The sequence below is a fragment of the Electrophorus electricus genome, unplaced genomic scaffold, assembly GCF_041902795.1.
Source record: "Electrophorus electricus isolate QZ-2024a unplaced genomic scaffold, ASM4190279v1 Scaffold106, whole genome shotgun sequence".
Classification (NCBI taxonomy): Eukaryota; Metazoa; Chordata; class Actinopteri; order Gymnotiformes; family Gymnotidae; genus Electrophorus; species Electrophorus electricus.
The window spans coordinates 63,632-135,720 of NW_027658388.1; the positions used below are offsets into that span (position 1 = coordinate 63,632).

The window sequence follows — 72,089 nt, forward strand, 5'->3', positions numbered from 1 at the left end:
AAGTGCAGAACATGAAGAATTATTAAAACAGTGTCATAATGCCAGATCCCATAGCAGACTACAACACCCAGCAACCCGTTGTTCTGCCTGGCAACAACTCCACCAATCAGAGACATTTAATCATCACCGGTGTATTCAACTCACCTGTACATCATTAGTATCTGTGTCTGGTTTTTGACTCAGACTGTTATGCTCTCTACGACTTGGATTATCCCTTTATAATCTCTATTTGTCGTCACACTGGATTATTGTACAACCCCTGAACAACAATTAAACCAACCTGCTGTTTCATATCCACAAGCGTCTGATTTTGCCCGACCCGTCACAGGCTTGTTGGAAGGGTAGCTCAGATATACCATACTTCAGAAAAACTGTGGGAAGAGGAAAAAAATGAAAGCTTCTGCATGGTTTTTTGAGGGGCAGCATGAAATTAGAAAATGGGATTTTTGCTATGCTGTGAAAAAAAAAAACCATTGTATAAAATACCAAGACCTAATCGAGAGCTAGAGGCTGTTACGACATACACGCATAATGCTTATGAAGTGATTCATGAACATGAACGCCAATTGTAAGGCATTACAAATATGATGTATCATGCTTATACTTGCCCCAGAACTAACAAGATCAAACTAGAGGTTTACTCATAATGGACCCCATGTAGACACAGCAAGGGAGGAGCATAAGTGAGTGATTTAAATGTATGCAGCACACAGAGGAGTGAGATGGAGCCCTTAGTGAAAAGAAGTACAAGTGGGAGGGAGTCTGAGAGCCCCCCCCCACACACACACACACACAACCCCCTCCTAATTCAGGGGTAGGAGCTGCAAGGTCACCCACACACACATACACACATACACATGCCGTTGTTGTAATAAAGAGATAGACTTGCTCACTATACACACACTGATTTATTAGTGTTGATTTATTTTTGTGCTTAATCTATAACTGAACAATAGAAACAGATTGTATATTACTTCATTAAAAGTAGTGATAAGAAATAATGGATTTAAAAATAGATTGTCACTATACACAATGGGGACCAAGCTAAGTGAAATGACACCACTTAATATGGTCCTATTAGAAGGGATAGGGACAGAAAGAGAACGAATGACTTATGAAAAAAATGGAACAAGATGACTAAAAAAAGAGTGTCCATTGAGAGGATATTTTGATGAAGAAACCTGCCAAATAGTTAAAGACTTTATTATACAAAGGAAAAGGAAAAAGAAAGCTGAAGTGGCGAACCAACAAAGTGAACTGACAATACTGCAAGCATTTGAAAAACATGCAAGACAAGTAAAAGAAAAAGAATTGGATTACAAGAAGAAAAGTGAAACAAAGGAAAGCTGTGGACAACATCTTTAAACAGCGACAGAGAGACCACCACCCTATGCCCCAAAACAAAAGAAGACAGCAAAAATGTATCCACTGCTAGCAACAACAGAATGGACATAGGTGGACTTTCCAGGCCAGTGAGTCGAAGTGTCACTCGTCAGACATCACCTGAGAGGCCACCTACAGTGAGGATTCTGAACAAGAGTCTTGACTACGGCTGGTAAACAGTCATTCAGACTCCAATGCAGAAAACACAGTAAAGGTGTGAGCCTAGCGCTGCCAATACCGTCACCATTGAACATCCTGCGACAATTGGATTACAGGTACATCAAGAACTAACGAGTCAATCATGAAGTTTCAAAGGGACATTAATGGACTGAATTGGGTGAGAAGAATGAACTGCATATTGTTTCTTTTGATTTTTACTTGTTTCTACTATTTGGTTTTCACACAGAAGGAACCCAGTTGATTGTAATAACATGTCAGGTTGTGATAATCTCACTGTTAAAGTGGGTTTAAATCAAATGAATGCTCTTAACTCCACCAACCATTCAGGTATCCAGAGGTATATACGTCGTAAACGCAGTGTTGCTTCCTCTATGCAAAATCTGCTCATAACTTTGCGGGAGCAAAAGATGTATACTGCATTTATGCATCCAGATAATATACGTTTATCATATGTTAGTTACACTGCTCGTACCTTTACAAAAGATAGTTGCATTGCATGCACTAAAGGGAAAATCAAGCCAGTCACTTGGTCTCTTCCCTGCAACTTCTCCACATGTGTTAGTGGAACGCCGCGTGCCTTCTGGTGTCTGATGTATAAAAGCTGCACTCGTTATGATCCAATAAGTAGGCTGTAATGCAGATAGTTCTTGAATAGGTATAATAGTATCCTTTCACCCATCCCACAACGTATTGTAGGAGGTAATGAAACTGACATATAGGCAGAGTGGATACCAGATTTTTCAGGGAAGTGTGAAAAAATTTGGATTTCAGACCATGCCCCAAGCCATGCGAATAGTATAATTGGTACCCTCGAGTACTTTGATAGTGCAACTGGTGAAATTACATACTTGAACATTTCGCCTAGTCATGCCCAAATCACCACTTATTGGGACAGTGCAGTGGTTCCTGATTTTTATTGAGTATGTGGACATAAGGGATTATATGTGACCCTAGCAGCCAAATGGACAGGTTTATGCGCCCGAGTTATGCTAATAGTGCCATTCTCTATGATTCCAGTACCAGAATCAGCATTAATGGAAACTCATCATTATGCATAACAAACACATAATCAAATTGAAAAAAGTGCTGTAGTAAGTTTCGATAACAAAGTTCACCTTGATGCTATCGGAGCTCCTAGGGCGGTTCCATATGAATTCAAGGCCAGGGACCAAATTGTAGCAGGATTTGAATCAGCACCTTTTTGGTGGGTTACAATAAATAAAAATGTAGATTGAATGAATTACACACATTATAACCTGCAGCATTTTATTAATTACACTCATGATGCACTAATAATCATAGCAGAGCAATTAGAGGCCACTTCACTAATGACCTGGCAAAATCATATGGCTTTGGATATGTCTACTGCATTCAAAACCACCAGTGTGATACCAATCCTCAAGAAGGCCACACTGGACAGCTCCAGCGTTACCAACTACAGACCAGTATCACTTCTCTCTTTCCTCTGAAAAGCCCTTGGACGATCAGTTTATAATCAATTGTCTCTTTTTCTCACACAGAACCAGCTGCATGAGCCCAATCAGTCTGGCTACAAACTGATACATTCTATAGAAACAGCTCGGATAGCAGTGACTGAGAAACTTCATGCCGCTAAAGTTGCCAAACAGTCATCTGTTTTGATTCTTCTAGACCTTTCAGCAGACTTTGACACAGTGAACCACAACATTCTTCTCTCTGTTCTTTCCAGGCTTGATGTGACTGGCTCTGCTTGGAGATGGTTTCAGTCCTATCTGGATGGATGGTCCTATCAGGTGACATGGAGAGGCTCCACATCCAAACCATGTAGACTCTCCGCTGGTGTTCCACAAGGCTCAGTATTAGGCCCCCTTCTCTTCTCTTTGTATACTCGTTCTCTTGGTGATGTAATATCTTCTCATGGTTTCTCCTATCACTGCTATGCCAATGACACTCAATTATTTCTTTCTTTTCCACCCTCTGACACGCAGGTCTCCAGACGTATCTCAGCATGCTTGACTGACATCACATCATGGATGACAGCCCACCACTTGAAGCTCAACCCCAGTAAAACCGAGCTTCGGTTCATCCCAGGTACTCCCAACCCTTACCATGACCTCACAGTTTCCTTTGAGAACTCCCTGGTATCACCATCCGAAGCTGCCCGTAGCCTGGGCGCAAATTTGGACAACCAGTTGTCGTTCTCAACTCGTGTTTCTAATCTAACCCAAAGATAGAATACTGCAACTCGCTACTTGCTGGTCTTCCCCTAAAAGCCATTAAACCTCTACAACTTGTCCAGAATGCAGCAGCACGACTGGTCTTCAATCTTCCGAAGTTCACACATGTTACTCCACTGCTGCGCTCCCTTCATTGGCTCCCTGTAGCTGCACACATCAGATTTAAAAGCTTGATGCTTTCCTAAAAAGCCAAAAATGGACCAGCCCCTTCATACATGAGGTCAATGGTCAAAGCCCGATCCATACCTCAAGCACTTCGAACCTCAAGTACGGCTCAGCTTGAAATACCTTGCTTCAGGTCTCACGGATGACAAGCATCGAGACTATTTTCTGTCCTGGCTCCAAGATGGTGGAATGAACTCCCACTTGCTGTCCGGACAGCAGTCTTCAAATGCAGACTGAAGACCCATCTATTTGCAGAATATTTAAAGGACAACTGCCACTGCTCCATTATTGACTGACTAATTTCGTACTTATTGTAGGGTACTGTTTATGTTGTTTAACAAACTCTAGCACTTATTGTTTATAGCACTTATCACTGTTTAAGATAGACCTTATGTATTTTGCACTTCTAGGTATCAGCATTCATCCCTGCATTCTACAGTATTCTAGTTCATTGGTTTAATTCTAACCTACTGTACTGTACTTGGATATATTCTATGAGTAAATGACAAAGCACTTTTGTAAGTCGTTCTGGATAAGAGCGTCTGCTAAATGCCGTAAATGTAAATGTTATTGTCACGGAACGCTTGCCTCTCTCACATCACGTGCTTTGGCCCACCACGTGCAGTGGGAGGGTTTTGTTTGTAACCACGCCTGCACACACCTGCACCTTGATTGTCTTTGTGTATTTAATCCCTCATCATTGTGTGCAGTGCTGTTGGTCATTATTGATGTATCCTGTTGTTTGTTTTTTAGCGTCTAAATGTAACATTAGTGAATATGTTTGTCTACCTCGTGTTGATGTTAAAAAGTATTAAATGTGCCTATGTTCATTATTTGTGTTACATGTGAGTTCCACTATAGTCTTTATGTTTTATGTAAATAAATGTTTGTCCATGTCGAGAGAGTCTGTGCGTCCTGCTCCACACCCTTCGGTACCCGAGCCACTCATTATAGTTATTAGCAGAAAAGGAGGTATTTTTGTTCTGCTAGGTGAATCCTGCTGTACAGACATTCCAAATAAGACAGCCCAAATAACACATGATTCTATTACTATAGCACTGTCGAAACTGGAACCCTTGAGATATGAAGTCGGCAGGAACTCTGGGGTCGATACAAATGTCACTGGATGGTTTGATAGCTTGCTTGAAAAATGGTAGGCTATAATTATGTCTGGTAGGAAGTGTTTTGCTAGCATTCTGTGGGAGTTGCCTCATTCCTTGTATTGATTGATTGTATGTAAAGTGGATAAATCAGAGTCAACTCAAATGTTTGTTGGTTATCAGCAGTTCACCATCTCAGCCACAACTTATTTGCCATGACATTTTGTTTCAGTTAGATATTTGGTCTTCATGTGGTTTGCCTTGCTACTCCATTCTTCCGTCTGCTTTGATAATTTGATTGATGTATTGTCTAATTCGTTATCAGAATTTTACAGGGCTTCAGTTGCTTCAATTTAGTGTTGAGGCTGTTTGGACTGTTATAACACGCCATTTTGGGGTGGTGTATGACAAGTGGCAGATAATTCAGCAGATGGGCTTTCATGTAACGCTTAACTATCCTGCCTTGCTGTGCCAGCCGTATGACGTCAGCTCCTGCTTCCTCCGGAGGGACTGGAAGTCGTGGTGCAAGTCCAAAGGTAGACTGGACAGCCAATGACAGGTAAGATCCTGCCCAAAGTACAGGATAACCTAAGGCAGGCGCATTCACAGGACTTCGTGTCACCACTTACCAAATTATGTCTTTAAATTTGTGCATTTGGGGGAATTGAGGAGGAGCCTTGAGGCTACATGATGGCAGTTTTGCTTTTTCTTGTTTTTTGTTTTATTTCTTTTTCTTGTTTTTTGTTTTGATATTATTTCTTTACTCTTTGAATGCATGATGACTTTTTCTTTGTTTTAGTCTTCTTCTATTTGATTGACATTAGGTTGTTTTTGTTTAAGGTAGGGGCTGGATAAAATGTTTAGCATGACCATTCATGGTGCTGCAGTAGATTTCATTCTAAATTAGAGCGATAGTAATACTGTCTTGTCTTGCTGTGTCAGTATATAAATTCAGCTCCTATCTGATGGGGGTTCATGTACTTTGATGGTGGTTTATGTTTTTATTTTATTTTATCTGTAGTTTTTTTGTTCCTATTTACCTTGCATTTCCCAGTTACTTTTGTTTTCTTTTACTCTGCTTTATACATTATCTCTAATCATCCAGTGTATCAAATCATCAGTCTTTCAGTATATTTACTATAGTTGTAACTGCATACAGCAAGAGATCCTTCCTGATTTCATAGATGGTCAGAGATGTATTAAGCTTGCATAGAGTAGGTCATATCAATATGTTAGTTACTCACAGTATTAGTAATAATATGAAGTTTAATAACTTGGTAGAAGTAACAACTAAACTATCCTGCCCCATGTCTGATGATTAGAGATGGGCTCTGCTGGAGGAGACAGCCACCTTGGATACAAGGTATAGGTAAGAAGGAATGAAAGGTTGGGGCTAGTCAATTAACCCACACTATTAAGTATATAAACAAACTATTAAACACTACATCATTAAAAAGTATATCGTAGATAGCTTGCAAACAAAAAGGTAAGAATAACAAATAGGTTAGGAATGATATAAACAGACTTGGATAAACAAAACAACGGTTCTACTTGCATGCAAATACGGGCTTTCATAAACATTAACAAGGCTAGAAATTAGTAACAGGTGAAAGTAATGACAGGTGTAGAAAACCAAACGAGGGGCAGAGAAAAAGAAAATAAGGAATGGAACCAAAACAATACACGAAGGAAACCATGAAAAAAATGGAGGGACTAACTGTGACAAATTGAAGAAAGGGGGGGGGGGCAGTTCAGATTCATGGTTTTTGATAAGAGACAAATGGCCTATATATACCTCCATTAACTTTGTTGAACATTTTAGGAAGGAAGTGATAATGATAATTAAGCAAGAATGGTGGTCTCCTTATTTAGTTCGTACAATAGATCATTGTTATGTGTAGAGTACAATTACTGAAAATAATTAACTGCACCATTGGGGCATATTCCTGTCCCAGGTGGACCATTTAGACACATAGTGATGCAATATGTAGATATGGTGAAACCCACTGGAAAGTTTAAATACATTCCGGTTAGGTAGAAGCATAAGCAATGGCAAAAGAAGATACAGGTTGAGCAGCCAAGTTTTTAATACAAGAGATTATACCTAGATTATACCTAGATTTGTTTTTAATACAAGAGATTATACTTAGACACTTTGTTAACAGAGTAATCAATATCATAGCACAAGCACTAAGAGTTAGATGTAGACTGGGATATGTTTATCATCCTCAATCACAAGGTATAGTTCAATGTCAAAATGGAGTCCTAAAAGCTAAAATTGTTATGTGCAGATAGCAAACAGAAAATGAATTGGTTAAATGCCTTACCCCTAGCTTTAATGAGCATGAGAATGACATCTAATTGTAATACCCATCTGACTCCACATGAGATGCTCATGGGATGCCCGATGCCTGTTACTTATTTTAGGGGACCAACTAAAGGGCCTAATCTAGAACAACTGCAAGGAAAACTGGGGGAATATGTTAAGTGCCTGACAAAGATTCATAAAGAGATCTTTACACAAGTAATGGGTGCAACTGAAGGATGTAAGCGAAACATTGAAGAAGGAGATTTCCAGGGGATTATGTGTATGTGAAGACTTTCAAAAGAGGTTGGCGAGGACCCGGACATGAAGGACTTTTAAAGTTGCTTTATCAACAACCACTGCTGTAAGAAAGTGTCGGCTCATCTTGTTCTCGGGAACTGGATTTATTGAAGCCAGTGCAGCACACAGAGCAACAATCACAAGTTCCAATGACTGAAAGTAAACTAGACAATCAAGCTGCTGAGGCAGGACCTAGTGGAACTTCCAGACCAGTGACTCCGTGTTACTCAACAAACACCACCTGTGAGACCACTCAGACAGTGAGGATTTTGAACAAGTCTTGACAACGGCGTGTAAACATTCAGTCTCCAACGCAGATAACACAGTAAGGGTGTGAACTGAGTGTGGCCCATACTGTGTTCATTGAACATCCAGTTGCAGTTGGATTACAGGATCATCAAGAACAGCGAGTCAACCATGAGGTATCAAGTGGACATTGATGGACTGAATGGGGTGAGGAGAATGAACTGTATATTGTACCTACTAGTTCTTTTTTGTATTGTCATTGTTACTACTATTTGGTTCTCACACTGAGGGAATTCAATTTGATTGAGAACATGTTTTGCTGTGCTAATCACATTGATGCAGAGGGCTTGAACCACACACGTGCTCTTACCTACACCAACCAGACTGGTGTCCCAAAGTATGTACATTGTAAACACAGTGTTGCATCCTCAACGCAAAAGCTGCTCAAAACATTGCAAGAACAATAGGTGTACACTGCGTCCAAGCATCCCGATACTGCCCGACCTCCTATCACACTACATTACCCAGCAGACTGTTCATTATCGGCCGATGACTCAGCCAATCAGGGACATTCAATCAGATCGTTGTCACTTTTGGTTTTGACCCTGGTTTATTCAGCTACCACTAAGTTGAACGCTAATAAAGCTTCTATTTTATATCCGCGAGCATCTGATTTTTACCCATTCTGGCCACAAACCTCCTCAAGGCCATCAGGAATGCATCTATATCAATACTTTCCAGGTTATAGAGATGCACGCAACTTGTCATACATTTGATTGGTATGTTGGACTCTAACCTACTGTACTAGAATATTCTATGAGTAAATGAAAAAGCACTTTTGTAAGTCACTCTGGATAAGAGCGTCTGCTAGATGCCATAAATGTAAATGTAAATGTAAATGAATTTGACTCCCCAGCGCTTTTAAATATGCCGTCCAATCTTTACATTATAAGGGCCAAACCAGTCCACTCCACTTGACCAGAAGGGTGGCTTATACAGGCAAATTCGGGCAGGTGGTAAATCAGCTGAGGAGTCAGTGATTTAAATTTAGCATACATTCTCAGATAGTGTTCTCTGGTGTCACAGTAAGGACATTAATGTTTTGGTTGCTCTTTAGTCTTTGAGAAGGCTGCCTTAGGGTTGGAGGATTTGGTGGCGTTTCTTACTGCTGTAACGCTTCTGGTCTGAGTGCCGCAGAGCGCGGGGCAAGACGCGCAGACTCCCTCGACTGTGAAGGACATTTATTGACATTAAACATATACGACAAAGGTGGCACTCACACATAACACTAATGGTAAACATGACTCTACACTTAACATTAAACGAAGAACACATATACATTAATATGGGACTACACAAACCAACGTTACAGTTACAATGATTGAAATGATCACACACATAGTGACAATGACCAACAAGGGAGCACACGCTGACAGGGGTTTAAATACCTACAAACACTTAACATTAATCCCCATGCAGGTGTGTGCTATCCCAGGGGAGGCATGGTTATGAATAATACACATGTGAGTCCCCCTACACGTGGCGGGCCATACCACGTGACTCGTGGGGGGAGGATCCTTCCGTGACAACCGCTGTACTTTCTTCCCCGTAGTAGATAGTGGTTGCCAGACTCTGAGATTTCTTCTGTCATGCTCATGGAACAAAGCAGCTGCTCCACTAGAACGGTGTTTTGCCTGCGATCTGAGCTGTAGCTATGCAGAGAACTCTTATAATGTGTCTTGTTCACCCCATTAATACTGATATATTATTCATATGCGTTGTTCACTGTTAGTTTGCTGGTCATTGTTAATCCTAGCCTCTGTTCATATTCCAAATTATTGCTAGTGTTAGTTGAGTATTCTTATTGTTGCTTATGTTATTGTTATAGACTTCTTCTCCTGTTTGTCACTGTGTGTTTTGTTTCCCTTTTGTTTTTCATGTATTCGCATACTCTATGCATTGATTCTATGGCCCTGGACTGTTCTAATGATTACGAGTCTGGATTTGCCCATAATAAATCTCGCTTTTCTCCTAGTATGTGTCTGCCTCCTAACCTAAGGTGTCTGTATTACTAACTGTTACAAACAGGTTCAAAATGACCAGTCCTTCAGATTCGATCTCCTCTAAGCTACTCTCTGCCCTCCATCCTCTGTAGCTGGATCCGGGGAAGTCAAGAGACACTCACACCAGCGTAGTGAATCAAGAGAGTTCCACTTTATTGAGGAAAGTATAGAGTATATATGTGTCCCATCTAAATCTACAGGACGACGGGGAAAAGCGAAGCATGTTCTAAGGGTCAGAAGTGGGATCACAGTCTGGGTCAGAATTGGGATACTGCACAGGTAAGTGACACCCTAGTATTTAATGTGTCTTTTTCCTGCTCAGTGTCTCTGTGCTTAAATTTAGTTTAAATTTAGTTTAGGTGCGTTTTTGTCTCAAATAAGTTGGAAGAAGTCTTGCTTGTCCTTTGGTATGAACTGAATGTTGAATTTTGTACTTGTTATCCTGCCTGTCGAAAAGGTGGAAGAAGTCTCATCTATTGACACGAGCTGAATTTTGTGTACACTGTGCAAAAATTTGTTATCCTGCCTGAGACTTATTGAAATGCAACTTATTGTTTATTAGTCTGAAATAGCTGTTTTTGTCTGAAATATCTGCCACACAGCTGAAAGGATCCCCTCCTCTGCTTGTGAAGCATACACTAATAAGACAGGCTCCTCGTCGGGCAGATGTTTCTGTGCCAAATGATACAGACACATCTGAGCTGAATCAGAAAGCTGAGAGCTTCTGGAGGAGGCGTGGACGGCAAGCCCACACCCGCCTTCTATCCTAACCTGGCCTCTCTGGCAGGGTGAGACTTTGGGGCATGCCTCCAGCCCGTCCGTAAACATTTCTACTCCATTCATGATGCTGGGTGAGAAACTGTGTAGAGTTATGCCTCCTAGCATGACTGGTATTAAAAATATTTGTGACAGTTTACCTGATCCAACTAATGTTCATGCATTTGTGGATGCTTTAAAGGGATGCATCAAATATGCTCAATTAACAGGACCTGATTTCAAGACCATTCTGATGCATTGTTTAAAGCTCAGGTTTACTGAGGAGGAGCTGATTAATGACATTAAGTCACTGTCATTTAGCAACGACACCCTCCCAAATTTGAATAGCGATGGAGCCAATGTCTATTACTGGGCACAGCACAATAACATTGACACCTTTTATCAGGAACTGAGGGAATTCCTACTTAAACTACAGGCTTCTCGGAGCTGCAGATATGACCCTGAAGAGCCGTGATTCGTGTTTGTCTCCAGTTTTACTAGGGCCTGGACTGAGCATGCAGGCCTTGGATCAACCTTAGAGTCAGACAGGAACCTGTTCATATGAACTTGTCTGCAAAATATGAATCCTCAACATGCACAATCTCTGCGGTGTAACCTCTTTAGTAAGTCTCCAACTGAGTTTGCTTCTAGGGTGCATGAATTAGAGGCTGCAGGCGCCCTTGCCATTACAATACAGAAACCAGTCCCCGCCATGGCTAGCACCCAGTTTAAGAAGAACTTGGAGTGCCACTATTGTCACAAAAAGGGTAATTTTGCTCGTGAATGCCATAAGAAATGGTGGGATGAGTCAAAGTGAAAGAATGATGACAGAAAGGGTCAGCAGCCCAAGGACGAATTTCAATATCCTGGTAATTGGCAGGCTGTGCCAGCTTTCCCACCGGCACCAGCACCTAATCAATAGGAGTGCCCACAGGACAGGACCCTCACGGACACTGATCCGAACCAGTTTGCAGATTTAAGTGTCACCCTAGCTAATGATTTTTGTTCGCTTCCTGTTATTGATCTGCTGATCGATAATCGTTCTTATTAATTTCTGGTGGACTCTGGTGCCACCTATTCATCCTTTAGCTCACACTGTTACACTGGTCCAGTGTCTGGTTAGTTCTGTGGGAATTTCGGGGATCCCTGTGGACTGTCCTAAAACACACTCTCTGCCCGTTAGAAGTCCGGATGACCCCTCAATTTTTTTGATGCATCGGTTTGTAGTTATTCCTGGTTCTCCATGTAACCTGTTGGGTCACGATTTAATGTTTAAAATCAATCTCTCTCTCTCTTTTGAGCAGGGCAAAATGACGATCCATTCTGGACCAAATATCTCTATGTTTACAGACGTGCTGGGCCAACCTAGCAACACAGCAGACCACTCAATACTTCCTGAGCTGGAAGACATCCCTAAATCACTGTGGGCCACCCATAATAACGATGTGAGATTTAACGATGTGGGATTTATATTTATATTGTCCTCCCTACAAGTGTTGACTCAAGCACAGTACCCCTGTTTACTGTAAACAGTATCCGCTATCTCCTGAAAAAGAAACAGGTCTGTCACCTATCATTGACTCACTGCTCGCCCAAGGCGTAATCATTCCCACTGTGTCATCCTCCAATACACCTTAAGCCCGGTGCATAAACCAGGTGGTAAGGGATGGAGATTTACTCAAGATCTCAGACGCATTAATGACATAGTAGTTCCTATAGCCCGGTTGGTGCCTGATGTGTCTGCCATTCTAACCATTCCTAACTATTACTGCACACCATCACTATTTCACTGTTGTCGGTAGGCAATACACGTGGTGCCAGCTCTCCCAGGGCTTCCTGGACTCCCCGGCTGTGTTCTCTACTGTTGTAAGAGATGCATTGGCATCTTGAGTCCCTCCAGAGGACTGTGTTGCTATCAGTTATGCAGACGACATCCTCTTGTCATCAACAATGCAGGAGCGCTGCGTGATGGGGCCCGGCTCACTACTGGAACATCTAGCCCATCATTTGGGTTTAAGGTTTCACCATCTAAGCTCCAGTGGTGCAAGCCATCTGTCACGTATCTGAGGCTCCTGCTGTCCACTCAGATGACTGTCAGGCAGTCATATGTAACATCCCTCCGCCCAGCACAAAACAAGCCATGCTGAGTTTCCTGTGTCTGGTTAACTATTGTCACCAATGAGTGCCGGATTGTTCCTTTCATGATAAAGTCCTCAGGCAGGGCTGTAGAAAAGACTGGAAAAGACTGCACTGAGCCCATATTTCACTCATTTAGGACTCTGAAATTGGCCTTGTGCTTGGCCTGCCGAATTATAATCTGCACTTCCACCTTTACCATTTCTGAAAACGGCTCCACAGCCGTAGGTGTCCTGCCCCAGGAGCACAGTGGCAGTTATTGCCCTGTGGCCTACCTTTCCAAAACTTTTGATTCGGTAGTTCAAGGCATGCCGGCCTGCTTACACGCTGTGGCTGCCTCGGCCCTGCTGATCACTGATCCAGAGAAATTGTCACTGTCTCATCCTATGGTTCTACACACTTCACATCAAGTTATTAATATTATGAATAACATTCAAACACAGCACATGACTACACAGCGGCGTTCAGGCTATGAAGCCATCCTCTGCACCACTCAGAATTTAACCATTAAATCACACACAACCCTGAGCTCACCTACTAATGTGTTGCGATCACTTTTGACAGCGCTAGATCATTCTGATGACTCTGTGCCCCACCACTGCATGGAGGCTATCCTTGAGTCCTCAAACATGCGCTCTGATCTGTCTAGCATGCCGCTCAAAGGTGGCTATCACATTTTTGTAGATGGCTCATGTTTTAACCCATCTGACTCCGAATTTTCCTGTGGTTATTCTGTCTGCTCTCTGCCCAACCTCATTTGGGAGGCTTACTCTCTCCCTTACAGGTCTGCTCAAATAGCTGAACTGATGGCATTGACCAGGGCCTGTCATCTATTCCTGGATCAGGTTGTCACCATCTATACTGATCAGGATCAGGGACCCTGTTTCATTTCCAAGGTAACTCAGAAACTATGCACCTACCTAACTATTGACTGGAAGTTTCACATCCCTTATCATCCTTAGTCATCTGGCATTGTTGACAGAATGAATCATACCTTGAATGAAAGGTTAACAAAGGCTATGATGGAAACAGGAAAGAAGTGGGTATATGTACTGCCAGTGGTTTGTGTGAGATCAGAATGACACCCAGTGCCACCACCAAATTGTCAGCATTTGAGGTAATTTCTGGTAGACCATTTACCACCGTATGGGTTACCCATGTTTCTCATTCATGTGACATGGACGTGATCTTGGCGGACTACACCCAAATGTTGATTGAGAAATTGAACAGTGTGTACTGATCGCAGTGACCTGAACCATTGTGCTAACAGTGAGATCAGCACAGTGGATACAGACCAGCTGGCTGAAGAAATCACCAGTAGCTGACGCATCCAACAAGCTAAATGCACCCTAACACTTATAGTACATTTACATTTATGGCATCTAGCAGATGCTCTTATCCAGAGCGACTTACAAAAGTGCTTTGTCATTTACTCATAGAATATATCCAAGTACAGTATAGTAGGTTAGAATTAAACATACCAATGAACTAGAATACTGTAGAATACAGGGATGAATGCTGATAACTAGAAGTGCAAAATACATAAGGTCTATCTTAAACAATGATAAGTGCTATAAACAATAAGGGCTAGAGTTTGTTAAAAAACATAAACAATACCCTACAATAAGTATTAAATTAGTCAGTCAATATGGGAGCCATGTCAGTTATGCTTTATACATTCTGCAAATAGATGGGTCTTCAGTCTGTGTTTGAAGACTGCAAGGGACTCTGCTGTCCAGACAGCAAGTGGGAGTTCATTCCGCCATCTTGGAGCCAGGACAGAAAATAGTCTCGATGCTTGTCGTCCATGAGACCTGAAGCAAGGTATTTCAAGCCGAGCCATACTTGATGTTTGAAGTACTCGAGGTACGGATCAGGCTTTGACCATTGACCCATGTATGAAAGGGCTGGTCCAATTTTTGGCTTTGTAGGCAAGCATCAAGGTTTTATATCTGATGTGTGCAGCTACAGGAAGCCAATGAAGGGAGCGCAGCAATGGAGTAACATGTGAACTTCGAAAGATTGAAGACCAGTTGTGTTGCTGCATTTTGGACAAGTTGTAGAGGTTTGATGGCTCTTAGAGGAAGACCAGAAAGTAGCGAGTTGCAGTAGTCTAGCTTTGAGATCACAAGAGACTGCACAAGCTTCCTGTGCACAGGGTAGCTTCCTGTGAAAGAAAGGGTCGAATCCTTCATCTAGAGGAGAGAGGGCACAGAAAATTCCTTGATGAGGAGAGTGTGGAAATGAAAGTATTTGTAACTGTATCCAAAGAGAGAGAGGATAGAAAGTCTGGGTGAGGAAGGGTGGACAAAATAGTAGAAGTAAAGGAAGAGGGAGTTATGAACTGCAGATTGCGACAGAGGGAGGAGGAACATTTTGGAGAGGACTGGATGGAAAGAGAAGGAAGGGAGAGAGAAAGATAGAAAGTGATGGTCTGAGAGTTGGAGGGGGGTAACTGCGATGTCTGATGTTGTGGTGGTATGGGTAAAGATCAGGTCCAGAACATTGCCCGCTTTGTGAGTCGGAGGAGAGTGGTTGAGGGTGAGGTCAAATGCTGTCAACAGTGGAAGGATGCAGGAGGAATGCAGCTTGTCTGATGGAAGGTTGAAGTCACCAAGGAGAATGAGTGGATTTCCTTCAATGGGGAATTGACTCAGAAGGATGTCGAGCTCATCAATGAAGTGATCTAGGGAACCTGCAGGGTGGTAGATGACAATGATAAGAAGTTTGGTGGGGAAACACACTGTAATGGCATGAAATTCAAAAGAGGAGATGGAAAGTGTAGAGAAGGAAAGTGGAGTGAAACGCCACTCTCGAGACAGTACGAAATTTGTTATATGATTTCATGCTGAGGGACTGCCCCTCGGCTGCACCACACACCAATGAAGTACTCCTTGGCCCTGTATGTCAATACACTTTAGCATTGGTATTATAACTTGATAGATATCCTATCTGCCTATTAACATCCTTTTGCAGACTCTTTGCTCCTTTCTCTCCTTGTTTTCCTGATAAGCGCATGCAAAACCTTACTATAGGAATAATGGGCCCCATTCGTGTGATAATATTGGCATTGTTTTCAGTCTCAAAAGGTACAAAAGGGGGGATAGTGGGCTTTCAGATTCATTAACAACAGTGTAATGGTAAATTAGCTTGTGTGGTCTCCCTGGTAGCAGCAGGAGAGGTGGAGCCAGGGAGGGACTGTCTGCTGTGTCAAGCATTCCATACACCTTGGGTACCAGTCCTGGTAGATGATGTTATGGCAACAGCACTTAATCATAATTCATCTGACTGTCAAATCAATATGGGAGTAGGGTTTTTACTAAATGTATCTAAGGCAGTAGCTGCCAGTGGTAATCTCCCCGCATGGGCCTTTGATGGTGGTTCATGGCCGGACCACAGGACAGACTGCGACATTGGCATTAGTAAACGGTATTACCCCAAATTCAGAAACATGACCCTAGCAGTATTACCTGTGACATGTACCACCTGTCTATGTTCTGCAGGCTTACCTGATGGTCCTTTTTAGGCCACACACTATGTAAAAATGAGGTATGGGCATTAGGCACGGGACTGGGCAGATGCACAATAAATAATATAACAGGCACACCGTCTCTTTGCTCTGCAATCCTGGGCACTGGAGCATCTGCAGCTATCATGTGGGTAGGCTGGAGTATGCCATCCTACCCACTTTAATTGTTAGTCATATCCATCATCAAATTCCCTGGAAAGGATGTTGTACCCCAGGATTAACTATCCCATCTGTGGTCATATATACACGTTCGCAGTCGACATCTGACAGGGCTAAAAGGTCTGTAATTACTGGCACCCCTAATAGGTATGGTGGGTATGTACTGGCCAACCCATGGACTAACCCTGGAGCGAACGTGGGTTGGAGTTTGTTCCTGGGAGGAGGAACTACTGCAGCCCTAAATAAAATTAATGGATTGAAAACACCCTGGCATTGCTCAATGATGAGGTAGATAAGATCTGTACCACTGTCTTGCAGAACTGCCTAGCCCTAGATCTCCTCTTGGCAAAGGAGGGAGGCGTCTGCAAAGTCCCTAATGAAACGTGTTGCTTTGACATCCTTAGTTACTATAACAACATTACTGACATCATTTCGCACATGAAGACCACTATTGCTAAACCTCCACCCGCCCATGATTCTCGGTTCAGTTGGTTAACTGACCTTGTCGGCCCTTGGGGTTCTAGGCTCATAAACATATGTTTTTCTGTACTCCTGATTATTTTGTTGATTCTTGTTTGTGGACCTTGCTTATTGTTACTGCTGTCTTCTTTCATAACTCACATTTCTACCTCTGTGATTAATCATGCTAATGTTGCTTTGGTGCCTGCGTATGAGAAAGGTCTATATACTGATATGTGAGTCCTTTGGAATCAAAGGGGGGAGTATTAGATACTGGAGCCTTTATGTCTTCAGGCACCCAACGCAAGATCTCTGCCTATCAGCCATGACATGGCGGCTTGACCGCGAGCTGGTCACCCGAGGTCATCCGCTCCCTCTTCTTGTCTCCTTTACCCCTCCCTTTCTCTTTCTCTCTCTCCCTGTCTCTCTCTAAGCACAGAAGTGGCTCATGGTGGGCACGGGAACGGCTAGTGGCTCCTTCATGCAGAGAACATCTAATCTTTACTAACCTTGTCTCTTTCCTTTCTATGTAGACCCTTAGAACATGCCTCACTTTTCCCCGTCGTCCTGTAGATTTAGATAGTAAATAAAGGACACATATATACTCTGTGCTTTCCTCTAGATAGTTCCCTGTAAGGGAAAATTGCTTGTTTAAAAGAAGAAATCAGAAAATATGTGACCTTTATGTGACCCTCGCCCCTTCCTTTGACCAGTCTGTAAGGAAGGGAGAATAAAGAAGTGAATAGAGAAGTGATGATGCAGCTGATGAAAAAGCAGAAGAATGACAGTTATTGCTTAGCTGTTGTCGAGCAGATTTAAAATACCAAGAGCTAACAGCAATGAAGAGCTAACAGCAATGAAGCACGGGGATGTTTCGCAACCCCCCTTAGCTGCACTCATGAGATTAGCACATGAGAAAACAGCAGGAAGTGGCAGGGTGATATATACTCATGTAAGAGAGAAGTCAGGGGCTTCTCTCCCTCGATGCATAAGAGACATAACCAATACACATCTGGCTTGAGTCCTATTGATTTTTCCTCCACAATTTGGCGTAGTTGGTAGGATTGCACAGCTCCGTACCCCACAACTGAGAGAGAGATGTCCGTGAGGAAAAAAAAGATAAATATCCCCATATAAACCCCGTATTTGAAGGGAGAAAGGAGTTCCAGAGGCAGGATCCGGACTGCTGCAATCGACCGTAGAGTGAACCAAGGGTAAGGCGGATCCGGCGGCTGTTGTAGGGAGGTCTGGTACCTCGAGGGTCTGGGACCCGGTGCAGTGTGACGACACTGGGGCAAAAAGTGTAGACTCCAAAAGGTGGACTATAAGGAAACAGTGGCACCGGAGTCCCCGCCCATCGACGGATGCGAGTGGTAGAGAGTCGACTCTGACGAGCTGCGATCAGGGCCACTCGGGAAAAGTTTGTTTTAGTATGGAGGACGACAGTGTCAGCGTTGTGCAGATGACTGAAGCCAACTGATGTAGAGTAAGTAATAAATAACTTTCCAATATTGATATGAAATTGATTGTTTGATGCCTCTGATTGTGTAAAAAAAAGAGATTTTTGTAACCCTAACGGGTTAATAACGCATTTTATTGATATCTTGATTTTGATTTTATTACTGATGCAGTGATGGGTAACAATAAAAGTAAGAAACAAAAAGCTGAAACAACTGCCTCGAAAATGAAACTCGCAGTTATGTACAGACATGGAGAATAAATATGGGCCAGATGTAATGGCTCAAATAACATTATGCAGTAAATACGGGTTTCCACCGGGAGGTTCTATGGGGATAAATAAACTATACAGTATAATCTGAGGGAGGCAAAAAATAAAAAACTGATTACAGTTGATTGGGGAGCATGGGATAATTGGATGGGGGAGGCAGAAGAGAGAGAGAGAAAAAAGATGGAGGGGGATGTTAACCGCAAGTTTCAGGTGCTTCAGTCTGTGCAGGTGTCCAAGGTTGGCCCTGATACCGTCTCCTGCCCACTAATGCCTCGCATTCCGCCAGTAACAGCGGCCCCTGCAGTGCCTGCCTCGCCAGGTCAACCACCGGCTGAAGAGGAACAAGGGGCTGTGACAGGAGCTGCAGCATCGGGACCGAGCCAAGAGCCGAGGCAACTCAGGCCGAGGCCAAAGCAAGACACTCCGGCGACGGTGGTGCAAGACCATTCCAAAGTCTCTCCCCCAGCCTACCCAGGATGACCCGGCCCTGCAACCATGGGCGGGCAACCATAGCATTCCCAATACGAGTTAACACTGCGATCATAGCTGGCTGCAGACGAGGGCTGGAGGAGAATGTAGCAGAATACTGTGGCAGACTCATAGAAATCCACACTACCCACTGTGGAATAGAAAGACCGGACAGGATGGCAGCCGGACCATCTGAGGTCTCAGCATGGGAATCCCACCTCCGCAATAGCTTCATGAACGGTCTGTGAGATTAAATTAGAAAAGAGGCATGCAAGCTATGCGTTGGGTAGGGAAACGGCCCCCATGAGCACTATCGAGCAGTATGCCATCCACTCTAGAAAAACAGCTGAGAACTGTATCAGGGAAAAAACAAACAAGGAAAGAGAATGAGGCACATCAAGCAGCCCTCACAATGTATCAAACTGTCGCAGGACAAAGAGGCAGAGGCCGTGGTCAAGGACGAGGCCATGGAAGAGGAAGAGGAAGAGAGGGCTACGAGCAGGATGATGGCAAAAGAAATGACTGATGCTACATGTGTGGAAAGAAAGGTATACAAAATCCAGACAAGCCATTCACCCAGACAGTTGACGAACGAAATGGGTGTATGGCGTCAGTTCTCCTGCAGAAGCATGGAGACAGAAACAGGCCAGTTGCTTACTATTCCTGCAAACTAGATCCGGTGGCCGCAGGCCTGCCACCATGCCTAAGGGCAGCGGCGGCGGCTGAAAAGGCCTTGGCTGCATCATGAGACATCGTGGGGTACACCCCACTAACCCTGCTGGTTCCACATGCTGTACATGCACTTCTTAACAACCACAAGACATCACACCTCACTGCACAGCGATGGCTAAAATATCAAACTGCATTGCTGGAAATGCCTAATGCAATGGTTCAGCAGTGTACAACGCTGAACCCATCATCCGTCCTTTCTACACCGTAGGACAGGGAGCCACATGACCTCCAGGATGAGCCCCTCGAGAATCCTGATTCAGGGAAGACAGGGAAGCTGCAGGTCGGGTATGCAGTAGTCACTGCACATAGTACTGTTAAGGGAGAACTACTCCCCTCACATTATTCAGCCCAGGCAGCTGAACTGATCACGCTAACAGAGGCCTGTAAAATTGCTAAAGATAAAACCATCACCATTTATAGACTATTGCTACGCCTTTGGGGTAGTGCATGATTTTGGCATGATTCACTAATTCAGGGCAACATATTCAGCACCATCACCTTGTTGCGGCCTTGCTAGATGCGATCACCTTACCAACTGCTATAGCTGTGTGTAAGTGCACAGCCCATACTAAAGGCATAGACGAAGTGTCAAATTGCATTCCATTTGCAGTATATTTGACACACTAAATGACATATATTTGTACTGGGATTTTCATCCTATTTGGGTATATTTGACACACTAAATGAAATATACCTGAATTGGGATTTTCATCCCATTTGCAGTATATTTAACATGCTAAATGACATATATTTGAATTGGGATTTTCATCCCATTTGCAATATATTTGACACACTAAATGACATATATTTGAAAAGGGATTTTCATCCCACTTGCAATATATTTGTTATCACTGAAATACATATATTTATAATTTTTTATGTATGTATATAATTTGTCATTTTATATATACAATTTATCATTTTATATATATTCAATATATTGGACAGTATATTTGACTCACCACTCTACACTGAATATATAGACATCTGCAACAACTCACTGTTACTAAATTTGGAAAAGTTTATTAATATATTATCAATACTATACAAATGCACATCTAAAATGTAGAAAATTTATAAAAACAGAAGTGAACAAGCTCAAACACACAACACACAAGTGAACAAGTTTACATGTAAAAACACACATACATAAATACTTTTACAACAAATAGGGCTCTCCTCACAGCTTTTCTTGACACCATCCCACGAATGGTATATTTTCCATGCCATATGTCATAATTCAAATATACTTGAATCAGACATCATCCCACATATGGTATATTTTCCATCCCACTTGCAGTATATTTTTCATAATTCAAATATACTGGAATTTGACAGCATCCAAATATGGTATATTTACCATCCCACACGCAGTATATTTGACAAACCAATTAAATGTAATTTAATTGTGATTTTCATTCCATCTGCAATATATTTGATTTATTATGACTCACCAATAATCTATTTCTGTCTTTGTCTAAAGCCATACTGCTGGTTACTGCTGATCTTTAATAAGTTGGGCACCAACTGTCTTCCATTAGTTCATCTCACCAGTAATCTATTTCTGTCTAAGGTCATATTGTGGTTAATGCTGGTCTTTAATAAGTTGAGCACCAATTGTCTTCCATCAGTTCTTCTCACCAGTAATCTATTTCTGTCTAAGGTCATACTGCTGGTTACTGCTGATCTTTAATAAGTTGGGCATCAACTGTCTTCCATCAGTTCATCTCACCAATAATATGTTTTCTGTCTTTGTTTAAGGCCAAACTACTGGTCTTTAATAAGGGGGACCCAGATTTAGGCAGTGGCGGTGTTAGTTTCAACATATCTCCAACAAATGCAGAGATCAAATCTATTTTGGAGACCTTGGAACATCCCACATGCAGTATATTTGACACAACTAAAATAGATTTTGATTGGGATCCCACTTGCAATATATTTGACAATTAAAATAGATTTCGATTAGGATCCCACTAGAGCCCTAAAACATACACATCAAGGGTTAGGGTTATCATTTCAGGAACAGGACCACATAGGGTCACAAGACTTCATAGGTGGGATGTATGAGGCCTCATGGATGACATATTGGAGCAGTGTCCCCGTAGCTCATCAGAAACAACAAAAATGAACTGTTTTATAGGGTGTCCAAAACAAGTATATGAGATATGAATGGAAATATGCTTGGAGTGGGATGTTTACAAACACTATTTAGGGAGGTGCCCAGACTTTGCCGCGTCAACCGGTGGCTCATCTGGGTGCCCTGAGTAACATATCAGAAGGCCGGGTTGCTATGCCCTTCCCAAGCCAAGAAAAAAAATCAACACATTCTTGAAAAATGTTTTCTGCCTGCTCCTGAGTTTCTGTGTCCTTTCAAATCTGCACACAATGTAGGGAGAAATCTTCTGGGCTTTTGTAATAGAAAACAACACACTAGGGTGTGCTCCTTTCACACACTGTCTCATGGGTTATCCCTTGCAAACATAAATCATTTTTGTGTCAATCTGACCTTTGTAAAGGGTGTCCAAAACAAGTATATGACATTTGAATGGGAATATACTTGGAGTGGGATGTTTACAAACTATGTTTAGGGAGGGGCACGGTGGCTCATCTGCGTGTCTCCGCATAACATATCGGAAGGCCAGGTTGCCACATCTTAGGGAAAACTACTTCCTGTTCCATAAACTCTAGGCGTCTGGCACTTTAATATGTTGTCTCTGGAGCCTCCCTTACACCCCCCCCCCCCCCCGAGAAATCATGTGACTCTACAAGTGAGGGAAAGCTACTTCCTGTTCCTTAACATCTAGGGGTCAGGCACTAGTGGACCAATGAACGGACCATCCCACTCCAAGTATATATGACACCATTCAAAATGTTTGATTTGGGATTATAGGTTTCTCTGTGCTCAGACTGCTTTCAGGGTGTTCAATCCATATGTGGAAGTAGGGTCTGGGGGGGGGGGGGGTGAGGGGTAAGAAAGCGCAAGAGCTCCCATAGTGAGTCCCAAAACCTGTATATTGATCATGGTAATCAAGTCAGTTAAGGGCAGTAAACATTGTTCGGACATTTACTTAACCTACCGCGTATTGGGATCCAAAATGAGCTCACAATCCCTTTGTGCATATATGTGTCCAATGGCAGTATATAAGAGTGGGGCCCAATCCCAAAAAATGTATATCGGGACTTACTATATACAATCACATAGTTTTGATTAATTTACATTTTTCTTTGTATATCTAATTATCATCAGGTTTAGTAATAATCTCCTACATTCAAGTTCCTGCTTTTATAGGAATTCCACTTTTCAGTACCTGCACAGAAACTTTGTGACCACCACTGACCATCCCAGAACTCGACTGGGCTTTTAAAACTCAAGCAGGAAAGCACACAGATAGTCATTTGTAGACTTCTGCGAGTGTTTTAAACTGTTTAAATTTTGCTGTGATTTTTTAACATGGGTAATGAAAAAACAAGGTTTACTTCTTTTTTACCCACAGATAAAAATAGAGCATACTTTTTACAGGAACCAATGAATAAACCTTAACATTTTTTCAAAGCCTAATGACCCATGGACTGCAGTGAGGACATCGACACGCTGCTTTCCAGTCATAAAGAATAAATGCGCATGTTGAGCTGTATGGATAGCTTTTGCTGCCAAGCTGCTGTTCATAGAACTGAACTGAGAAAAACAAAGAATAAAAATATCTTTTTTATTCTCATGTTGATAACAATGTATACCAACAATGGATGACATGAAGCTCGTCCACCATATCAAACATCTTTCACGTAGTTTTTCTTGCTCGCGCATACTTTCACTCACTCGCTCTCGCATGCCTTTCCAGTCGCTCGTGCGTACTTTCACTCTCTCATGTGCATTTCCACCCCCTTTTGCAGTTTCACTCTCACGCATACAAACACAGCTTTTTTCATCAACGGTGCTTCATACCTGAAGCTCACCATGACACTGTCTTCTTTGGGTTATATTTTAAGACCAACAACATCTATTATACACAATACTATGAAAAGGTGTGGATGTAAAAGCAGTGTTGATTGTAATGCATCATTGGGTACGGGAAAGGTGCTTTATAAGTGTAAATAATAATAAAGACACTGTGAATAATACTTCATTAAGTATATATACACACATTAAGAAACAAATATTAATAAATGATTCATTTCTTATTATGTGGGAAAAGAAATCCTCATTTCAGTATCTGACTGTCTTCTATTTCTTTCTTCTTATTTCTTTAAGAGTGTAGCTTCTTACAACTTAACCGTTGCTTCCTCAGTGAAATTTACTGATAGTATCTCACAAATGAAGCAAATGTGGCCCAGTCCTACATCATATTATGCAGGTCCATAATCTTCTGTCCAATCCCAGTCCACATATAACTTTGCCTCATTTTCATGTTCCCAGTGGATCTGCTTGTTCAGTGCTGTAGACACAGTTCATGATGTGTGAGGACACTCACAGCTGTCAGTGGAGCTCTTTCTAAAGAGTACAAATCTATCCATGCTGCTTTTATCTGAGTCTGATGATGAATGTAATGGACAATACAAGGAGATATCTTTGGAGAGATAAAAATCAAAACGGATTAGTGCTTCATAAATGCATTCACAATCACTGTGCACAGACTCATTAACAACGCTATACCAAAGAGATGACTAAAAAAATAGAATCTCACCTGCGGTAGCTTCATGACTGTGGAAACTGTTTCTGTTGTTCTAACGGTACGTGAAGCACACAGAAAAACAGGCAGGGAACAATAAGGCTATAGATTCATAGGAAGAACTGGATACTATGTAAAGGAACTGGATCCTAATGCATGTGATTTTTAACAATTCCAGCTCCAACTTCAGGGAAAATTTCCATGATGCTCAGCCATGTATGTACCCAAACATTATGTCATTTATGTAATGTAACAGATTATGTAACATTATGTATCAGATGCAGAAATCCAATAAACCAGAAGAAATTCACAATGACAGACTACAGCTCAGAAACATAACACAGGTGGACGACTTCACAAAGACACAGTGAACAAATAGGGCATAAATACAACTAATGAGGACTAACAAGATACAGATGATACAATAATAGGCATAGATACTAACAAGGGGGCGGAACAGAATGAAACCAAAATTAGGAAGCATGAGGAAACAAAACCAGGAAGTAAACAAACTCTGTAAGCACTACTCTGTACGTTAGAGTTACTATTACTGATTATTGCAGTCTATGTTGCTGTTGATATCTTTATCCCTGTTCCTGTTTAAACAATACCTTACCGTGTCCTTTTTGTTTTCATGCCATTTCTTTTGGGTTTTAGCTGTTCTTTGATTTATATTTTGTATTTGTTTTTCTTATCTTTGCTTTGCCTTTTAGCTCCCTCATTCTCACATTTCACGTCTGGTTTAGTTTGTTACATTAGCTTCCTTGTTTGTTTTGTTTTTTCCTTTCCATCTGATTGCATGCCTGCTAGCTCATGCATCCGACCTGTTACCCAATCACTTAAAACGTTACAAAGAGTGATGGACATCTTCTCACATTACCTGGCAATTATGGTTATGAGGCCTCCTCCTTTGTTGGACCCACAGAACAAAGAATATTATGTTGGCCAGTAAGGACAAAGACAAGATTACAGAAACCAGACCTGGAAAAAAGACAGGAAATTGTGTTCATCAGTGAAGAACTGGAGCCATTGGGCAGTCCAACATATTATGAAGCTTCATACTTTGTAATTTTGTGCAATAATCCATACTTTTATCATCTGTGAAAATGAAAAGGCATCAATATAATGGAATATTTCCATAACTCCTACAAAATCAAGATGTTGAAAAAACAGATTCATGTGGTAAAATCATACCAACAATATGGATGGAAAAACAAATCTGGATTATGGTGTGAATTCTATAAAAATATAGTTATCATCAAATTTTTTAATATTCATGTTACATTGTTACCACAGGGAATTTGCATAAAGCCCCACTGTGAAGGGAAGTTAAAAGGCTGCTGCCAAACTGCTAGTTATAATTTTTTTTTTTTTTTATATTTAGGGAATTTTGTGCGTGTGTCTAAAGAGTAGAACAAACTCTTATCAGTATGATTGTCACGGTTACTCCCTCCTTGATTCCATGTTCCATGGTTTCCGTCTTGTGTTTTTTTGGTTCCTTTCTGGAGTTTCGTTTTCTCTGCCCCTCATTTGGTTTTCCACACCTGTTCCTCATTTTTAGTCTTGTTAAGTTCATGTATTTAATCCCTGTCTTGTTCCTGTTGTCTTGACTGTTGAATATATGTATGTTTGGATGTTTTTGAAAGCCCGTATCTGTATGCCCGGACGTTTTGTACTCCGTGCCTGTTTGTATGTTTATCCTAGCCTATTCTTGTTTCTTAGCCTCTGTTAAAGCCTGCTTTCTCTGTTTTGCCTTCATGTGCTTTTGTTTGCTTGTTTATTATTTATCCTAGTAATCTCCGCCTCAGTAAACCGACCCTGGACTACTCTAACGATTACGATTTTAGATTTGCCCCTAATAAATCAAACTCTTCTCCGCACTTGCATCCACCTTCTTAGCACTCACGGTTACAATGAACTAAATGTCTAACACTTTTCTGTATTCATCTTACACAAATGTATGGTCAAGTGTACTTAATAAAATGCCGATTCAGTGCTCATGATGCTAGAAGTGTAAGTTTATAGAATGTGGTGGAGGGCAGTTACAGCAACAGAGTTCAGATACACAGTGGCATTCATGTTTTTCACACTGGATATCAGAGGCCTTACATGTGCAAAGAAAACATTCCCTGCACACTGGCTTGAAGTGTTGACAAAAAAACAGGACGACTTCATTGACTCAACTTGCTTGGTCCAAATTCTGATCCTACTTTTAGCATGATACAAATGAAACATGGATTCTGCCAATCAGGCAATGATTCATTGGAATATAGATAAAAAATATAGGTCAAGTGTACTTAATAAAATGCTGACTCAGCTCTCATACTGCTACAAGTGTTATAGTTAATAGAATGTGGTGGAGGACACTTACTCATAATAGTAGGAACAGGAACAGAAAAGTGAACTGACACATCTAAAAAAAAAACAACAACAACAACCCAAAGCACATAAGTGACGCATTTACTACTATAGCATGTTGGAAGAGGTAGAAGAGCACTGCCATATTAGATATATCTAACATATCATCTTGATAGGTATGTAGTACATAGACAAGAATAATAGCAGTTCTTAATTTGGGAACAAGCTTAAACTAATAATTTTCTGCAGCATTTCATAAAGTAGATGATTATCAGCTATTTTTCTACTTATAAAGTTGGCCTAAATGACATTTAAGAGTGTCATTAAAATATTTTGATGGATAACTTACTTTCATTTGTAGATGGTATGGTGGTATGGGTGGCTTCTGATGATAAAGTGCCCGGATCATACGAGAAAAAAAAGTCTTTAGCTATTCACACTAATCTTATGGTACTATATATATACACATGTTCTACATGCAGCTATTGCCTATTCTAGGTGTCAATCACTGGCAGACCCGAGTCACAATGAAATCCCCAAGAGAAAGAAAAATAGTGTGTGCTCAGGTCCATCACACATTCTATAAACTTCCTGGACTGGTATAGAATGGATATGACATTTGACTAGTTGTGCTCTTAGAGGACTTGGATGACTTGGGTATGACTTTTGGTTCCTATGGGCTAATATTCTGGGGGGAACCTCTTACAGAGTACATAGAAAGATAGGCAAAAAATACAAAGAAATTGTGTAAATAACACTTATGCCAAGCGGAGGTGTGTAGAGTAGAAATTCATAAAAAGAGGTTTTACATTATACTGTACACATGTTCATTTATATAAATGCAATAACATGATACCAAAAACATGCCATAGTAATTGATTTTCACATTTGAACACAGTAAATATAACCACGGTATGTGTTTAAGGTACGTGCCTTTCCATCATCCTGGAAGTGTTCGTTTGACTGGCTAAACTGCCGCTATGAAAGGATAAAATTGGCCAGCAACAGAGTTCAGATACACAGTGGCATTCATGTTTTTCATACTGGATATCAGAGGCCTTAAATGTGCAAAGAAAACATTCTCTGCACAATCCCACTGCCATCACTGATTTGAAGTGTTGACAAAAAAACAGGACAACTTCATGGACTCAACTTGCTTGGTCCAAATTCTGATCCTTCTTTTAGCATGATACAAATGAAACATGGATTCTGCCAATCAGGCAATCATTCATTGGAATATATATTAAGAATTTAAGGTCAAGTGTACTTAATAAAATGCTGACTCAGCTCTCATGCTGCTACAAGTTTTAGTTTATAGAATGTGGTGGAGGACACTTACTCATAGTAGTAGGAACAGGAACAGAAAAGTGAGATGACACATCTAAAAAAAAACAACAACAACAACCCAAAGCACATAAGTGAAGTATTTACTACTATAGCATGTTGGAAGAGGTAGAAAAGCACTGCAAAGTTACAAGTATCTAACATAACATCCCAAAGCACATAACTGACATAATTACTACTATAGCATGATGGAAGGTGTAGAAGAGCACTGCCACATTACAGGTATCTAACATATCATCTTGAGAGGTATATAGTACATAGACAAGAATAACAGCAGTTCTTAATGTGGGAATAAGCTTTAACTACTAATTTGCTGCAGCATTTCATAAAGTAGATGATTATCAGCTATTTTTGTACTTATAAAGTTGGCCTAAATGACATTTAAGAGTGTCATTAAAATATTTTGATGGATAACTTACTTTCATTTGTAGATGGTATGGTGGTGTGGGTGGCTTCTGATAATAAAGTGCCTGGATCATACGAGAAAAAAAAGTCTTTAGGTATTCACACTAATCTTATGGTACTATATATATACACATGTTCTACATGCAGCTATTGGCTTTTCTAGGCGTCAATCACTGGCAGACCCGAGTCACAATGAAATCCCCAAGAGAAAGAAAAATAGTGTGTGCTCAGGTCCATCACACATTCTATAAACTTCCTGGACTGGTATAGAACGGATATGACATTTGACTAGTTGTGCTCTTAGAGGACTTGGACGACTTGGGTATGACTTTTGGTTCCTATGGGCTAATATTCTGGGGGGAACCTCTTACAGAGTACATAGAAAGATAGGCAAAAAATACAAAGAAATTGTGTAAATAACACTTATGCCAAAGAGAGTTGTGTAGAGTAGAAATTCATAAAAAAAGGTTTTACATTATACTATATACATTTTAATTTATATAAAGGCAATAACATGATACCAAAAACATGCCATAGTAATTGATTTTCACATTTGAACACAATAAATATAACCACGGTATGTGTTTACGGTACGCGCCTTTCCATCATGCTGGAAGTGTTCGTTTGACTGGCTAAACTGCAGCTATGAAAGGATAAAATTGGCCAGCAACAGAGTTCAGATACACAGTGGCATTCATGTTTTTCATACTGGATATCAAAGGCCTCATGTGTGCAAAGAAAACATTCCCTGCACAATGCCACTGCCATCACTGGCTTAAAGTGTTGACAAAAAAAAACAGGACAACTTCATGGTCTCAACCTTCTTGTTCCAAATTTTGATCTTACACAGTGGCATTCATGTTTTTCATACTGGATATCAGAGGCCTTACGTGTGCAAAGAAAATATTCTCTGTACAATTCCACTTTCAGCACTGGCTTGAATTGTTGCCAAAAAGCAGGATGGCTTCATGGAGTCAAGCTTCTTGTTCCAAATTCTGATCCTTCTTTTTTTGCATGATACAAATGAAACATAGATTCTTCCATTCAGGCGATCATTCATTGGAATATATTTTAAGAATGTAAGGTCAAGTGTATTTAATAAAATGCTGACTCAGCTCTCATGCTGCTACAAGTGTCAGTTTATAGAATGTGGTGGAGGACACTTACTCATAGTAGTAGGAACAGGAACAGAAAAGTGAGATGACACATCTAAAAAAACAACAACCCAAAGCACATAAGTGACGTATTTACTACTATAGCATGTTGGAAGATGTAGAAAAGCACTGCAAAGTTACAGGTATCTAACATAAAATTCCAAACCACATAATTGACATAATTACTCCTATAGCATGATGGAAGGTGTAGAAGAGTACTGCCACAATACAGGTATCTAACATATCATCTTGAGAGGTATATAGTACATAGACAAGAATAACAGCAGTTCTTAATGTGGGAATAAGCTTTAACTACTAATTTGCTGCAGCATTTCATAAAGTAGATGATTATCAGCTATTTTTGTACTTATAAAGTTGGCCTAAATGACATTTAAGAGTGTCATTAAAATATTTTGATGGATAACTTACTTTCATTTGTAGATGGTATAGTGGTATGGGTGGCTTCTGATGATAAAGTGCCCGGATCATACGAGAAAAAAAAGTCTTTAGGTATTCACACTAATCTTATGGTACTATATATATACACACATGTTCTACATGCAGCTATTGGCTATTCTAGGTGTCAATCACTGGCAGACCCGAGTCACAATGAAATCCCCAAGAGAAAGAAAAATAGTGTGTGCTCAGGTCCATCACACATTCTATAAACTTCCTGGACTGGTATAGAACGGATATGACATTTGACTAGTTGTGTTCTCAGAGGACTTGGATGACTTGGGTATGACTTTTGACAGTCTTCAGCGAACGGTACGCTAGAGCTTAGGGTTATAATAAATATCAAATTGCACCCTCTCTGCAGAGTAAGAAAGTCTCTCTAATAACCTACAATACGAGGCAACCAAAACAGTGTGTTTTAGATGGCACTTACCCTTGATAATGCACGAACAAGTTGTAGAATCTAAAATAAATAAACAAGCAAACAAATAAAATGACATTGTGATGGTCAGACATTTTTAGGATTTAAGAATAGAGGAAACATCAAGCAAAAAAGATTGTAATACATTATAAGAAATACATTGGTTTTCACCTAATTTGTATAATCTGTGCAGTGTTAGTCCTCAATAGCATGTGTATGTAAACACTGCCGTGTTGCCTGTGTGTTTGCTGGTCATTGTGTTAAGCCTAGCCTCCATCTGTAATTCAGCATCGTGATTTCTCTGCCTGTTTTCTGATCTTTAGTGTTAGTTATTATCGTTAACTTGTTTCATTGTTATAACCTGCTCCCTTTTCTCATTGTTTGCTTGTTTTGTTTGTTTAAGATGCATTCCCGGACTCTACGTGTTGGATCTATGACCCTGGAACTTAACTACGACTCTGATTATGGATTTTCCTCTCAATGAATCTTGGTATTTTCAGGGTCTGCATCTACCTCATAATCATTCCATGTAACTCCACCTATGTAGAATATTCAAAACAATGTGGCACATGTCTTGTATGAAAAAATAAAATTAACAAAGTAATAAATATACTGTTACTTACTCTGTATGTTTGGGCACTTTGGGATGCCAGCTAGTAAAAAAAGAGCAATTAACTCTTTAGAACATTGTCATTTTAAAGAGAGCTTTAGATATAAAAAACAAAATGCTCATTTACCTCTAGACAGTTTGAGATCCATACCTGACAATGATTCATTCCAGTTGCATATTTTATAACAGATGTCCACAAAGTCAATTGTTCTGATAAAATATGTTGTATAGGAATCTTTGCAGGTATAGTTCTCACAAAACTTGGTAATATTATCTGTTTCGTTTGAGTTGTTCAGCTAGAAAAAGCAGAAGAGACGACACAATGACTTTAGACTTTACAGTGAACACACAGTCTATGACACAAGCCCATATGACCTGCAGTCCTAGAATTTTATGTGTAGTGTCCTTGAGCATGAATCAAGCATCAAATATGCAAATATAACTTGCAGTACCCTTGCAAAGCGTTTCAGGATATTTCCATATGTCCACATAACTTTTTCAAGGCAATCAGTGCAGTTCCTTGCATCATTCCTACATTCATTCTTAAGTCTTTCTCCATTCTGCTTCCAGGTGGAACAAAGAGTATTTATGACAGAGAGTAAAATATGCTCGTCCTAAAAAAGAAACCCAAGAAGAAAGAAAAATGATTAACTTCTCATGACAAAATGTTGTGCAAACCTTGAGCCAGCTTTTCAAATTAAGTTTTAAAAGCTTAGAAGGAATCAAGAAACAATGGTGAAAATGTAAGCCATCACCCCTAGTGGTTCAGGAAGAATAATACAGGTCATGATCATATTTAATCATAATTGTTTTTGCAGTTGAGGTGAAATCAGTGTGGCAACGTTTTATTTGACTAGACACTATTGTTTCTGTTATATCTAGGTTTTCTTATAAATAAGAGTAATTCTCTAAGTGTCTCTCCATTACCTAAACTAATTCCTAATAATGAAAGTAATAATTATATAAGTGGATATAAAATGCAATTTTATTGTGGAATTCACTCATAACAGTTTTGTAATGTACTGTAACTCATTCATATTCTTTGGGGGCCAGCAATCAAATTTTACTTTTATTTTAATAAGGTACTTCTATGCATGACAACTATACAAAGTCTGTATAAATGATAATGTATCCATAAATGTAATTGTTTTTTGTGTTTTCCACACATTGTACTGTATGTTACTCTTGGTAATGCACTAGAGCTGTTTGAGTATATTAAACTAAAATTACATAATATTATTTTGTCATTATCCATAGAATATAAATGTATTATGTAAACATGGCTGCTTCATCCTACCTTTTCAGATTCAGCAGGAGGTGTGAAGTTCTTGACCGCAATCCAATGGTCTTTAAATAAACATCTTGTCTATATATATTAAAAAACAATACAAATGTTAACCAAGTGTGTAAATATAAAACACACAAATAACTAATTAATGAATATAATCTGGTTGTAAAAAGTCCTGATCTCAAAATAATCTTAATTTAAGAGTCCTTGTACATTTTAGGGAACCCAGACTATGTCAAAGACTTAATATCAGCACCATCATACACCTTTTGGTGAGGATGTGCTTATTCTGCACAAAATGGATAAATCTAACTATCACTGGGCAATATAAACCTCTCTGATGAATTACTTAAATACTGTACTGTCACATTAAAAAATAAAAATTCCATTTCCCTAGACTTAATATTGTTGCTTTTTGTCTTGTATATTTGACTAATACATATAGCAATACATGAGTTATAAGTATTAGTATACCTACTGATATTTTTGTCAATATATATTACATTTATGATTTAAAAATTTAATAATAATTTAACAAAAATGATTAATAATGAAATACTTACTATGTTTTTACGAAAATTATTTTCACATTCTGCATCACAGACCATGAGTCTTAAAATAAGTCCCTGTGAAAAAGGAGAGGAGATCATGTTTAGACTAAAACCTGTAGACACTGGAATTCTAATGCTAATCTGATTTATGCCTTTCTTCTCATGCCCATTTACTTTAAATTAATGCTATCATTTTATGCTCTATATGCTCTTATTCATGTTTACATAAAACAATTTTGAATTATTACTTTTGAATGTGCTGTACTATTAAACTTACATTGTCTTGGCTAATACACTTTCAATTAACTAACCATATTTACAAAAAGTGCACATAACATGTATCTTTAGTACAAGGAAGAGTTTTATTCAGCATTAAGACCCATGTCCTTATAAAAGCAAAAATGCATGCACTGCATTTGCATCTTCATAACATGAGAGAACTTAGAGCTAAGGAGCTACTTTTTAATCAAACACATTCAGACCTTTAGATGATCAGGACGAGATCACCAGGACATCAGATCAGAAGGTTAAGATACATGTGAGCTGTGACATAAAAAGATGCGTAAGCATCATATAAACTCACAATTAACACAGTGCAGAAGGCTTTGCTGCTCATTACGGCGTTGTTGTAACCATGAAAGCTCATGTCCTTATGGTCCTGTGTGCCTTGGTAAAGAACATGGATGGGTGAAGAAATGGTATAGCCAAATAACTAAGACCACTGGTTTCTGTAGGAGAGGAGAAAAGAAACCTTTTCAACGCCCTTTTCAGTGTATTATGTCAGTTATCTCTGCAGATTCAACCCTTAAGTGATTTCTTTGTGAAGCTCAGATTTCCAGGGATTTCACAAATCCACTTAAAGGTGTCATTTTTTATTATCATAGAGGGGCAAAAAAGCAGTTAATTGAATAAGTGTCACGGAACGCTCCCCTCTCACTGGTCTACATTGTTCCAGCCTCTGTTCTCTGTCACGTTCCCCGTTTCCCTAGCAACCAGGGGTCTGTCTCCAGGATTCCCTGCGCTCCCTGCTAAGTTATCCTTTCTGTCTGTTTTGCTTTACCTGTTCATGTTTGCTAGTTGTCTGCTGTTCGCTCGTCTGTTCTACTGTCTCTCTGTGTTTTCGTCTACGCTGCTTTCCCCGTTAATATTTGCTTGTTTGATTCCGCTCTCTTTCCTCGTCCGGTGTTCCTCCATCGCATCGCTTGTTTGTTTCGTCTTAATATATATGCAAGTGTTATTTGGTTTTCTTTGAGTTTTATTAATTATGTTTTTTGTCTTGGTTGTTGTTTGGCTAAAGTATGCAGTCCAGATCAGTGTTCTCCCTGCGTGTCCTACTTTAATACATCTTCGCTGTTCTCCGTTCATGTTTCCTTAATGTTTACTTCCCTGCTTCCCTAGTTCTCGCCCTCACCCTGTTAGCCTGTTACTCTTATCTTATCCTGTTTGTTCCTTGTTATATTCTGTATTGTTAGTCTGTGTCTGTAATTAAACATATTTAGTTATTCTATCCCGTCCGTCCCTTCTATTATGGATTCCCTATGTAATTCACTTCCGTCTCATGTCCAAGGCGCCGACACCCTCGCGTTACATTTTCATGCTGCCTGTTATTTTGCACATAACCTGTTTTCTGTTGTGTCCCTCACTGTAACCTCTTGTGTATTTTTCGTTTGCTATGTTTTCCCGGACTCTCCCTGTTGGGCTCACTGACCCTGGACCGTTGCCGATTTGTCCTTTAATAAATCTTCTCAGCGCATGCATCCGCTACGTGATCGCTCCACGTTAAAATTATATATGCATAATATTGTCATTATTATTAGTAGTAGTAGTAGTAACAATTATAGTAATGTAACAGAAATACGTTTATTGTATTATTATTATTATTATTATTATTATTATTATTATTATGGTTAAAAGTGGTATGGTTAATATGGAGGATTGTAACCGGACCGATGTATTTATATGATTAAGTGAACACCCGAACAACGTTCACTCTCTTTGTTCTCTCCACATTAGTTAGTTGCATAGTTCGAAAGCCGGACTGAAACAACACATACGGACTTAATCACGTTTGAATACATTAACTATATTTTCGGATGCTAGTAGGACAAGTTTAAAAAAGACCTTACCTTCAGTCAAAATTACGATGCTGAACGTACAGCTGAATTTCTGGCTTTTGTTTTTAAAAGTAAGACAGTCCTGCTTTTGGTCGGATGCTAAAACTCTCAATTGACATTTCTGCCCTCACTCAAATCTCAGTTCCCTTTTCTATAGGCTTTGAAGTCTCCCCTGGACGTAGCGATTTACTTTCGATCTTGAAACCGCTCGACGTTTTATCAAGCTCGGCCTTGGGAAGCCCCCATGTGTTCAGAGATGTCACATTAAAAGCCCCCAGAATGTGCCAGGCGGAAGCTTTCGAGGACAGGTCATAATTTTTCACACTTACCCAAACGAGAAGCGTAAGTTGTTGGACCACATTATAATGGCTCGCATGTCATTTGGCGTACACACAGTCTATGACCCGCGCACGTCCTGTCCTCTCTGTCGGGGTACAGAGACCATCCAGCACCCAGTCGTCTGCCCAGTGCTGCGCTATTAATTAGTGCCGCCTCATGCTGCTGACTAGCCTGACATTCAGTGTCCGCATGTGGCTCAGTCAAACCTGTAGCTCCAGTGGACTCAAACACATTGACCCTCTCCAGCTACTCCAACATCAGCAGTCTTGTTCTGTCCCAAGGGTAACACAGAGCACAGTATGTTCAGTTAGCACTACTGATAGCAGCGGCAGACTACAGTGACTCCCCTATTCCTGTTTGGACAAGTAATCTCTACCACTCCAGTATTTCTCACAAGTACAAAAAATTGTTTATACATCAAAAATACTAAACTCCTCTAAAATATGTGCAGTGTATATCACAGCTTTTGGAGCCAAGAATGCAGATTATTAAGTTAGCTCTTTCAATCTCAGATCTCCTTCTAATAAGTTATTCTTAATTTATTACTTCATTACATGTCAGAGACTTCATTTTATGCTTTTAACAGAGATCTGTCTAAACGAATGTAACAGTTCAGCGGTGTTAATTTGTAACGTGGGGAGGCTTGGCAGGACACAATGACGTTTATTAATTAACATGAAAGACAATGTAGCGCTTACGATATAGCAAGGTTAAACACCGACACATCCACAATTAAACGAGAGAATTATATACATGCACACTGACGCGGCAAAACGAGGAGCAGGTGTGAAACACGGGGAGGGCGTGGCCCTACGGACGAACGAATACACACACAGGGAGACGTTTGGGCGGAAGGACCGTACCGTGACATAATTTAATTTTCTCCATAAAACTTCAATTTTGTAACTGCCCCACGAGCATAAAGAGAAGGTGCTGGATTAGCTATCATATTTAAATTATCGTGGAGCAGGACGCACAGAATTCCTCGATACGGTGAAACATTTATTAATGAAAGACACAAACAACAATGGCGGCACTCAAACAATACTAACAAAAGACATGTCCCTGGCCTCGTCAGACACGCGGGGGTTCACTTCTGCCCCGGTTCTGGACATGCTCTTCCCCTGAACGATCCTCCTCATTCCTTCCGCTTTAGGAGCGTCCCAGAGGTGATTTGCCTCCGAGGCTTTGGGCAGACCCCTCCAGTCTCGCTGGCGAGTCCGCTCATGGGAAGGAACTCGGGCTACAGCTCTAGATCCCAATAGCTCCACACCACCAACCTCGATACAGTGAAACATTTATTAATGAAAGTCACAAACAACACTGGTGGCACTCAAACAATACTAACAAAAGACATGATTTCCATAGTTAACACAACATATTACACAATAACACTTAACAATGACTACATACATGTTTAACATATAACAGCAGACTAACAATGACCCAACACCATACACACACTAGCAGAGATTTAAATAGACACGACATTAAACCCCATGCAGGTGCACGTAAACACAAAAAGCGTGGCCACAAACAAGGTGAAACCCCCTTGCACCCGTACCACGTGACTCGTGGGGGGGAGCGTCCAGTGACAGTTTGTTATTCAATATACACACCTGACATCCCCAAGGACTATAATGCCAAGGAACCCTAAAATGCCAAGAACCATTCTGCACGCTTTCCTTTCTATACGCTTTTCTTTTGTGCCACTCAATAACTAAGATCACTGTTCTTGAGCATAAATGGCATTTTCTGATTCTTCTCTGCCAATGCTACATTGGTGTCAGTAGTGGGTCGCCAGTGTCAAAATGGAAGAAATTGAGAGGCACATCAACAAACTGAAAAGCAGGCAGTAAAGAAGATGTAACCCGGCTGAAGGGGGTATTGAGCATGATGCCTGATCTCTGCCAGACAGTTACAGTTTTATTTACTGGAGCGTGATTATTAAAGGAAAGACAGGGTCATTATCTAGACAAACCTAACAAGCAAGCAGCTTGCTATTGAGCTGCAAGTACAACCTCCAATCCCATGACAGACCCCCTTTTGTTCTCACCTCTCTTTCCTGCCATAAAATTAAGCCGGTCAGATTCTAGCCAGGGTCTGACAACAGTACCAAACTAAATATACCCAAACTATACTCAGGCCCTCTCTACCAAGCTTTCCAGTGGTATGGAATTTGAGAAAGTAAAATGATATTGTAAGCAGAAAAGGTGTGGATGGTTTAAAATAAACTGGGTTCATATAGAAAAGGCCTCTGTAGGCCTCTGTGTCAGGCCTCCAGGGACCTCAGTCAAAGGCCTCGGTATCTCAGCCTGGCACTGGAACAAACAATATTATCACGATGGGCACCAGGTGATTTGAATGAGATCACTTTTTAAAAAATAAAACAGTTTACGATTGAATATAATGGTACCAAACTCTAACCGGTGTTGAATATGTTAAATAATGCATGATTTGGATATAGTGGTGGAAACCCTGAAAAGTACTAAGTAAAAAAGAAAAAAAAGTGGTAATATAACTGTCCTTGAAGAAATTGTATAAAGATCTTGAGCTCCTGGGACTGTATAACAGTGAGCGGTAAGGAGGCGGATGCATGTGCGGAGCAGAGCGAGATTTATTAGGGGCAAATCCAGAATCATAGTCATTAGGGTAGTCCAGGGTCACAGAGCCAGTACGGAGAATTTCAGAATACATGATAACAAAAACAATGGCTAGGATAAATGAGGACTAGGTGTAACGGTGAGCGGTAGGGAGGCGGACGCATGTGCGGAGAGGAGCGAGATTTATTATAGGCAAATCCAAAATCAGAGTTGTTAAGGCAGTTCAGGGGCAAAGAGCTCACACGGAGAGTACGGGAATACATGAGTAACAAAATAAACACACACGAAGACAAACGGGGAAGCAGGCTATAACTAAGGCTAGGGAAAACGCAGGGCTAGGAAACACGGAGTACAAACCAACACAACCATACGAAATAAACATACAACCATTCAATGAACTAAACACATTCAAAAATTCAAATGAACATCAACAACCAAGGCACACAACAGTGCTTAAATACGTGAACTTCGCAAAACTAGAAACGAGGGACAGGTGTAAGCAATCAAACAAGGTGAGAACAAAATGAAACTATGGAACGGAACTGAACAGAAGACAAGGAAAACACGGAAGGTGGAAGGGACTGATCGTGACACTAGGAAACACGAACCATAAGCATACTAAGGCAAACAGGGAAATCAGGCTATAACAGAAACTAAGAAGTAACATACAGAGGTAAGGAAAAACAAAACAGCTAGAATCAAACAGGCGAACAGACACAAAGGCTTCGAAACAAAGATGGGCTTACATATATCCAGTATATTCAAACTTTCAATATATTCCACACAAACAGAACTTAAGACTAGAAACAAGGGACAGGTGTGGAAAATCAAATGAGGGGCGGAGAAATCGAAACTATGGCATGGAACTAAAATACACAAGACAGGGAAAACATGAAACATGGAAGCCGGGAGGGACTAATCATGACAGACTGTTAGACATATTCCCAATTATGCTTCATTTGTATGTTATATTGAACAGCAAAATAAACACAGGACCTGCTATTCAATTAATTATTGAGTCTGCATCTTTTTCGATTTAAAATGTACTTAATAATACAATTGAAATTTAGGAAATAATAAGGAACCACATTAATTGGTGGTCCATACCACGGGTATGAATTGGATTTATTGAACACACCCATACCATCAGCAAGATGACTCGATAATCATCAAGGCAGAACAAAGTGAAAGTAAAGATGAAGAAGACCAATCATACAGAGATAAAGAACAACAACTACCCAGAAGATCCAATCACTTACTAAACAAGCAACAAGTCAGAAAATGTCCACTGCTTCACATAGGGCTCATATGTGCTATGGTCATTCATGGATTTGAAAGGATTGATAGTACAACTGCCAAACAAAAATAGTGGTGGTAAAAGATGGATAACAGCCTTTGAAGAATGCACAGCAGGACATCAGTTAGCCAAAGGAGACATCAAGGCTATTCTTTCACAGACTGTGGGAAGGCAAAAATGGAAAACATTCTCATTGGCTAAGACAGAAAGACATGCAAAGCCAAAATGGGATGCTATACCATTGGATCCTCAGAGAAACAATATATGGGATGCCATCAGGCAAGAATTTCCAACAAAAATGGATCCATGTCAATTACACATCTTAGAGCTGAAACCTGGAGAATGTGTCCATGAATACATCACCACCTTCCAAAGAAAATGGCTAGAAGGGACTGGGTGATCTTGGAATCAGAATGAAACCGACCAGAGACTCTTCCACATGATGTTCAAGAAAAGCCTGCCACAAGAAGTACAAGGTACACTTGAAGAGGTAGTGGGCCTAAGTAACATGGAATGGTCAGTCTTCAAGGAACATGTAGAGAGATGCAGAAAAAAGAAGGAACAAGAGAAAGAAACCATGGAGAAGTTGACAATGCAGTTACAGAAGGCTCAGTTAACAGAGCTGAAAAAAGAAGAAAAAAGAATATGTGGTAAATCAAGCAGCAGTGGTGATTAAAAAGCTTAGTGATGCATCTATTGATATAACCATGCTCTAAACATAAGAAGCTATCATATAGGCAGCAGTAGTTACTCAACCTACTCTTGCTCCAAACATTAATCCACAGAATGCACAAGCAGTTCCAGTCGCTGTTCCAGCTACAGCTGCAGTAAGACCTCCAATCAATTTCTATGTGCATGGAGGTGAAAGAGGAAAAGGCAGAGAAAGAGGAAGAGGATGAGGAGGAATGCAAAGACCAGTTAATGTCCCAACCATAGGTGCCTATCAACAAGAAGAAAGTCATAACCTACAACAAGCACCAGAACAACAACAGGGCCAGAGAATAATATACTGCTGGACATGTGGATAACTGGGACACATAAGCCATGACTTTCCTGGTGGACATGGGAGCCACCCACTCAGCAGTTGGACCAGAAGGTTCTCACTTACCCCTTTCTAATTCAAAGAATTCGAACACAAGGTTCCTCTGGGAAAATACAAAAATTAAAATTCACAGAACTCTTAGAGCTGACCATATAAGAATGCCACTGTTGTTTTCAGAGTCCTATCCAATTAATCTACTAGGAAGAGATAATTGTGTAGATTAAAAGCAGATAAGCCAAAGATCTAGGACCAATGATGAAAGCCAGCAAAGAAATAAACTAGATAAAAACAGACAAAAAATAAATTCATAGACCATCAGACAGGTCATATTATAAAATAGCTATGAAATCAGATGACAGGGCAATGGCAGAAAAAGTTATGGTAGATAGGTTGAAAGCAGCTACACAATACATCCTAAGTGCAGATCATGAAGAATTATTAAAACAGTGTCATAATGCCAGATCCCATAGCAGACTACAACACCCAGCAACCCGTTGTTCTGCCTGGCAACAACTCCACCAATCAGAGACATTTAATCATCACCGGTGTATTCAACTCACCTGTACATCATTAGTATCTGTGTCTGGTTTTTGACTCAGACTGGTATGCTCTCTACGATTTGGATTATCCCTTTATAATCTTTATTTGTCGTCACACTGGATTATTGTACAACCCCTGAACAACAATTAAACCAACCTGCTGTTTCATATCCACAAGCGTCTGATTTTGCCCGACCCGTCACAGGCTTGTTGGAAGGGTAGCTCAGATATACCATACTTCAGAAAAACTGTGGGAAGAGGAAAAAAATGAAAGCTTCTGCATGGTTTTTTGAGGGGCAGCATGAAATTAGAAAATGGGATTTTTGCTATGCTGTGAAAAAAAAAAACCATTGTATAAAATACCAAGACCTAATCGAGAGCTAGAGGCTGTTACGACATACACGCATAATGCTTATGAAGTGATTCATGAACATGAACGCCAATTGTAAGGCATTACAAATATGATGTATCATGCTTATACTTGCCCCAGAACTAACAAGATCAAACTAGAGGTTTACTCATAATGGACCCCATGTAGACACAGCAAGGGAGGAGCATAAGTGAGTGATTTAAATGTATGCAGCACACAGAGGAGTGAGATGGAGCCCTTAGTGAAAAGAAGTACAAGTGGGAGGGAGTCTGAGAGCCCCCCCCCACACACACACACACACAACCCCCTCCTAATTCAGGGGTAGGAGCTGCAAGGTCACCCACACACACATACACACATACACATGCCGTTGTTGTAATAAAGAGATAGACTTGCTCACTATACACACACTGATTTATTAGTGTTGATTTATTTTTGTGCTTAATCTATAACTGAACAATAGAAACAGATTGTATATTACTTCATTAAAAGTAGTGATAAGAAATAATGGATTTAAAAATAGATTGTCACTATACACAATGGGGACCAAGCTAAGTGAAATGACACCACTTAATATGGTCCTATTAGAAGGGATAGGGACAGAAAGAGAACGAATGACTTATGAAAAAAATGGAACAAGATGACTAAAAAAAGAGTGTCCATTGAGAGGATATTTTGATGAAGAAACCTGCCAAATAGTTAAAGACTTTATTATACAAAGGAAAAGGAAAAAGAAAGCTGAAGTGGCGAACCAACAAAGTGAACTGACAATACTGCAAGCATTTGAAAAACATGCAAGACAAGTAAAAGAAAAAGAATTGGATTACAAGAAGAAAAGTGAAACAAAGGAAAGCTGTGGACAACATCTTTAAACAGCGACAGAGAGACCACCACCCTATGCCCCAAAACAAAAGAAGACAGCAAAAATGTATCCACTGCTAGCAACAACAGAATGGACATAGGTGGACTTTCCAGGCCAGTGAGTCGAAGTGTCACTCGTCAGACATCACCTGAGAGGCCACCTACAGTGAGGATTCTGAACAAGAGTCTTGACTACGGCTGGTAAACAGTCATTCAGACTCCAATGCAGAAAACACAGTAAAGGTGTGAGCCTAGCGCTGCCAATACCGTCACCATTGAACATCCTGCGACAATTGGATTACAGGTACATCAAGAACTAACGAGTCAATCATGAAGTTTCAAAGGGACATTAATGGACTGAATTGGGTGAGAAGAATGAACTGCATATTGTTTCTTTTGATTTTTACTTGTTTCTACTATTTGGTTTTCACACAGAAGGAACCCAGTTGATTGTAATAACATGTCAGGTTGTGATAATCTCACTGTTAAAGTGGGTTTAAATCAAATGAATGCTCTTAACTCCACCAACCATTCAGGTATCCAGAGGTATATACGTCGTAAACGCAGTGTTGCTTCCTCTATGCAAAATCTGCTCATAACTTTGCGGGAGCAAAAGATGTATACTGCATTTATGCATCCAGATAATATACGTTTATCATATGTTAGTTACACTGCTCGTACCTTTACAAAAGATAGTTGCATTGCATGCACTAAAGGGAAAATCAAGCCAGTCACTTGGTCTCTTCCCTGCAACTTCTCCACATGTGTTAGTGGAACGCCGCGTGCCTTCTGGTGTCTGATGTATAAAAGCTGCACTCGTTATGATCCAATAAGTAGGCTGTAATGCAGATAGTTCTTGAATAGGTATAATAGTATCCTTTCACCCATCCCACAACGTATTGTAGGAGGTAATGAAACTGACATATAGGCAGAGTGGATACCAGATTTTTCAGGGAAGTGTGAAAAAATTTGGATTTCAGACCATGCCCCAAGCCATGCGAATAGTATAATTGGTACCCTCGAGTACTTTGATAGTGCAACTGGTGAAATTACATACTTGAACATTTCGCCTAGTCATGCCCAAATCACCACTTATTGGGACAGTGCAGTGGTTCCTGATTTTTATTGAGTATGTGGACATAAGGGATTATATGTGACCCTAGCAGCCAAATGGACAGGTTTATGCGCCCGAGTTATGCTAATAGTGCCATTCTCTATGATTCCAGTACCAGAATCAGCATTAATGGAAACTCATCATTATGCATAACAAACACATAATCAAATTGAAAAAAGTGCTGTAGTAAGTTTCGATAACAAAGTTCACCTTGATGCTATCGGAGCTCCTAGGGCGGTTCCATATGAATTCAAGGCCAGGGACCAAATTGTAGCAGGATTTGAATCAGCACCTTTTTGGTGGGTTACAATAAATAAAAATGTAGATTGAATGAATTACACACATTATAACCTGCAGCATTTTATTAATTACACTCATGATGCACTAATAATCATAGCAGAGCAATTAGAGGCCACTTCACTAATGACCTGGCAAAATCATATGGCTTTGGATATGTCTACTGCATTCAAAACCACCAGTGTGATACCAATCCTCAAGAAGGCCACACTGGACAGCTCCAGCGTTACCAACTACAGACCAGTATCACTTCTCTCTTTCCTCTGAAAAGCCCTTGGACGATCAGTTTATAATCAATTGTCTCTTTTTCTCACACAGAACCAGCTGCATGAGCCCAATCAGTCTGGCTACAAACTGATACATTCTATAGAAACAGCTCGGATAGCAGTGACTGAGAAACTTCATGCCGCTAAAGTTGCCAAACAGTCATCTGTTTTGATTCTTCTAGACCTTTCAGCAGACTTTGACACAGTGAACCACAACATTCTTCTCTCTGTTCTTTCCAGGCTTGATGTGACTGGCTCTGCTTGGAGATGGTTTCAGTCCTATCTGGATGGATGGTCCTATCAGGTGACATGGAGAGGCTCCACATCCAAACCATGTAGACTCTCCGCTGGTGTTCCACAAGGCTCAGTATTAGGCCCCCTTCTCTTCTCTTTGTATACTCGTTCTCTTGGTGATGTAATATCTTCTCATGGTTTCTCCTATCACTGCTATGCCAATGACACTCAATTATTTCTTTCTTTTCCACCCTCTGACACGCAGGTCTCCAGACGTATCTCAGCATGCTTGACTGACATCACATCATGGATGACAGCCCACCACTTGAAGCTCAACCCCAGTAAAACCGAGCTTCGGTTCATCCCAGGTACTCCCAACCCTTACCATGACCTCACAGTTTCCTTTGAGAACTCCCTGGTATCACCATCCGAAGCTGCCCGTAGCCTGGGCGCAAATTTGGACAACCAGTTGTCGTTCTCAACTCGTGTTTCTAATCTAACCCAAAGATAGAATACTGCAACTCGCTACTTGCTGGTCTTCCCCTAAAAGCCATTAAACCTCTACAACTTGTCCAGAATGCAGCAGCACGACTGGTCTTCAATCTTCCGAAGTTCACACATGTTACTCCACTGCTGCGCTCCCTTCATTGGCTCCCTGTAGCTGCACACATCAGATTTAAAAGCTTGATGCTTTCCTAAAAAGCCAAAAATGGACCAGCCCCTTCATACATGAGGTCAATGGTCAAAGCCCGATCCATACCTCAAGCACTTCGAACCTCAAGTACGGCTCAGCTTGAAATACCTTGCTTCAGGTCTCACGGATGACAAGCATCGAGACTATTTTCTGTCCTGGCTCCAAGATGGTGGAATGAACTCCCACTTGCTGTCCGGACAGCAGTCTTCAAATGCAGACTGAAGACCCATCTATTTGCAGAATATTTAAAGGACAACTGCCACTGCTCCATTATTGACTGACTAATTTCGTACTTATTGTAGGGTACTGTTTATGTTGTTTAACAAACTCTAGCACTTATTGTTTATAGCACTTATCACTGTTTAAGATAGACCTTATGTATTTTGCACTTCTAGGTATCAGCATTCATCCCTGCATTCTACAGTATTCTAGTTCATTGGTTTAATTCTAACCTACTGTACTGTACTTGGATATATTCTATGAGTAAATGACAAAGCACTTTTGTAAGTCGTTCTGGATAAGAGCGTCTGCTAAATGCCGTAAATGTAAATGTTATTGTCACGGAACGCTTGCCTCTCTCACATCACGTGCTTTGGCCCACCACGTGCAGTGGGAGGGTTTTGTTTGTAACCACGCCTGCACACACCTGCACCTTGATTGTCTTTGTGTATTTAATCCCTCATCATTGTGTGCAGTGCTGTTGGTCATTATTGATGTATCCTGTTGTTTGTTTTTTAGCGTCTAAATGTAACATTAGTGAATATGTTTGTCTACCTCGTGTTGATGTTAAAAAGTATTAAATGTGCCTATGTTCATTATTTGTGTTACATGTGAGTTCCACTATAGTCTTTATGTTTTATGTAAATAAATGTTTGTCCATGTCGAGAGAGTCTGTGCGTCCTGCTCCACACCCTTCGGTACCCAAACCACTCATTATAGTTATTAGCAGAAAAGGAGGTATTTTTGTTCTGCTAGGTGAATCCTGCTGTACAGACATTCCAAATAAGACAGCCCAAATAACACATGATTCTATTACTATAGCACTGTCGAAACTGGAACCCTTGAGATATGAAGTCGGCAGGAACTCTGGGGTCGATACAAATGTCACTGGATGGTTTGATAGCTTGCTTGAAAAATGGTAGGCTATAATTATGTCTGGTAGGAAGTGTTTTGCTAGCATTCTGTGGGAGTTGCCTCATTCCTTGTATTGATTGATTGTATGTAAAGTGGATAAATCAGAGTCAACTCAAATGTTTGTTGGTTATCAGCAGTTCACCATCTCAGCCACAACTTATTTGCCATGACATTTTGTTTCAGTTAGATATTTGGTCTTCATGTGGTTTGCCTTGCTACTCCATTCTTCCGTCTGCTTTGATAATTTGATTGATGTATTGTCTAATTCGTTATCAGAATTTTACAGGGCTTCAGTTGCTTCAATTTAGTGTTGAGGCTGTTTGGACTGTTATAACACGCCATTTTGGGGTGGTGTATGACAAGTGGCAGATAATTCAGCAGATGGGCTTTCATGTAACGCTTAACTATCCTGCCTTGCTGTGCCAGCCGTATGACGTCAGCTCCTGCTTCCTCCGGAGGGACTGGAAGTCGTGGTGCAAGTCCAAAGGTAGACTGGACAGCCAATGACAGGTAAGATCCTGCCCAAAGTACAGGATAACCTAAGGCAGGCGCATTCACAGGACTTCGTGTCACCACTTACCAAATTATGTCTTTAAATTTGTGCATTTGGGGGAATTGAGGAGGAGCCTTGAGGCTACATGATGGCAGTTTTGCTTTTTCTTGTTTTTTGTTTTATTTCTTTTTCTTGTTTTTTGTTTTGATATTATTTCTTTACTCTTTGAATGCATGATGACTTTTTCTTTGTTTTAGTCTTCTTCTATTTGATTGACATTAGGTTGTTTTTGTTTAAGGTAGGGGCTGGATAAAATGTTTAGCATGACCATTCATGGTGCTGCAGTAGATTTCATTCTAAATTAGAGCGATAGTAATACTGTCTTGTCTTGCTGTGTCAGTATATAAATTCAGCTCCTATCTGATGGGGGTTCATGTACTTTGATGGTGGTTTATGTTTTTATTTTATTTTATCTGTAGTTTTTTTGTTCCTATTTACCTTGCATTTCCCAGTTACTTTTGTTTTCTTTTACTCTGCTTTATACATTATCTCTAATCATCCAGTGTATCAAATCATCAGTCTTTCAGTATATTTACTATAGTTGTAACTGCATACAGCAAGAGATCCTTCCTGATTTCATAGATGGTCAGAGATGTATTAAGCTTGCATAGAGTAGGTCATATCAATATGTTAGTTACTCACAGTATTAGTAATAATATGAAGTTTAATAACTTGGTAGAAGTAACAACTAAACTATCCTGCCCCATGTCTGATGATTAGAGATGGGCTCTGCTGGAGGAGACAGCCACCTTGGATACAAGGTATAGGTAAGAAGGAATGAAAGGTTGGGGCTAGTCAATTAACCCACACTATTAAGTATATAAACAAACTATTAAACACTACATCATTAAAAAGTATATCGTAGATAGCTTGCAAACAAAAAGGTAAGAATAACAAATAGGTTAGGAATGATATAAACAGACTTGGATAAACAAAACAACGGTTCTACTTGCATGCAAATACGGGCTTTCATAAACATTAACAAGGCTAGAAATTAGTAACAGGTGAAAGTAATGACAGGTGTAGAAAACCAAACGAGGGGCAGAGAAAAAGAAAATAAGGAATGGAACCAAAACAATACACGAAGGAAACCATGAAAAAAATGGAGGGACTAACTGTGACAAATTGAAGAAAGGGGGGGGCAGTTCAGATTCATGGTTTTTGATAAGAGACAAATGGCCTATATATACCTCCATTAACTTTGTTGAACATTTTAGGAAGGAAGTGATAATGATAATTAAGCAAGAATGGTGGTCTCCTTATTTAGTTCGTACAATAGATCATTGTTATGTGTAGAGTACAATTACTGAAAATAATTAACTGCACCATTGGGGCATATTCCTGTCCCAGGTGGACCATTTAGACACATAGTGATGCAATATGTAGATATGGTGAAACCCACTGGAAAGTTTAAATACATTCCGGTTAGGTAGAAGCATAAGCAATGGCAAAAGAAGATACAGGTTGAGCAGCCAAGTTTTTAATACAAGAGATTATACCTAGATTATACCTAGATTTGTTTTTAATACAAGAGATTATACTTAGACACTTTGTTAACAGAGTAATCAATATCATAGCACAAGCACTAAGAGTTAGATGTAGACTGGGATATGTTTATCATCCTCAATCACAAGGTATAGTTCAATGTCAAAATGGAGTCCTAAAAGCTAAAATTGTTATGTGCAGATAGCAAACAGAAAATGAATTGGTTAAATGCCTTACCCCTAGCTTTAATGAGCATGAGAATGACATCTAATTGTAATACCCATCTGACTCCACATGAGATGCTCATGGGATGCCCGATGCCTGTTACTTATTTTAGGGGACCAACTAAAGGGCCTAATCTAGAACAACTGCAAGGAAAACTGGGGGAATATGTTAAGTGCCTGACAAAGATGCATAAAGAGATCTTTACACAAGTAATGGGTGCAACTGAAGGATGTAAGCGAAACATTGAAGAAGGAGATTTCCAGGGGATTATGTGTATGTGAAGACTTTCAAAAGAGGTTGGCGAGGACCCGGACATGAAGGACTTTTAAAGTTGCTTTATCAACAACCACTGCTGTAAGAAAGTGTCGGCTCATCTTGTTCTCGGGAACTGGATTTATTGAAGCCAGTGCAGCACACAGAGCAACAATCACAAGTTCCAATGACTGAAAGTAAACTAGACAATCAAGCTGCTGAGGCAGGACCTAGTGGAACTTCCAGACCAGTGACTCCGTGTTACTCAACAAACACCACCTGTGAGACCACTCAGACAGTGAGGATTTTGAACAAGTCTTGACAACGGCGTGTAAACATTCAGTCTCCAACGCAGATAACACAGTAAGGGTGTGAACTGAGTGTGGCCCATACTGTGTTCATTGAACATCCAGTTGCAGTTGGATTACAGGATCATCAAGAACAGCGAGTCAACCATGAGGTATCAAGTGGACATTGATGGACTGAATGGGGTGAGGAGAATGAACTGTATATTGTACCTACTAGTTCTTTTTTGTATTGTCATTGTTACTACTATTTGGTTCTCACACTGAGGGAATTCAATTTGATTGAGAACATGTTTTGCTGTGCTAATCACATTGATGCAGAGGGCTTGAACCACACACGTGCTCTTACCTACACCAACCAGACTGGTGTCCCAAAGTATGTACATTGTAAACACAGTGTTGCATCCTCAACGCAAAAGCTGCTCAAAACATTGCAAGAACAATAGGTGTACACTGCGTCCAAGCATCCCGATACTGCCCGACCTCCTATCACACTACATTACCCAGCAGACTGTTCATTATCGGCCGATGACTCAGCCAATCAGGGACATTCAATCAGATCGTTGTCACTTTTGGTTTTGACCCTGGTTTATTCAGCTACCACTAAGTTGAACGCTAATAAAGCTTCTATTTTATATCCGCGAGCATCTGATTTTTACCCATTCTGGCCACAAACCTCCTCAAGGCCATCAGGAATGCATCTATATCAATACTTTCCAGGTTATAGAGATGCACGCAACTTGTCATACATTTGATTGGTATGTTGGACTCTAACCTACTGTACTAGAATATTCTATGAGTAAATGAAAAAGCACTTTTGTAAGTCACTCTGGATAAGAGCGTCTGCTAGATGCCATAAATGTAAATGTAAATGTAAATGAATTTGACTCCCCAGCGCTTTTAAATATGCCGTCCAATCTTTACATTATAAGGGCCAAACCAGTCCACTCCACTTGACCAGAAGGGTGGCTTATACAGGCAAATTCGGGCAGGTGGTAAATCAGCTGAGGAGTCAGTGATTTAAATTTAGCATACATTCTCAGATAGTGTTCTCTGGTGTCACAGTAAGGACATTAATGTTTTGGTTGCTCTTTAGTCTTTGAGAAGGCTGCCTTAGGGTTGGAGGATTTGGTGGCGTTTCTTACTGCTGTAACGCTTCTGGTCTGAGTGCCGCAGAGCGCGGGGCAAGACGCGCAGACTCCCTCGACTGTGAAGGACATTTATTGACATTAAACATATACGACAAAGGTGGCACTCACACATAACACTAATGGTAAACATGACTCTACACTTAACATTAAACGAAGAACACATATACATTAATATGGGACTACACAAACCAACGTTACAGTTACAATGATTGAAATTATCACACACATAGTGACAATGACCAACAAGGGAGCACACGCTGACAGGGGTTTAAATACCTACAAACACTTAACATTAATCCCCATGCAGGTGTGTGCTATCCCAGGGGAGGCATGGTTATGAATAATACACATGTGAGTCCCCCTACACGTGGCGGGCCATACCACGTGACTCGTGGGGGGAGGATCCTTCCGTGACAACCGCTGTACTTTCTTCCCCGTAGTAGATAGTGGTTGCCAGACTCTGAGATTTCTTCTGTCATGCTCATGGAACAAAGCAGCTGCTCCACTAGAACGGTGTTTTGCCTGCGATCTGAGCTGTAGCTATGCAGAGAACTCTTATAATGTGTCTTGTTCACCCCATTAATACTGATATATTATTCATATGCGTTGTTCACTGTTAGTTTGCTGGTCATTGTTAATCCTAGCCTCTGTTCATATTCCAAATTATTGCTAGTGTTAGTTGAGTATTCTTATTGTTGCTTATGTTATTGTTATAGACTTCTTCTCCTGTTTGTCACTGTGTGTTTTGTTTCCCTTTTGTTTTTCATGTATTCGCATACTCTATGCATTGATTCTATGGCCCTGGACTGTTCTAATGATTACGAGTCTGGATTTGCCCATAATAAATCTCGCTTTTCTCCTAGTATGTGTCTGCCTCCTAACCTAAGGTGTCTGTATTACTAACTGTTACAAACAGGTTCAAAATGACCAGTCCTTCAGATTCGATCTCCTCTAAGCTACCCTCTGCCCTCCATCCTCTGTAGCTGGATCCGGGGAAGTCAAGAGACACTCACACCAGCGTAGTGAATCAAGAGAGTTCCACTTTATTGAGGAAAGTATAGAGTATATATGTGTCCCATCTAAATCTACAGGACGACGGGGAAAAGCGAAGCATGTTCTAAGGGTCAGAAGTGGGATCACAGTCTGGGTCAGAATTGGGATACTGCACAGGTAAGTGACACCCTAGTATTTAATGTGTCTTTTTCCTGCTCAGTGTCTCTGTGCTTAAATTTAGTTTAAATTTAGTTTAGGTGCGTTTTTGTCTCAAATAAGTTGGAAGAAGTCTTGCTTGTCCTTTGGTATGAACTGAATGTTGAATTTTGTACTTGTTATCCTGCCTGTCGAAAAGGTGGAAGAAGTCTCATCTATTGACACGAGCTGAATTTTGTGTACACTGTGCAAAAATTTGTTATCCTGCCTGAGACTTATTGAAATGCAACTTATTGTTTATTAGTCTGAAATAGCTGTTTTTGTCTGAAATATCTGCCACACAGCTGAAAGGATCCCCTCCTCTGCTTGTGAAGCATACACTAATAAGACAGGCTCCTCGTCGGGCAGATGTTTCTGTGCCAAATGATACAGACACATCTGAGCTGAATCAGAAAGCTGAGAGCTTCTGGAGGAGGAGTGGACGGCAAGCCCACACCCACCCTCTATCCTAACCTGGCCTCTCTGGCAGGGTGAGACTTTGGGGCATGCCTCCAGCCCGTCCGTGAACATTTCTGCTCCATTCATGATGCTGGGTGAGAAACTGTGTAGAGTTATGCCTCCTAGCATGACTGGTATTAAAAATATTTGTGACAGTTTACCTGATCCAACTAATGTTCATGCATTTGTGGATGCTTCAAAGGGATGCATCAAATATGCTCAATTAACAGGACCTGATTTCAAGACCATTCTGATGCATTGTTTAAAGCTCAGGTTTACTGAGGAGGAGCTGATTAATGACATTAAGTCACTGTCATTTAGCAACGACACCCTCCCAAATTTGAATAGCGATGGAGCCAATGTCTATTACTGGGCACAGCACAATAACATTGACACCTTTTATCAGGAACTGAGGGAATTCCTACTTAAACTACAGGCTTCTCGGAGCTGCAGATATGACCCTGAAGAGCCGTGATTCGTGTTTGTCTCCAGTTTTACTAGGGCCTGGACTGAGCATGCAGGCCTTGGATCAACCTTAGAGTCAGACAGGAACCTGTTCATATGAACTTGTCTGCAAAATATGAATCCTCAACATGCACAATCTCTGCGGTGTAACCTCTTTAGTAAGTCTCCAACTGAGTTTGCTTCTAGGGTGCATGAATTAGAGGCTGCAGGCGCCCTTGCCATTACAATACAGAAACCAGTCCCCGCCATGGCTAGCACCCAGTTTAAGAAGAACTTGGAGTGCCACTAATGTCACAAAAAGGGTAATTTTGCTCGTGAATGCCATAAGAAATGGTGGGATGAGTCAAAGTGAAAGAATGATGACAGAAAGGGTCAGCAGCCCAAGGACGAATTTCAATATCCTGGTAATTGGCAGGCTGTGCCAGCTTTCCCACCGGCACCAGCACCTAATCAATAGGAGTGCCCACAGGACAGGACCCTCACGGACACTGATCCGAACCAGTTTGCAGATTTAAGTGTCACCCTAGCTAATGATTTTTGTTCGCTTCCTGTTATTGATCTGCTGATCGATAATCGTTCTTATTAATTTCTGGTGGACTCTGGTGCCACCTATTCATCCTTTAGCTCACACTGTTACACTGGTCCAGTGTCTGGTTAGTTCTGTGGGAATTTCGGGGATCCCTGTGGACTGTCCTAAAACACACTCTCTGCCCGTTAGAAGTCCGGATGACCCCTCAATTTTTTTGATGCATCGGTTTGTAGTTATTCCTGGTTCTCCATGTAACCTGTTGGGTCACGATTTAATGTTTAAAATCAATCTCTCTCTCTCTTTTGAGCAGGGCAAAATGACGATCCATTCTGGACCAAATATCTCTATGTTTACAGACGTGCTGGGCCAACCTAGCAACACAGCAGACCACTCAATACTTCCTGAGCTGGAAGACATCCCTAAATCACTGTGGGCCACCCATAATAACGATGTGAGATTTAACGATGTGGGATTTATATTTATATTGTCCTCCCTACAAGTGTTGACTCAAGCACAGTACCCCTGTTTACTGTAAACAGTATCCGCTATCTCCTGAAAAAGAAACAGGTCTGTCACCTATCATTGACTCACTGCTCGCCCAAGGCGTAATCATTCCCACTGTGTCATCCTCCAATACACCTTAAGCCCGGTGCATAAACCAGGTGGTAAGGGATGGAGATTTACTCAAGATCTCAGACGCATTAATGACATAGTAGTTCCTATAGCCCGGTTGGTGCCTGATGTGTCTGCCATTCTAACCATTCCTAACTATTACTGCACACCATCACTATTTCACTGTTGTCGGTAGGCAATACACATGGTGCCAGCTCTCCCAGGGCTTCCTGGACTCCCCGGCTGTGTTCTCTACTGTTGTAAGAGATGCATTGGCATCTTGAGTCCCTCCAGAGGACTGTGTTGTTATCAGTTATGCAGACGACATCCTCTTGTCATCAACAATGCAGGAGCGCTGCGTGATGGGGCCCGGCTCACTACTGGAACATCTAGCCCATCATTTGGGTTTAAGGTTTCACCATCTAAGCTCCAGTGGTGCAAGCCATCTGTCACGTATCTGAGGCTCCTGCTGTCCACTCAGATGACTGTCAGGCAGTCATATATAACATCCCTCCGCCCAGCACAAAACAAGCCATGCTGAGTTTCCTGTGTCTGGTTAACTATTGTCACCAATGAGTGCCGGATTGTTCCTTTCATGATAAAGTCCTCAGGCAGGGCTGTAGAAAAGACTGGAAAAGACTGCACTGAGCCCATATTTCACTCATTTAGGACTCTGAAATTGGCCTTGTGCTTGGCCTGCCGAATTATAATCTGCCCTTCCACCTTTACCATTTCTGAAAACAGCTCCACAGCCGTAGGTGTCCTGCCCCAGGAGCACAGTGGCAGTTATTGCCCTGTGGCCTACCTTTCCAAAACTTTTGATTCGGTAGTTCAAGGCATGCCGGCCTGCTTACACGCTGTGGCTGCCTCGGCCCTGCTGATCACTGATCCAGAGAAATTGTCACTGTCTCATCCTATGGTTCTACACACTTCACATCAAGTTATTAATATTATGAATAACATTCAAACACAGCACATGACTACACAGCGGCGTTCAGGCTATGAAGCCATCCTCTGCACCACTCAGAATTTAACCATTAAATCACACACAACCCTGAGCTCACCTACTAATGTGTTGCGATCACTTTTGACAGCGCTAGATCATTCTGATGACTCTGTGCCCCACCACTGCATGGAGGCTATCCTTGAGTCCTCAAACATGCGCTCTGATCTGTCTAGCATGCCGCTCAAAGGTGGCTATCACATTTTTGTAGATGGCTCATGTTTTAACCCATCTGACTCCGAATTTTCCTGTGGTTATTCTGTCTGCTCTCTGCCCAACCTCATTTGGGAGGCTTACTCTCTCCCTTACAGGTCTGCTCAAATAGCTGAACTGATGGCATTGACCAGGGCCTGTCATCTATTCCTGGATCAGGTTGTCACCATCTATACTGATCAGGATCAGGGACCCTGTTTCATTTCCAAGGTAACTCAGAAACTATGCACCTACCTAACTATTGACTGGAAGTTTCACATCCCTTATCATCCTTAGTCATCTGGCATTGTTGACAGAATGAATCATACCTTGAATGAAAGGTTAACAAAGGCTATGATGGAAACAGGAAAGAAGTGGGTATATGTACTGCCAGTGGTTTGTGTAAGATCAGAATGACACCCAGTGCCACCACCAAATTGTCAGCATTTGAGGTAATTTCTGGTAGACCATTTACCACCGTATGGGTTACCCATGTTTCTCATTCATGTGACATGGACGTGATCTTGGCGGACTACACCCAAATGTTGATTGAGAAATTGAACAGTGTGTACTGATCGCAGTGACCTGAACCATTGTGCTAACAGTGAGATCAGCACAGTGGATACAGACCAGCTGGCTGAAGAAATCACCAGTAGCTGACGCATCCGACAAGCTAAATGCACCCTAACACTTATAGTACATTTACATTTATGGCATCTAGCAGATGCTCTTATCCAGAGCGACTTACAAAAGTGCTTTGTCATTTACTCATAGAATATATCCAAGTACAGTATAGTAGGTTAGAATTAAACATACCAATGAACTAGAATACTGTAGAATACAGGGATGAATGCTGATAACTAGAAGTGCAAAATACATAAGGTCTATCTTAAACAATGATAAGTGCTATAAACAATAAGGGCTAGAGTTTGTTAAAAAACATAAACAATACCCTACAATAAGTATTAAATTAGTCAGTCAATATGGGAGCCATGTCAGTTATGCTTTATACATTCTGCAAATAGATGGGTCTTCAGTCTGTGTTTGAAGACTGCAAGGGACTCTGCTGTCCAGACAGCAAGTGGGAGTTCATTCCGCCATCTTGGAGCCAGGACAGAAAATAGTCTCGATGCTTGTCGTCCATGAGACCTGAAGCAAGGTATTTCAAGCCGAGCCATACTTGATGTTTGAAGTACTCGAGGTACGGATCAGGCTTTGACCATTGACCCATGTATGAAAGGGCTGGTCCAATTTTTGGCTTTGTAGGCAAGCATCAAGGTTTTATATCTGATGTGTGCAGCTACAGGAAGCCAATGAAGGGAGCGCAGCAATGGAGTAACATGTGAACTTCGAAAGATTGAAGACCAGTTGTGTTGCTGCATTTTGGACAAGTTGTAGAGGTTTGATGGCTCTTAGAGGAAGACCAGAAAGTAGCGAGTTGCAGTAGTCTAGCTTTGAGATCACAAGAGACTGCACAAGCTTCCTGTGCACAGGGTAGCTTCCTGTGAAAGAAAGGGTCGAATCCTTCATCTAGAGGAGAGAGGGCACAGAAAATTCCTTGATGAGGAGAGTGTGGAAATGAAAGTATTTGTAACTGTATCCAAAGAGAGAGAGGATAGAAAGTCAGGGTGAGGAAGGGTGGACAAAATAGTAGAAGTAAAGGAAGAGGGAGTTATGAACTGCAGATTGCGACAGAGGGAGGAGGAACATTTTGGAGAGGACTGGATGGAAAGAGAAGGAAGGGAGAGAGAAAGATAGAAAGTGATGGTCTGAGAGTTGGAGGGGGGTAACTGCGATGTCTGATGTTGTGGTGGTATGGGTAAAGATCAGGTCCAGAACATTGCCCGCTTTGTGAGTCGGAGGAGAGTGGTTGAGGGTGAGGTCAAATGCTGTCAACAGTGGAAGGATGCAGGAGGAATGCAGCTTGTCTGATGGAAGGTTGAAGTCACCAAGGAGAATGACTGGATTTCCTTCAATGGGGAATTGACTCAGAAGGATGTCGAGCTCATCAATGAAGTGATCTAGGGAACCTGCAGGGTGGTAGATGACAATGATAAGAAGTTTGGTGGGGAAACACACTGTAATGGCATGAAATTCAAAAGAGGAGATGGAAAGTGTAGAGAAGGAAAGTGGAGTGAAACGCCACTCTCGAGACAGTCCGAAATTTGTTATATGATTTCATGCTGAGGGACTGCCCCTCGGCTGCACCACATACCAATGAAGTACTCCTTGGCCCTGTATGTCAATACACTTTAGCATTGGTATTATAACTTGATAGATATCCTATCTGCCTATTAACATCCTTTTGCAGACTCTTTGCTCCTTTCTCTCCTTGTTTTCCTGATAAGCGCATGCAAAACCTTACTATAGGAATAATGGGCCCCATTCGTGTGATAATATTGGCATTGTTTTCAGTCTCAAAAGGTACAAAAGGGGGGATAGTGGGCTTTCAGATTCATTAACAACAGTGTAATGGTAAATTAGCTTGTGTGGTCTCCCTGGTAGCAGCAGGAGAGGTGGAGCCAGGGAGGGACTGTCTGCTGTGTCAAGCATTCCATACACCCTGGGTACCAGTCCTGGTAGATGATGTTATGGCAACAGCACTTAATCATAATTCATCTGACTGTCAAATCAATATGGGAGTAGAGTTTTTACTAAATGTATCTAAGGCAGTAGCTGCCAGTGGTAATCTCCCCGCATGGGCCTTTGATGGTGGTTCATGGCCGGACCACAGGACAGACTGCGACATTGGCATTAGTAAACGGTATTACCCCAAATTCAGAAACATGACCCTAGCAGTATTACCTGTGACATGTACCACCTGTCTATGTTCTGCAGGCTTACCTGATGGTCCTTTTTAGGCCACACACTATGTAAAAATGAGGTATGGGCATTAGGCACGGGACTGGGCAGATGCACAATAAATAATATAACAGGCACACCGTCTCTTTGCTCTGCAATCCTGGGCACTGGAGCATCTGCAGCTATCATGTGGGTAGGCTGGAGTATGCCATCCTACCCACTTTAATTGTTAGTCATATCCATCATCAAATTCCCTGGAAAGGATGTTGTACCCCAGGATTAACTATCCCATCTGTGGTCATATATACACGTTCGCAGTCGACATCTGACAGGGCTAAAAGGTCTGTAATTACTGGCACCCCTAATAGGTATGGTGGGTATGTACTGGCCAACCCATGGACTAACCCTGGAGCGAACGTGGGTTGGAGTTTGTTCCTGGGAGGAGGAACTACTGCAGCCCTAAATAAAATTAATGGATTGAAAACACCCTGGCATTGCTCAATGATGAGGTAGATAAGATCTGTACCACTGTCTTGCAGAACTGCCTAGCCGTAGATCTCCTCTTGGCAAAGGAGGGAGGCGTCTGCAAAGTCCCTAATGAAACGTGTTGCTTTGACATCCTTAGTTACTATAACAACATTACTGACATCATTTCGCACATGAAGACCACTATTGCTAAACCTCCAACCACCCATGATTCTTGGTTCAGTTGGTTAACTGACCTTGTCGGCCCTTGGGGATCTAGGCTCATAAACATATGTTTTTCTGTACTCCTGATTATTTTGTTGATTCTTGTTTGTGGACCTTGCTTATTGTTACTGCTGTCTTCTTTCATAACTCACATTTCTACCTCTGTGATTAATCATGCTAATGTTGCTTTGGTGCCTGCATATGAGAAAGGTCTATATACTGATATGTGAGTCCTTTGGAATCAAAGGGGGGAGTGTTAGATACTGGAGCCTTTATGTCTTCAGGCACCCAGAGCAAGATCTCTGCCTATCAGCCATGACATGGCGGCTTGACCGCGAGCTGGTCACCCGAGGTCATCCGCTCCCTCTTCTTGTCTCCTTTACCCCTCCCTTTCTCTATCTCTCTCTCCTTGTCTCTCTTTAAGCACAGGAGTGGCTCATGGTGGGCACGGGAACAGCTCGTGGCTCGTTCATGCAGAGAATATCTAATCTTTACTAACCTTGTCTCTTTCCTTTCTACGTAGACCCTTAGAACATGCCTCACTTTTCCCCGTCGTCCTGTAGATTTAGATAGTAAATATAGGATACATATATATTCTGTGCTTTCCTCTAGATAGTGCCCTGTAAGGGAAAAATGCTTGCTTAAAAGAAGAAATCAGAAAATATGTGACCTTTATGTGACCCTTGCCCCTTTCTTTGACCAGTCTGTAAGGAAGGGAGAATAAAGAAGTGAATAGAGAAGTGATGATGCAGCTGATGAAAAAGCAGAAGAATGACAGTTATTGCTTAGCTGTTGTCGAGCAGATTTAAAATACCAAGAGCTAACAGCAATGAAGAGCTAACAGCAATGAAGCACGGGGATGTTTCGCAACCCCCCTGGGCTGCACTCATGAGATTAGCACATGAGAAAACAGCAGGAAGTGGCAGGGTGATATATACTCATGTAAGAGAGAAGTCAGGGGCTTCTCTCCATCGATGCATAAGAGTCATAACCAATACACATCTGGCTTGAGTCCTATTGATTTTTCCTCCACAATTTGGCATAGTTGGTAGGATTGCACAGCTCCAATACTTTCCAATATTGATATGAAATTGATTGTTTGATGCCTCTGATTGTGTAAAAAAAGAGATTTTTGTAACCCTAATGGGTTAATAACGCATTTTATTGATATCTTGATTTTGATTTTATTACTGATGCAGTGATGGGTAACAATAAAAGTAAGAAACAAAAAGCTGAAACAACTGCCTCGAAAATGGAACTCGCAGTTATGTACAGACGTGGAGAATAAATATGGGCCAGATGTAATGGCTCAAATAACATTATGGATTAAAGATGGATTTCCACTGGGAGGTTCTATGGGGATAAATAAACTATGACGTATACAGTATAATCTGATGGAGGCAAAAAATAAAAAACTGATTACAGTTGATTGGGGAGCATGGGAGAATTGGATGGGGGAGGCAAAAGAGAGCGAGAGAAAAAAGATGGAGGGGGATGTTAACCGCAAGTTTCAGGTGCTTCAGTCTGTGCAGGTGTCCAAGGTTGACCCTGATACCGTCTCCTGCCCACTAATGCCTCGCATTCCGCCGGTAACAGCGGCCCCTGCAGTGCCAGCTGAGAACTGTATCAGGGAAAAAACAAACAAGGAAAGAGAATGAGGCACATCAAGCAGCCCTCACAATGTATCAAGCTGTTGCAGGACAAAGAGGCAGAGGCCGTGGTCAAGGACGAGGCCATGGAAGAGGAAGAGGAAGAGAGGGCTACGAGCAGGACGATGGCAAAAGAGATGACTGATGCTACATGTGTGGAAAGAAAGGTATACAAAATCCAGACAAGCCATTCACCCAGACAGTTGACGAACGAAATGGGTGTATGGCGTCAGTTCTCCTGCAGAAGCATGGAGACAGAAATAGGCCAGTTGCTTACTATTTCTGCAAACTAGATCCGGTGGCCGCACGCCTGCCACCATGCCTAAGGGCAGCGGCGGCGGCTGAAAAGGCCTTGGCTGCATCATGAGACATCGTGGGGTACACCCCACTAACCCTGCTGGTTCCACATGCTGTACATGCACTTCTTAACAACCACAAGACATCACACCTCACTGCACAGCGATGGCTAAAATATCAAACCGCATTGCTGGAAATGCCTAATGTAATGGTTCAGCAGTGTACAACGCTGAACCCATCATCCCTCCTTTCTACACCGTAGGACAGGGAGCCACATGACCAGGATGAGCCCCTCGAGAATCCTGAATCAGGGAACACAGGGAAGCTGCAGGTCGGGTATGCAGTAGTCACTGCACATAGTACTGTTAAGGGAGAACTACTCCCCTCACATTATTCAGCCCAGGCAGCTGAACTGATCGCGCTAACAGAGGCCTGTAAAATTGCTAAAGATAAAACCATCACCATTTATACAGACTATTGCTACGCCTTTGGGGTAGTGCATGATTTTGGCATGATTTGGAAACAGCTGAAATTCCTCACTAATTCAGGGCAACATATTCAGCACCATCACCTTGTTGCGGCCTTGCTCGATGCGATCAGCTTACCAACTGCTATAGCTGTGTGTAAGTGCACAGCCCATACTAAAGGCATAGACGAAGTGTCAAAGTGCATCCCATTTGCAGTATATTTGACACACTAAATGACATATAACTGAATTGGGATTTTCATCCCATTTGCAGTATATTTGATACACTAAATGACATACTTGTATTGGGATTTTCATCCCATTTGCAATATATTTGACATCACTGAAATACATATATTTATAATTTATTATGTATGTATATAATTTGTCATTTTATATATACAATTGATAATTTTATATATATTCAAAATATTTGAATCACCACTCTACATTGAATATATAGAAATCTACAACTCATTGTCACTAAATTTCAAAGATTTATTAATATAACACACACACACACCAAGGATGAAGTTTAAATGGAAAAAAAACACACACAAATATAAATTATTTTAGCATCTGCAATATATTTGACACGCTACATGACATATACCTGAATTGGGATTTTCATCCCATTTGCAGTATATTTGACACACTAAATAATATATATTTGAATTGGGATTTTCATCCCATTAGCAATATATTTGACACACTACATGACATATTTGAATTGGGATTTTCATCCCATTTGTTTATATATTTATAATTTTTTATGTATGTATATAATTTGTCATATATATATATAATATTTTATACATATTCAATATATTGGACAGTATATTTGACTCACCACTCTCCACTGAATATATAGACATCTGCAACAACTCACTGTTACTAAATTTGGAAAAGTTTATTCATATATTATCAATACTATACAAATGCACATCTAAAATGTAGAAAATTTATAAAAACAGAAGTGAACAAGCTCAAACACACAACACACAAGTGAACAAGTTTACATGTAAAAACACACATACATAAATACTTTTACAACAAATAGGGCTCTCCTCACAGCTTTTCTTGACACCATCCCACGAATGGTATATTTTCCATGCCATATGTCATAATTCAAATATACTTGAATCGGACATCATCCCACATATGGTATATTTTCCATCCCACTTGCAGTATATTTTTCATAATTCAAATATACTGGAATTTGACAGCATCCAAATATGGTATATTTACCATCCCAGACGCAATATATTTGACAAACCAATTAAATGTAATTTAATTGTGATTTTCATTCCATCTGCAATATATTTGATTTATTATGACTCACCAATAATCTATTTCTGTCTTTGTCTAAAGCCATACTGCTGGTTACTGCTGATCTTTAATAAGTTGGGCACCAACTGTCTTCCATCAGTTCATCTCACCAGTAATCTATTTCTGTCTAAGGTCATATTGTGGTTAATGCTGGTCTTTAATAATTTGAGCACCAATTGTCTTCCATCAGTTCTTCTCACCAGTAATCTATTTCTGTCTAAGGTCATACTGCTGATCTTTAATAAGTTGGGCATCAACTGTCTTCCATCAGTTCATCTCACCAATAATATGTTTTCTGTCTTTGTTTAAGGCCAAACTACTGGTCTTTAATAAGGGGGACCCAGATTTAGGCAGTGGCGGTGTTAGTTTCAACATATCTCCAACAAATGCAGAGATCAAATCTATTTTGGAAACCTTGGAACATCCCACATGCAGTATATTTGACACAACTAAAATAGATTTTGATTGGGATCCCACTTGCAATATATTTGACTTGTTAAAATATAGTGGAATTTGACACCATCCCACTTGCAGTATATTTGACAATTAAAATAGATTTCGATTGGGATCCCACTAGAGCCCTAAAAGATACACATCAAGGGTTAGGGTTATCATTTCAGGAACAGGACCATATAGGGTCACAAGACTTCATAGGTGGGATGTATGAGGCCTCATGGATGACCTATTGGAGCAGTGTCCCCGTAGCTCATCAGAAACAACAAAAATGAACTGTTTTATAGGGTGTCCAAAACAAGTATATGAGATATGAATGGAAATATGCTTGGAGTGGGATGTTTACAAACACTATTTAGGGAGGTGCCCAGACTTTGCCATGTCAAAGGGTGGCTCATCTGGGTGCCCTGAGTAATATATCAGAAGGTCGGGTTGCTATACCCCTTCCCAAGCCAAGAAAAAGAAATCAACAAATTTATTCTTGAAAAATGTTTGCTGCCTGCTCCTGAGTTTCTGTGTCCTTTCAAATCTGCACACGATATAGGGAGAAATCTTCTGGGCTTTTGTAATAGAAAACAACACACTATGGTCTGCACCTTTCACACACTGTCTCATGGGTTATCCCTTGCAAACATAAATCATTTTTGTGTCAATCTGACCTTTGTAAAGGGTGTCCAAAACAAGTATATGACATTTGAATGGGAATATACTTGGAGTGGGATGTTTACAAACTGTGTTTAGGGAGGGGCCCAGACTTTGTCATCTGCGTGTCCCGCATAACATATCGGAAGGCCGGGTTTCCACATCTTAGGGAAAACTACTTCCTGTTACATAAACTCTAGGCATCTGGCACTTTAATATGTTGTCTCTGGAGCCTCCCTTACACCCCCCCCCTCCCCCCGTGAAATCATGTGACTCTACAAGTGAGGGAAAGCTACTTCCTGTTCCTTAACATCTAGGGGTCAGGCACTAGTGGACCAATGAACGGACCATCCCACTCCAAGTATATATGACACCATTCAATATGTTTGATTTGGGATTATAGGTTTCTCTTTGCTCAGACTGTTTCAGGGTGTTCAATCTATATGTGGAAGTAGGGTCTGGGAGGGGTGAGGGGTAAGAAACCGCAAGAGCTCCCATAGTGAGTCCCAAAAACCTGTATATTGATCATGGTAATCAAATCAGTTAAGGGCAGTAAACATTGTCCAGACATTTACTTAACCTACCGCGTATTGGGATCCAAAATGAGCTCACAATCCCTTTGTGCATATATGTGTCCAATGGCAGTATATAAGAGTGGGGCCCAATCCCAAAAAGTGTATATAGGGACTTACTATATACAATCACATAGTTTTGATTAATTTACAATTTTCTGTGTATGTCTAATTATCATCAGGTCTACTAATAATCTCCTATATTCAAGTTCCTGCTTTTATAGGAATTCCACTTTTCAGTACCTGCACAGAAACTTTGTGACCACCACTGACCATCCCAGAACTCGACTGGGCTTTTAAAACTCAAGCAGGAAAACACACAGATAGTCTTCCGTAGACTTCTGCAAGTGTTTTAAACTGTTTAAATTTTGCTGTGATTTTTTAACATGGGTAATGAAAAAACAAGGGTTACTTCTTTTTTACCCACAGATAAAATCAAGCATACTTTTTACAGGAACCAATGAATAAACTTTAATTTTTCCAAACCCTAATGACCCATGGACTGCAGTGAGGACATCGACACGCTGCTTTCTAGTCATAAAGAATAAATGCGCATGTTGAGCTGTATGGATAGCTTTTGCTGCCAAGCTGCTGTTCATAGAACTGAATTGAGAAAAACAAAGAATAAAAATATCTTTTTTATTCTCATGTTGATAACATTGTATACCAACAATGAATGACATGAAGCTCCTCCACCATATCAAACATCTTTCACGTAGTTTCTCTTGCTCGTGCATACTTTCACTCACTCGCTCTCGCACGCCTTTCCAGTCGCTCGTGCGTACTTTCACTCTCTCACGTGCATTTCCACCCCCTTTTGCAGTTTCACTCTCACGCATACACACACAGCTTTTTTCATAAACGGTGCTTCATACCTGAAGCTCACCATGACACTGTCTTCTTTGGGTTATATTTTAAGACCAACATCATCTATTATACACAATATTACGAAAAGGTGTGGATGTAAAAGCAGTGTTGATTGTAATGCATCATTGGGTATGGGAAAGATGCTTTATAAGTGTAAATAATAATAAAGACAATGTGAGTAATAATTCATTAAGTATATATACACACATTAAGAAAAATATATTAATAAATGATTCATTTGTTATTATGTGGGAAAAGAAATCCTCATTTCAGTATCTGACTGTCTTCTTTTTCTTTCTTCTTATGTCTTTAAGAGTGTAGCTTCTTACAACTTAACCGTTGCTTCCTCAGTGAAATGTACTGATAGTATCTCCCAAATGAAGCAAATGTGGCCCAGTTCTACATCATATGATGCAGGTTCATAATTTTCTGTCCAATCCCAGTCCACATATCACTTTGCCTCAGTTTCATGTTCCCAGTGGATCTGCTTGTTCAATGCTGTAGACACAGTTCATGATGTGTGAGGACACTCACAGCTGTCAGTGGAGCTCTTTCTACAGATTGCTTGACTTCTATCCATGCTGCTTTTATCTGAGTCTGATGATGCCTGTAATGGACAATACAAGGAGATATCTTTGGAGAGATAAAAATCAAAAAGGATTAGTGCTTTGATGCATTAAAATGCATTCACAATCAATGTGCACAGACTCATTAACAACGCTATAGCAAAGAGATGACTAAAAAAATGGAATCTCACCTGCGGTAGCTTCATGACTGTGGAAACTGTTTCTGTTGTTCTAACGGTACGTGAAGCACAGAAAAACAGGCAGGGAACAATAAGGCTATAGATTCATAGGAAGAACTGGATACTATGTAAAGGAACTGGATCCTAATGCATGAGATTTTTAACAATTCCAGCTCCAACTTCAGGGAAAATTTCCATGATGCTCAGCCATGTATGTACCCAAACATTATGTCATTTATGTAATGTAACAGATTATGTAACATTATGTATCAGATGCAGAAATTGTTTAAAAGGGTGGTACCTGGTCCTACCTGCAGAAGTTCTATGGTAGGAGCTGGCTGAAAAAGAGCAGATGAGTCATATTACAAAATCAGCTTTACATTATGCAATGTTCTGAGCACGAACAGAGACAGAGTCCAATGCAGTATGGTGAATGCAGTTTAATAGAGAACATGGTTACTCCACAATTGTAATCTAAATAGACTTACATAGGTCACGATACAGAAGAACAGTCAATGATGCAACCAAAACAGACAGCGAACAGGCAAAGAGGGTAATCCAACAACATATGCAGAAATCCAATAAACCAGAAGAAATTCACAATAACAGACTACAGCTCAGAAACATAACACAGGTTGACGACTTCACAAAGACACAGTGAACAAATAGGGCATAAATACAACTAATGAGGACTAACAAGATACAGATGATACAATAATAGGCATAGATACTAACAAGGGGGCGGAACAGAATGAAACCAAAATTAGGAAGCATGAGGAAACAAAACCAGGAAGTAAACAAACTCTGTAAGCACTACTCTGTACTTTAGAGTTACTATTACTGATTATTGCAGTCTATGTTGCTGTTAATATCTTTATCCCTGTTCCTGTTTAAACAATACCTTACCATGTCCTTTTTGTTTTCATGCCATATCTTTTGGGTTTTAGCTGTTCTTTGATTTATATTTTGTATTTGTTTTTCTTATCTTTGCTTTGCCTTTTAGCTCCCTCATTCCCACATTTCACGTCTGGTTTAGTTTGTTACATTAACTTCCTTGTTTGTTTTGTCTTTTCCTTTCCATCTGATTACATGCCTGCTAGCTCATGCATCCGACCTGTTACCCAATCACTTAAAACGTTACAAAGAGTGATGGACATCTTCTCACATTACCTGGCAATTATGGTTATGAGGCCTCCTCCTTTGTTGGACCCACAGAACAAAGAATATTATGTTGGCCAGTAAGGACAAAGACAAGGTTACAGAAACCAGACCTGGAAAAAAGACAGGAAATTGTGTTCATCAGTGAAGAACTGGAGCCATTGGGCAGTCCAACATATTATGAAGCTTCATACTTTGTAATTTTGTGCAATAATCCATACTTTTATCATCTGTGAAAATGAAAAGGCATCAATATAATGGAATATTTCCATAACTCCTACAAAATCAAGATGTTGAAAAAACAGATTCATGTGGTAAAATCATACCAACAATATGGATGGAAAAACAAATCTGGATTATGGTGTGAATTCTATAAAAATATAGTTATCATCAAATTTTTTAATATTCATGTTACATTGTTACCACAGGGAATTTGCATAAAGCCCCACTGTGAAGGGAAGTTAAAAGGCTGCTGCCAAACTGCTAGTTATAAATTTTAATTTTTTTTTTTCTATTTAGGGAATTTTGTGCGTGTGTCTAAAGAGTAGAACAAACTCTTATCAGTATGATTGTCACGGTTACTCCCTCCTTGCTTCCATGTTCCATGGTTTCCGTTTTGTGTTTTTTTGGTTCCTTTCTGGAGTTTCGTTTCTCTGCCCCTCATTTGGTTTTCCACACCTGTTCCTCATTTTTAGTCTTGTTAAGTTCATGTATTTAAACCCTGCCTTGTTCCTATTGTCTTGACTGTTGAATATATGTATGTTTGGATGTTTTTGAAAGCCCTTCATGGACTTCATGGACTCAACTTGCTTGGTCCAAATTCTGATCCTTCTTTTAGCATGATACAAATGAAACATGGATTCTGCCAATCAGGCAATCATTCATTGGAATATAGATTAAAATATAGGTCAAGTGTACTTAATAAAATGCTGACTCAGCTCTCATACTGCTACAAGTGTTAGTTCCTAGAATGTGATGGAAGACACTTACTCATAGTAGTAGGAACAGGAACAGAAAAGTGAGCTGACAAATCTAAAAAAAACCAACAACAACCCAAAGCACATAAGTGATGTATTTACTACTATAGCATGTTGGAAGAGGTAGAAAAGCACTGCAAAGTTAAAGGTATCTAACATAACATCCCAAAGCACAGAAGTGACATATTTACTACTATAGCATGATGGAAGGTGTAGAAGAGCACAGCAACATTAGAAGTATCTAACATATCATCTTGAGAGGTATGTAGTACATAGACAAGAATTATAGCAGTTCTTAATGTGGGAATAAGCTTAAATTAATAATTTGATGCAGCATTTTATAAAGTAGATGATTATCAACTATTTGTGTACTTATAAAGTTAGCATAAATGACATTTAAGATTGTCATTAAAATATTTTGATGGATAACTTACTTTCATTTGTAGATGGTATGGTGGTATGGGGGGCTTCTGATGATAAAGTGCCTGGATCAAACGAGAAAAAAAAGTCTTTAGGTATTCACACTAATCTTATGGTACTATATATATACACATGTTCTACATACAGCTATTGCCTTTTCTAGGTGTCAATCACTGGCAGAGCCGAGTCACAATGAAATCCCCAAGATAAAGAAAAATAGTGTGTGCTCAGGTCCATCACACATTCTATAAACTTCCTGGACTGGTATAGAACGGATATGACATTTGACTAGTTGTGCTCTTAGAGGACTTGGACGACTTGGGTATGACTTTTGGTTCCTATGGGCTAATATTCTGGGGGGAACCTCTTATAGAGTACATAGAAAGATAGGCAAAAAATACAAAGAAATTGTGTAAATAACACTTATGCCAAGCGGAGGTGTGTAGAGTAGAAATTCATAAAAAGAGGTTTTACATTATACTGTACACATGTTCATTTATATAAACGCAATAACATGATACCAAAAACATGCCATAGTAATTGATTTTCACATTTGAACACAGTAAATATAACCACGGTATGTGTTTAAGGTACGTGCCTTTCCATCATCCTGGAAGTGTTCGTTTGACTGGCTAAACTGCCGCTATTAAAGGATAAAATTGGCCAGCAACAGAGTTCAGATACACAATGGCATTCATGTTTTTCATACTAGATATCAGAAGCCTTAAATGTGCAAAGAAAACATTCTCTGCACAATCCCACTGCCATCACTGATTTGAAGTGTTGACAAAAAAAACAGGAAAACTTCATGGACTCAACTTGCTTGGTCCAAATTCTGATCCTTCTTTTAGCATGATACAAATGAAACATGGATTCTGCCAATCAGGCAATCATTCATTGGAATATATATTAAGAATTTAAGGTCAAGTGTACTTAATAAAATGCTGACTCAGCTCTCATGCTGCTACAAGTTTTAGTTTATAGAATGTGGTGGAGGACACTTACTCATAGTAGTAGGAACAGGAACAGAAAAGTGAGCTGACACATCTAAAAAAAAACAACAACAACAAACCAAAGCACATAAGTGACGTATTTACTACTATAGCATGTTGGAAGAGGTAGAAAAGCACTGCAAAGTTACAGGTATCTACCATAAAATCCTAAACCACATAATTGACATAATTACTCCTATAGCATGAAGGAAGGTGTAGAAGAGCACTGCCACATTAGAAGTATCTAACATATCATCTTGAGAGGTATGTAGTACATAGACAAGAATTATAGCAGTTCTTAATGTGGGAATAAGCTTAAACTAATAATTCTCTGCAGCATTTCATAAAGTAGATGATTATCAGCTATTTGTCTACTTATAAAGTTGGCCTAAATGACATTTAAGAGTGTCATTAAAATATTTTGATGGATAACTTACTTTCATTTGTAGATGGTATGGTGGTATGGGTGGCTTCTGATGACAAAGTGCCCGGATCATACGAGAAAAAAAAGTCTTTAGCTATTCACACTAATCTTATGGTACTATATATATACACATGTTCTACATGCAGCTATTGCCTTTTCTAGGTGTCAATCACTGGCAGACCCGAGTCACAATGAAATCCCCAAGAGAAAGAAAAATAGTGTGTGCTCAGGTCCATCACACATTCTATAAACTTCCTGGACTGGTATAGAACGGATATGACATTTGACTAGTTGTGCTCTTAGAGGACTTGGACGACTTGGGTATGACTTTTGGTTCCTATGGGCTAATATTCTGGGGGGAACCTCTTACAGAGTACATAGAAAGATAGGCAAAAAATACAAAGAAATTGTGTAAATAACACTTATGCCAAGCGGAGGTGTGTAGAGTAGAAATTCATAAAAAGAGGTTTTACATTATACTGTACACATGTTCATTTATATAAACGCAATAACATGATACCAAAAACATGCCATAGTAATTGATTTTCACATTTGAACACAGTAAATATAACCACGGTACGTGTTTAAGGTACGTGCCTTTCCATCATCCTGGAAGTGTTCGTTTGACTGGCTAAACTGCCGCTATTAAAGGATAAAATTGGCCAGCAACAGAGTTCAGATACACAGTGGCATTCATGTTTTTCATACTGGATATCAGAGGCCTTAAATGTGCAAAGAAAACATTCTCTGCACAATCCCACTGCCATCACTGATTTGAAGTGTTGACAAGAAAACAGGACAACTTCATGGATTCAACTTGCTTGGTCCAAATTCTGATCTTTCTTTTAGCATGATACAAATGAAACATGGATTCTGCCAATCAGGCAATCATTCATTGGAATATATATTAAGAATTTAAGGTCAAGTGTACTTAATAAAATGCTGACTCAGCTCTCATGCTGCTACAAGTTTTAGTTTATAGAATGTGGTGGAGGACACTTACTCATAGTAGTAGGAACAGGAACAGAAAAGTGAGCTGACACATCTAAAAAAAACCCAACAACAACAACCCAAAGCACATAAGTGAAGTATTTACTACTATAGCATGTTGGAAGAGGTAGAAAAGCACTGCAAAGTTACAGGTATCTAACATAACATCCCAAAGCACATAATTGACATAATTACTACTATAGCATGATGGAAGGTGTAGAAGAGCACTGCCACATTACAGGTATCTAACATATCATCTTGAGAGGTATATAGTACATAGACAAGAATAACAGCAGATCTTAATGAGGGAACAAGCTTTAACTACTAATTTGCTGCAGCATTTCATAAAGTAGATGATTGTCAGCTATTTTTGTACTTATAAAGTTGGCCTAAATGACATTTAAGAGTGTCATTAAAATATTTTGATGGATAACTTACTTTCATTTGCAGATGGTATGGTGGTATGGGTGGCTTCTGATGATAAAGTGCCCGGATCATACGAGAAAAAAAAGTCTTTAGGTATTCACACTAATCTTATGGTACTATATATATACACATGTTCTACATGCAGCTATTGGCTTTTCTAGGTGTCAATCACTGGCAGAGCCGAGTCACAATGAAATCCCCAAGATAAAGAAAAATAGTGTGTGCTCAGGTCCATCACACATTCTATAAACTTCCTGGACTGGTATAGAACGGATATGACATTTGACTAGTTGTGCTCTTAGAGGACTTGGACGACTTGGGTATGACTTTTGGTTCCTATGGGCTAATATTCTGGGGGGAACCTCTTACAGAGTACAAAGAAAGATAGGCAAAAAATACAAAGAAATTGTGTAAATAACACTTATGCCAAGCGGAGGTGTGTAGAGTAGAAATTCATAAAAAGAGGTTTTACATTATACTGTACACATGTTCATTTATATAAACGCAATAACATGATACCAAAAACATGCCATAGTAATTGATTTTCACATTTGAACACAGTAAATATAACCACGGTACGTGTTTAAGGTACGTGCCTTTCCATCATCCTGGAAGTGTTCGTTTGACTGGCTAAACTGCCGCTATTAAAGGATAAAATTGGCCAGCAACAGAGTTCAGATACACAGTGGCATTCATGTTTTTCATACTGGATATCAGAGGCCTTAAATGTGCAAAGAAAACATTCTCTGCACAATCCCACTGCCATCACTGATTTGAAGTGTTGACAAGAAAACAGGACAACTTCATGGATTCAACTTGCTTGGTCCAAATTCTGATCTTTCTTTTAGCATGATACAAATGAAACATGGATTCTGCCAATCAGGCAATCATTCATTGGAATATATATTAAGAATTTAAGGTCAAGTGTACTTAATAAAATGCTGACTCAGCTCTCATGCTGCTACAAGTTTTAGTTTATAGAATGTGGTGGAGGACACTTACTCATAGTAGTAGGAACAGGAACAGAAAAGTGAGCTGACACATCTAAAAAAAAAACAACAACAACAAACCAAAGCACATAAGTGAAGTATTTACTACTATAGCATGTTGGAAGAGGTAGAAAAGCACTGCAAAGTTACAGGTATCTAACATAACATCCCAAAGCACATAATTGACATAATTACTACTATAGCATGATGGAAGGTGTAGAAGAGCACTGCCACATTACAGGTATCTAACATATCATCTTGAGAGGTATATAGTACATAGACAAGAATAACAGCAGATCTTAATGAGGGAACAAGCTTTAACTACTAATTTGCTGCAGCATTTCATAAAGTAGATGATTGTCAGCTATTTTTGTACTTATAAAGTTGGCCTAAATGACATTTAAGAGTGTCATTAAAATATTTTGATGGATAACTTACTTTCATTTGCAGATGGTATGGTGGTATGGGTGGCTTCTGATGATAAAGTGCCCGGATCATACGAGAAAAAAAAGTCTTTAGGTATTCACACTAATCTTATGGTACTATATATATACACATGTTCTACATGCAGCTATTGGCTTTTCTAGGTGTCAATCACTGGCAGAGCCGAGTCACAATGAAATCCCCAAGATAAAGAAAAATAGTGTGTGCTCAGGTCCATCACACATTCTATAAACTTCCTGGACTGGTATAGAACG

The 72,089-nt window shown here is 40.3% G+C and overlaps 1 protein-coding gene across 2 annotated transcripts; it reads right to left on the reverse strand.

Moving 5' to 3' along the window:
• Positions 1 to 20,923: 20,923 nt before the first annotated feature.
• LOC145654005 (uncharacterized) lies at positions 20,924 to 35,617 on the reverse strand. Of its 2 annotated transcripts, none has more exons than XM_081708690.1 (17): positions 35,307 to 35,617; positions 33,764 to 33,908; positions 33,193 to 33,255; positions 32,639 to 32,707; positions 31,794 to 31,955; positions 31,493 to 31,637; positions 31,355 to 31,384; positions 30,744 to 30,773; positions 30,284 to 30,319; positions 29,868 to 29,909; positions 28,715 to 28,765; positions 28,291 to 28,332; positions 27,301 to 27,336; positions 26,965 to 27,006; positions 25,474 to 25,574; positions 24,609 to 24,648; positions 20,924 to 24,491 (listed from the first exon to the last, which is right to left on the reverse strand). In XM_081708690.1, exons 2-17 carry the CDS (start codon positions 33,824 to 33,826, stop codon positions 24,373 to 24,375), a joined length of 1,071 nt encoding a protein of 356 aa, XP_081564816.1. In that variant the 5' UTR covers positions 33,827 to 33,908; positions 35,307 to 35,617; the 3' UTR covers positions 20,924 to 24,372. The 2 variants fall into 2 exon arrangements, with proteins under 2 accessions (XP_081564816.1, XP_081564817.1); XM_081708691.1 differs by having other exon boundaries at positions 20,924 to 24,359; positions 31,469 to 31,637.
• Between the last annotated feature and the right edge of the window lie 36,472 nt (positions 35,618 to 72,089).

Excerpts from the sequence above, each read along its gene's own strand:
- LOC145654005 (XM_081708690.1), bottom strand. The coding sequence starts at position 33,826 with ATGAGCTTTCATGGTTACAACAACGCCGTAATGAGCAGCAAAGCCTTC. Across the intron at positions 30,774-31,354 it reads AAAGTGCCCAAACATACAGA|ATTCTACAACTTGTTCGTGC; the intron begins GTAAGTAACAGT and ends TATTTATTTTAG. Across the intron at positions 27,337-28,290 it reads TCCTGTTCCTACTACTATGA|AAGCCACCCATACCACCATA; the intron begins GTAAGTGTCCTC and ends CTTTATCATCAG.